The following is a 69,987-nucleotide window of genomic DNA, read 5'->3' on the forward strand; positions in this document are numbered from 1 at the left end:
TTCTCATGGGGTGTGAGGACGCTGACTGGTCATGGGAACCTCTCTACTGAAAAGGGACACCAGACCATCGCCAGCATCTTTCCAGAAGGGAGTACCCGCTCCCAGGAGTTTAACGTAAAATATAGAGGGACACCTAGATGCTGTGCTGGGGCAACACCTAGTGAAGCTGTCCGGCTCCTGCTGTGCCCTGTCACAGGGCCCTGGCCTGTATACTCTTTCTTTGTGTTCACAACACTTGCCTGCTCCAGAAACCAGGACCATGGCTCCATGGGCACAGCCCGCGAGGGTGAGGGCTGCCCTGGGCCAAGCTGCTCAAGTGAAAAGGGGTCCAGGCCAAGGAAGGCAGGTGCAAAGCCTGGGCCTCATGGAGCCAGCCTGGGGTGCAGCCAGCCCTGCTGCCTCTCCCTGGCTTCCGTCCCTCCATCAGGAAACTCCCAGGAAGTCCCTCACTGGCCTGGCCTGCTCTGAAACGTGGGCAGGGGAGTGAGGTCTGGATGGGCTGCCCTCACCAGAGCTCCTGGATTGGAACAAAGGGTCTCCCCCAAAGAAATGAGGCCCCCAAAGAGCCCAGCCCCCCAGACATCTGGGGACACGTGTTAAAGAGCAGGTGGCTGCTTCCATTAGGCAGGAGAGGAAACTGAGGCTCAAAGTTGGTCCACACGCCCCCACGCGCCACAGTGAGTGGGTGACACCCCAAATGGTCATCCCTCCTCTGCCACACCACGGGGTGGGAAGGCAGTGGCTGCAACCAGAAGATTCTGCTGTAGACTTTTTTAGTTGCATGAGTCTGAGATGATTAAAGGGTGGATTATGGGGAGATAAAAAGCGTGAGTAGTGCACAGGGCATAGAGAAAGCGCAAGAGCCTCAAAAACCCCGCGACACCCCCAGTGGGGTGACTCAGAGACAGACACCAGACGGCGGACGTGGAGACAAGGAGAGGATGGACTAGTACTGGATCAGGAGCCCCCTGCAGCACCCCCTGCCTGTCAGTCCCAGGGCCATCAGGTGCTGTGGGTATGGAGGGAGGGGCAGCATCTGCCTGGGCCTGGGTCCCAGAGGCTCAGACACCCTGTGGGCACTCAGGCTGAGAACAGCCCACTGCACAGATGGTGATTTTGGCCGGGGAGTGGAGAAGGCACATGCAGAGTCTTGTGGCTGCCGTGTAGTACGCTGCAGCCCTCATGTACCCGGCACCACACTGGGCTGCAGAGAGACCAAAGGAGCCAGGGGCCACCAGGCCTCAGTTTCCCTCATTATATACAACTTCAAATAAGATCCCAGTAAAAGTGCACCTGTCCCTGGGTGAGAGGGAGTGGGTGCCAGTCCTGGCTGAGCCTGGCGTTTAGTTGGACGGAGAGAGGAGGCAGCACCTGCCACCAACCGTCCCAGCTACCCCCGCCCAGCCCGCCAAGAGAGGAGGGAAGCCTTGAAGTGCCAGGCCTTTGAATCGCCGTCTCCATGGCAACGTGTGGGCACAAAGGGCCGGGCCTGAGCAGGCTGCAGGCGGCTGTGCAAGGCTGGGAGGAGGAAGGGAATCTTTTATTTGTGGGGACAGGGCGTCGGGGAGCTGGGCTACGCCCATGCCTGTGGCCAGACCGAGGTCTTGAGGCCTCTGCCCTCTGCCCCATAGCCAGGGCCCCTGAGCCAGCACCTGCCCGGCACCCCCGAGCAACGTGGTCAGTCTGGGAGGATGGAGCGTGGGCAAATCGAGGGCAAGGCTGGAGAGAGTCCAGCACACATCCAGCCTGAGAAGCAACCCCAGAGGCCCCCAGGGGTGAGGGAGCCTCCTCCTTCCCCTGCACCCTAGTCTGTATGGCACACTTGCTAGGACAGGTGCATGCCAGGTGCTAGGGCAGGTGCAGGCAGTGAGGAAATGTGGCCAAACTCAGGTGCTACCAAAGGTCCTCTCAGAAGAGGAGACCAGAAAGAGCCAGGCATGTGCAGAAAGAACCATCAGTGCGAAGGCCCTGAGGCAAGACAGACCTGCGGGAATCTAAGGGTAGGCAGGAAGCCAGGAGCCTGAGGGGGCAGACCGGCCCCCTGCAGCCTCTCCCCCCACCCACCTGGCCATGGGCGCCAGGCCTCTGATGCTGGCTGGGGCCGCCAGGCATACGTCCTGCCTGCTTCTGGTGCCGCCACCGTCCACTCTTGGCTTCCAGCCACCAGCCCGGTCTCTCCCGAGCTCCTCCCCTCAGTGCTGACACCCTGTTCCTTGAGCCCCCAAATGCAGGGAACTGCACCCAGGGTGCACAAGGGGGACTCTGACCCAGAGACCTGGAAGCAGTGCAGAAACCACCATCGTGAAGCAGAGATTTTATTTCCCTTTTTAAAATATCTGAGCCAGATTGAAGAGAGAGAGAGACGGGCGTGAGTGTCAGAGCCCTGCGGTTACTTCCCCCAGACCCATCCCACAACAGCCCGTCGCGCCTCCCAGCAGCATGCCCTTTCCTTGTAAATGTTGAGATTGGGTCAATATTTTATGAAACTGGGAGAACCGAACTGGAAATTCAAACCCAGCATGTTCAACGAGTCACCCGCATGTCCTCTGAGGCAAGGGAGGGATGCTGGAGTGCCCACGACCGCAGTCCTCAGATGTTAACGAGCAGCCAAACCGCGGGCTGAGGGGGCTTGTGGGAAATGCCGCATTCCCTCCACCTGAGATCTGGGCGGGCCTGCCTGGGAAGCTGCAAGCCCTCTGTCCCCAGGAGCCTGGGGCCCGTCCCGAGACCCACACTGTACGTCTGCGTTTTTGTCCCCTGCACGTTCCCACAGCTCCTGGCACCCCGTGCTCAAGCCTCAGGGCAATTTAGGGTAGTTGGTGCTGTTTCCTCCCATCGCATCTTAAAACAACACCCCGTCACAGCCACCTCTGCCCCGAGCCAGGCTGCCTCTCTCCTGGTGGGGTCTGGCTCAGTTTTGTCTCCCCCAAGTTCAACTTTGGGTTCTGAGCCCAGAGACAGGAGAGTGAGGGCTCCAGGGAACCAGGTAGGACTGAGGGTGAAGGGAGGGGACAAGGGCTGGACCAGCACAGAGCCACACACAGTGGGAGGAAGGGGGCCTGGGGAGAGCAGGTGGCCGGCTCAGAGCTCATTCTCCCCAGGGGAACCATGTCTGGAACAGCCCCGGACTCCCCATTCCAAAGATGACCCTCCAGCTCAGGGAGCCCGGATGAGCTTGTTCCTCAAACCACCACCCCCTCCAAGACCACGTTGTCAGGGGCAACAAATGGCATGTTCCGCTGCGGCCACTGCCCACCGCTGTGGGGCTCCAGCCCAGACAAGCCCCAGATCCTCCTGATGCTCAGAAAAAGGGCTGGGGGCTGCCACCTGCTCCCCCCATCCCCATCGACCCTCTCCGACCCCACTGGGGACGTCCTCTCCCCAGACGTGTCTCACGCTCCCATTTCATCCACATCACCTCCCCTGCAGAGATGAGGGGCAGCAAAGTGAAGTTTGGGCGGGGGGAGACGGAGCTCAGGCCAGGCCACCCAGGGCCTGCCACACCCCCGCCGACCTTTGTGTGGCCAGACTCTCCCCGGACACAGCCTCAGGCCCCCACATGCTTCTTTTCCTCCCTCAGAGGCTGGGAGTAGTGGCCCCTGTCCTACACCTTGATGAGAAAGGGCACAAGGCTGCTGGAGACCCCAGTGCCCCCTTGGCAGCCTGAATCAGTGGGTGCCATGGAGCAGGGCACAGCGGGAGCCACTCCCGGGGACACTGGAGGTGAAGACATCGAGGAAACCCAGTCACAGGATGGGAGATCCCAGGCTGGTACTGGTGGTATAGGGGGACACATAGCCAGATGGGGCAATGGCAGGGTTACCCCTGCCAGAGAGCTGGGCCAGGTAGGAGGCCTCTGTTCTGAATGGGAAGGAGCTAGGGGCTGTGGCCTGGGGAAGTGGCTCTATTCAACGTTTTTTAAAAATTTTTATTTATTTATTTTTGGCTACTTTGGGTCTTCATTGCTGCGCGTGGGTTTTTCTCTGGTTGCGTCGAGTGGGGGCTACTCTTCATTGCGGTGCATGGACTTCTCACTGCGGTGGCTTCTCTTGTTGTGGAGCATGGGCTCTAGGCACGCGGGCTTCAGTAGTTGCAGCACGTGGGCTCAGTAGTTGTGGCTTGCGGGCTCTAGAATGCAGGCTTAGTAGTTGTGGTGTGCAGGCTTAGTTGCTCCGTGGCATGTGAGGTCTTCGCGGACCAGGGCTTGAACCCGTGTCCCCTGCACTGGCAGGCAGATTCTTAACCACTGTGCCACCAGGGAAGTCCCTCAATTTTTTTTTTAACTTTTTATTTTATATTGGAGTATAGACAATTAACAACGCTGTGACAATCCATTCAATATTTTGTAAGGGGGAAGTTGCTCCCATTGATCATCAAACCCTTTCGTTACAAAATGCCCCATCCTCGAAGACAATGTGCTTCGGGAGAAGAAACGTGAGGCAGGTTCAAGTCTGTCCTTGGTGGAGTGGGCCTAAGACACCCACCCGGCCAGCCCTCAGCCCCTGGGGCTGCTCCTTGAAAACGGTGCCCAGAATTGGGCCGCCCCCTGGCTGACACGGGGCCTGCGGTCACCAGGCCCAGGGCTCCAGGCTGAGCCCCCACGAGGGGCAGCTCAAGGCTCATTCGCTGGTTCAGGCTGTCACTTACTCAGCACCCGAGCTGGTACCCTGGGCAGGTGTCTGTCCCGACACTCTGAAGAGGGAGACGAGCTTTGGAGTCTGGGCCCGTTCCCAGTGGGAGCTCGTAGGTCTCACCAGCTTCTTGCCCAGCCAAGGCCACGGCCGCACACCCAGCTCTTCACATAGGGCACGTCAGACCTAGCCCATCTTCCTGGTGCCTCTGTGTCAGGTAGGAGGCTGCGACTTTCAGTGTGGGCTTGGGAGGCTGGACAAAGGGCACCGTGGGGCTGCGGGCACTGGGGGACTGCAGGCCCCAGAGGGTGAGGGTGTGGAACCGTGTGGGGCAGTGGGCAGGGCTGGGGCAGGAGACCCTGTGTGTGGACATGGTGTGGGGTTTGGAGAGGCTGCAGGCCTAGGGGTGATGGGGTGGGTTGGGGGAGACAGCCCCCCAGAGTCCAGACCAGAGTGTCCTGGTTGGGGGCACTCTCCTCCTTGGCACAGTGACCTCCAGGGAGCATGCCCTCCACCTGTCTGCCCCTCCAGATGGGCATCCTGGTTGGCTGGCCCTTGGCCCTTGGGGGCCACCGGGTGTCTCTGTCTCTGGGGCTCACTGTGGGCCAGCGTGACTACTCTGCAGTAGGTGCCACCCAGCCTGCTCCTTGCCGGCTTCCTCTGGAGGCGGAGGGCCTGAAGAGGGGCTGCTGTGGGGACCCAATCATCCCCAGGCGAGCCGGCCACACATACCTGGAAGACTGTGGGGAGAAACTCTGGGCTGCAGTGGGGGCGAGGTGGGATAGACAGTGGTGATACACCCACAGTGAGCCTTTGGCTTCAAAGAACAGAAAACCCACTGCAAACTGGGCTGGATTGTGAAGGGAACTCATGGGCTTGTGTAACTGAGAAGATTTGCAGTGATGTAAGCTTCAGGTGCCGCTCTGCTCCTAGAGGTTCCCTCGGCCATGCTGCCCTGTGTGCCTGCTTACCTTCCTGGAAGCCCACAGTGCACTTCTCACCTCAGCTGTCCAGCAGCCACCCTCGGCTCCACCCTCATTGCCCCATTTCCATGCCCACGGCAGGCCACAGCCTGGTCCAGATCAGCCTCTGTGGCAGGTACAAGTCTGTGCTGACAACCTGAGCCAGCCAGGCCCCAGTCTTCACAGTGGGAATGGGCCAGGCCCAGCCAGGTCACAGCTGCCGGGGGTGGGGTGGGATTCTTGCCAGTGTGGCTGGGGAGGGGTGGGGGTGGAGGGTAGCCCGGCCTGGTTCTGAGTGCATGGAACAGCCGTGGGAGGTTTCTCAGGCATGGCTGGGGGCAGGAGGGCAGTTAGGAACTTCTGTCCAGGATGGGGCCAAGCAAGTGGGCTGGGGAAGGAGGGAGAGGGAGACAGAAGTTGGGGTGAGTGAAGAAGAATGGGGGGGTCGATGTCCTAGGGCCAGTGGTGCCATGTGGTGGCTGGGGGGATGGGGTCGGGGCTTGTTTGAGGAGGGTCAGTTGTGTGGCGCCTACAGTGGGAGCCTGGGCCCATGGGTGGGTCCTGGGAGTGGCTGGGCTGGTGGGAGGACCATTGTGGACTGTAGTTACAGCCAAGACACCAATGCATTCACCTGAGAAAGAAGGTGGACAGTGAAGGGAGGGTCCCAGGCCAGAGGCCGGATCTAGCAGCGGGAGGAGGAGGGCTTGATGGAAATTCAGAACATCACCCATGGGGCCGAGGGTGTTGATATCACCAAACCTGAGCTTATGGGAAGGAGCTGTGGAGGTTCTGGAACCAGCAGCCGCGAAGGGGTGAGCTCCCTGTCACTGGAGGACACAAAGAGACTGACCACCCACTGAGGCAACAAGGCTCTGCAGCCTTCAAGATGCTGGGTCCAGGGAGCCTCACATTGCTGCAGGGTACAGCCACCTCTGTCGGGACCCGCACTGGGAGAAGTTGGCCCCTGAGGATGCTTGGCCAGACCCTGGAGGCCCAGTCTCGCTCCCTGGAGGTGCTCCCTATCTGTGGCCTCAGCAGCTGGGTGCACGTGGGGTCTCTGAGCTGCTGGGAGGTGGGTTTTTCAGGATGCGTGGTGCAGAGGCAACACAAACGTGCTTTATGGCCCCTGGGCTGCCGCCTGGAATGTTCTGGAGCCTCACCCTATCCTTGGGGGCCCAGGGGTACAGGAGGCAAACCCTGTGCTGGGCTCTGGGATGGGCCAGGACAGTTTCTGGGGGTGACCCGTGCGTGGGGGCTGGTGAGAGCAGTGGGGGAGAGCTCTGTGCTGGGGGCAGGCAGTAGGATAGAGGCCTGAAGGAGAGGTGGCCTGGGGTGGGGGAGGGGTGAGGCCTGATCTCCTTCTGCAGATGAGGGTCAGGGTCTGGGTGTCCTAGAGGCGGGATAAGGCCCCTTGGGGGGGCGGCGTGCTCTATAGAGGGGGCTCCATGGCCCTCTGCTGCCCTCTGCTGGCCAGCTCTGTCACTGCGGGCCTAGCCCCTCAGCTCCCCAACACCCCCAAGGGCATGGACCCCAAGAGACCAGGCCAGGCGGTGCCAGGGGCAGGCATGGAGTTGACTTGCTGAGGTCTGAGGGGGCTGGGAGGCTGTGCCGACCCCTGTGCCCAGCGTCATCTGGGGCAGGAGGTCCTGGGGGACTCCATGGGACAGCCTGGGGTCCGCCACCACTGTCCCACAGTGGCTCGAGAGGAAAGGGCTCAGAAAGGCTGGGCTGCCACCCAAGGTCTCAGGACAGCAGGGGCCAGCTTGACAGGTGCCCTGCCACCAGGAGGAGGACCGGAAGCCCCACCCCAAGCACCTGGCACTGTGGCTCCCCATCTGGGCCCTTGGTGGGAGATCTAAGGAGAGGCTAAGGGCAGGGGATCCACCCCTTCTGCCCCCAACATCACCCTGAACGTGGCCTGACTCCCCCAGCCCCTCCCAGAGGGCGCTCACCACCCAGACGCTCTTCATGGCAGACCTTCCTCTGTGTGCCCCAGAGCTCTGTACACAGGTAATGAATTCCATCAATCCTAATGGAGTTTGATACGTGGTTAAAACAGGCCAGTGGACTGTTCTGGATGGACAGTGACTTTGGTGCTGACCCTGTGCCCAGCCCAGGGCTGAGCTGAGGCCAGGTCTTCACCTGTGATCACCGGGGGCTGTGAAGGGCTCAGGGCCGATTCCGTTTGCTAAGAGCCCTCAGTGCCCCGGGGCCTCCCCCTACACACCCCACTTCCTTCAGCGCCCCGAGGCTCCGCTCCCCCGGGGACATCACTCAGAACCTGCCCTGCTCTTCGGGGGGTGGGGGTGACAAGTCTCGTGCCCTCAGTGCTGCTGCTCCTGAGTCCACCCACCCTCGCAGGCTGCTGGGGGGACAGAGCTGAAGGCGTCTCTCGGCTTCTGTGGGGCCTCTACACCCACTGAGCTGCTGTGAGCTGGTGCAGGGCCGTTGGGCGCCTAGAGAACTCGTCCTGAGGCACCACGTGGCAGGTCCCTGTGTGGACACAGACACTCTGAGAGCACCGGGAGCACGGGAGCCCCGAGCCCTGCGGGACAGGAAGTTCCAGAAGGGAGGGTGGGTGTGCACACATGAACACATGCGTGGGGTGGGGCCAGTGTGCCTTGGGTACAGGTGCACGTGTGCACACGTGTCACACCTGCAAAGAAGAGATTGGAGAGAGACACGCCTGAATTTCAGCCCTAGCTTCCAGCCCTGGGTTTGGGGTCTCAGACAGTGCTGTTCTGTCTGTTGACCTTCCATATGTTTATCAAGATATCTACAGAAAGCACAGGCTAGCTCTATAATCAGAAAGGAAACCAGCTTTTTCAAAACATCAGGCAGTGTTCAAAGCACATGAAGTTCTCTGAGAGGCTAAGGGTAAGGTCAGGTGGTCCAGAGAGAGGCTCCAGGAACCTGGCAGGGCAGCTAAGGCAGAAGCGGGGCTGCACTGGGACTCGGCGGACCCACAGGGCTCTGTTTTAGTATCGTTTATGTGTGTGTGTTTGTGTGTGGGGGGGTTGCATTTCTTTCTATTTTTATTTATTTATTTATTTATGTATTCTTGGCTGCGTTGGGTCTTCATTGCTGCACGCAGGCTTTTCTCTGGTTGCGGCGAGCAGGGGCTACTTACTCTTTGTTGCAGTGCATGGGTTTCTCATTGCGGTGGCTTCTCTTGTTGTGGAGCACAGGCTCTAGGCTCGCAGGCTCTAGAGCACAGGCTCAGTAGCTGTGGCACATGGGCTTAGTTGCTCCGCGGCATGTGGGATCATCCCGGACTGGGGCTAGAACCCGTGTTCCCTGCATCGGCAGGCAGAGTTTTAACCACTGTGCCACCAGGGAAGCCCTGTGTGCTGCATTTCTCACCAGCCACCCTGCACCTCTGGGCCCTGTCCTCACCAGGCCCGCCTGGCTGATGTCCTTATGGCCTGGAGGTGGGGCCTTCCCACTGTGCCCCAGTCTGCTCTGCCCCAGGGCGCCCAACCTAGTCCTTCCAGACCCACCCCTGGCCCTCAGGGAACTTGCTGGGGCTCGCCTGGGGTGGGCACCCTCGTTCCCCAGGCTCAGACCCCAGAGAAGGCATGTAACCCCCAATGCCCACGGCCTCCTGCTTCCCCTTCAGCCTCAGCAGGCAGCAGCATCTGAGTGGACAGAGGACACAGCTCTTCTCCCCCTTGGCCCCCTGCCCCGCACCACATTCCCCCACACGTGTGTTTAAACATTAATCAGAGGAGGGGGAGGCCCATCTGCGCTGCTCTCTGCAATACGGGGTCCAACGTGGACTGCCAGGGGGCCGGGTCGTCCGTGCCTTGCCTCTCCAGGAGGACGGCAGGATGCACAAGGCAGCGTGCTCTGCTGAGGGGCAGGCCAAGGTCAGCATGCTCTGCTGAGGGGCAGGGAGGCCAAGGTCAGCATCGCTGAGCACCTGGACGTACAGCTCGTACCAACTTCAAAGTGTGGCTGGAGCAAGGAAGGAAAATCAATGTTGGGCTGAGGGACTATTCGCAGCTGCAGGGATGGGGGTGGGGGCGGAGTGGGGACAGGGTTGGGGGTAGGGCTGGGGGCGCCAGATCCACCCCGGCTCCACAGGCCCCTGTGCCTTTCCACTTCCCATGGGAACCTGGGGAAGGGGCGGCCAGGTGAACAGCACTCCGGGAGCCCGTCCACCTGGGCCCTGGATATCCCCTGGGGGTGGTCGGGCTCTTGGCCCAGCTGGAGCAGAACTGCTGACCACGCACTGGGGCGGATCTGGAGAGAAGCCGAGGGCCTTGAACAGCGATCCAGAGACGCCCTAGGCCAGCTCCAGCTACACCAGCTGAACCAATCTCCAAAAAGTCCCGGCAAGCCTGGACTGGGTGAAGGACATTGGTGAGGGGTCAGCCTGGGGGCCTCGTCTCCGTCTCTGACTGGCCCTGATTATTACACGTTACAAAGTAAACTGTAAGGTTATTTTATGATGTTATAACTTTTGAAAAAGAATGATGGCAACTCTTTATAAAAGAGCAGTTGATACAAAAACATTACTGTAAAACACAAGAGTCACTGAGTCTTGGCCTCCCTGACTCACCTGTTCTTGCCCCACTCCCACCCCCTTCTGCGGCCCTTGTGGGCACGCAATCTCACCTGTGCAGGCCTTCCTCACTCCCGTGTACTAGGGACATGTGTCACTGTGGCCAACACACAGAGGACACTCATTTATCATCATGTGGATGCCCCAAGGTGCTCCCAGCCCTTCAACCCCTGTGGTGACATTTAAGGATGTCCCAAACCTTCTTTATCAGGGGGCTCTGTGAGAAATCCCAGCCCAAAACCTCATCCAGGACCCAGTGTGCCAGGCCGGCCCTGCCCCTGCCGCCAAGCAACCCCCAGCAAGACCTTGGGCCGAAATGCCTCCATGCAGCCCAAGGAGATGGCTCTGCAGGAGGCCTGAAGTCCCCGAGAGGTGCTGGGGCAGCAGGAGGAACTGGGGCCCTCAGTCATGCTTTGTGAAGCCCCCATCTGTCCCCGACCCCTACCGAAGGGAACCCATCTTGGGGACCCCGGTGCAAGTTCTGATGTAGCTACTGTTGGGGGAGGGGCAGGGCAGGGAACCCCCGACCTCCCCCCATGCCGAGACCCCCAGGAGAGGCTGTGGTTTGGCACTAATTCGGGAGCTGGGACTGATGGGAGCTGGTGGCGGGGGCTCATCCCAGTACTGCTGAAGGCAGACAAAGGGGCGTGGGGGCACCCGTGGTGAAGGGTCAGAAGTCAGAAGCAAAGGCTACAAGCCGACCCCAGGAGCCCCGCAGGCTGGAGGATGCTCAGGGTGCATCCAGCTGGTAGAGGAGGACTGCAAGCCTCCGCATCTCGGGCCAAGTCTCACTGTGACCCCCTGAAGCCCCCAGCTCTCCCTTACCAGTCCAGGGTCCTCCTTGTTCCAACTCAGCTGTCACCTCCTCCAGGAAGCCAACCAGTCATTGCGTGGGTGCCCAGGAAGCATGACCAGCGCTGAGGCCGTTGCTGGTGGCCGGGTTGGCACACGTAGCCAGGCCAAGCCCTGGGGACTCTGGACAAGCTCATCCCTGCATACCAGGGCCTCCCACCTTGGGAGAGACACCGCCAGGGACAGGGAGCTGTGCAAGTCCCACGTGTGCGAGGCACCTGGCAGGGCCAGGGCCATTTCCACCTGTGTCCGAAGGCATGAAAGGCCGGTCGTGTAACCCTGCCTTGAGCCAGCTCCTCACGAACATCCAGGACTTCAGCCAGAGCCCCTGCTTTGCCTTTTCTTTCTATGGCTATTATTTACACACTTTAAAAATATTTTTTTTAATTACAGAAGTCACACCTGCTTGTCGGGATTAAAAAGCTCAAAGTAGACAGGTGTGTAAAGGAACGAGTGACTGTGTCTGTCCCACCACACTCTCCCGGGAGGCCCTGCTGGGCCCGTGGCACATGCAGAGACCACAGGCATCACCCTGCATCACGCCCCATGGCCTCAGGGAGAAGCCAGGTGGATGCCCCAAAGGAGCCACATGGGGCAGCTGGCTCCTGCTCCCCGGGGAGGTTTCCACCTGGGCTGGGGTGCCACCATCACCAGGCTGGAGCAGAGAGGGTATGGCTGGCCCAGTGTCACCAAGAGTCCTGGCTTCTAGCTGCCTGCAGAGGACCATGGGTGGCATGTCTCTCACATCCCACCCAGACTCACAGGGTGTGTGTGGGTCACCCAGGGAGGGCTGTGGGCAGGAGGACCAAAGTCACAGCTTCCCAGGATGGCCTTGCTTCTGAGACTTGGCCCAGGACCCGTTGGCCATCCTCAATGTCCAGGGCCCTGGTGACCTGCCGCCGCCCCCCGAGGGAACAACCATCATGCAGGAAGCGCTGTGTGAGGGGACTGCCATGTCTGTGTCCCCAGGACAGATGCCAGCAGGGTATCCGCTTCCACACGGGATCCTTGCCTGCAACCTGCTCATTGTCAAGTCCTGCGGTCCCCTGGGGCCCCCTTCCAGCCTGTGGGAGACCTGGTCTCCTGAGGCTTCCCCGCACCTCTCAGGTGCCCCACGCAGCTGGCGAGAGCAGAGCTCTGGTTTGTCAGGAGTTTGGTGGGTGCCAGGGCTCGTGCTAAACGCCTTCGGTGCCCATTGATTGTTGGCAGTTACCCCTGGGGGCGATTACTGTTGTTCTCATCTCCCCATGGAAGTGGTCCCAAACTCTCTCTGGCCCAGAGCCACAGTCCGCGGCCTCCCTCTGCAGTCCCTGCACTCCAGGTGTGGGTGTGCCCAGGACACAACCTGAACTGGGTTGCCGTGGGTTGCTGTTCCTGTTGTTGTGTCATTCTGGCCTTCACATGACATGTGCCTGCTCCGTCCCGTTAAAGGCGTCTGGAGCCCCCAGCCAACTGCCCTCTTCGTGGGCAGGATTCCACTCCACTAACCTCAGATGCACAGGCTTATTTAGCCTCGACTCTGCTGTCGTGCCCTCCCTTCTGTCACCAGGGGCTGCGGGTCCCTTGGGCTTGGCCCCTTTTCAAGGCCTGAGCCCAGGCCGGGGTCCCCACATTCCTGCCTCCTTGGCCTGCAGGTCCCCAGCCTGGTGCCGGCCACGTGCGTCACGGGGGTCGTGTGCTCCGCAGACCTAGTGCACGCCTGACAACCAGAAAAGGTGGAAGAAGGCTCTGGGGACAGTGACCCAGGCTTCCAATCCTGTAGTGGGCCCTGGGCAGGTTGTTCCTCCCCTCTGGGCCTCAGTTTCTCCTGCATAAACCGGGTCAGCAATCATAGCTCCCGAGGGGGAAGGTTGTGACAGCCACGCTTGTCAGCACACAGAGGACACTTTGATTTTACAGAGAAAGAATTGGGGGGGAAATCTGAATGCCTTTCCTCACATGTATTGAAAGTCACCAGACAAAGCGGCCTGTGTGGTGAAGAGTGATGGCATCCACGTAAACACGGCAGCGTGTTCTGCGATCGAGCAGACAACCTTAATGTCAGGGAATGCAATCATATTTTACTAGCTCTGAAAAACAATGACTAAGATCACAGAGTTAAACAGAGCTCGGGCAGAGTCTATGAACACTGGCAGGGAGTGGATAAGGGGATGATGTGCCCATGAGGGAATTTACGCTCCGGGGGGGCAAATACTGGCCTGTGTTTGGTGCAGGCTGATAACAGGAAGACAATCCCCAAATTAAACAAATGTGAATGAATTCCTCTGTGTGTAGACAGAGCAAATATATCAGTGAAAATGGGTATAGAGCAAGCAGCAAACTGTAATAAATTAGAATGTGTTCTGACAGGGAGCCACGATTCGGGCAGACAAATATTTCAGGAAATACGGCCCATGGCAAAATAATAACTTTGACAGAGTTCCAATGTCATGCTCACCAATGAGGTGAAAACAAACATTTTACCGGGTATCCGTAGGAGACGAGGCGCAGGGGGAACTCAGAGGGTGTGCTCTCTGGGAAGAACTGGGCCACACGACTGTGGCAAAAGTGGGTCAGTGACTGTTCTGAGATGGGTCAGTCCACTGAGTGGGACAGACCCGTCCACTAGGGTCTGCCGCTCAGCTGCTTCCTCCTCGGAGCCCTTGCTGACTCGCCGTCATCCAGGTGTGACCAGCAGGTGACTGCCACATGGCAAAGACCCCAGAGGTCTGGCCTTCTCAGATCTGTCTCAGTCTCCTGAGCTGGAGGACAGGAATCCAGCGCTGATGTGAGGCAAGGAACCCAGTGTGACCTCCCACACAGGAGGCAGGGCTGAACATGGCCCTGGGGACTGTCCCTGGCTGGAGTGCGGTATCAGGCTGGGCCCAGCACTGACCACGACTGTGCTGCTTGGTCTGTGAGATTTGCCTGGACCTTGCCTTGACCTTGTCAGCTGTGTTTTGGCTTAGACTCCACCCTCTATTCCCTGAGTCAGAGCAGGGCTGGAGATGTCGGAGGACAGGTGCGTGGGAAGGTCAGCCCACGAGCTGACCTGGCATTTCACATGCACAATCATTTTGCCAAAAGTGTGTGTGACGTGGATGATTACCAGCATTCTTCACTATCAGTGCAGTGAGCCGTGGCACAGCTGGGGCTGCTGTGGTACCCCCCACCCTGGCCCCTTATACGAGTGCATTAGAGGGAGATCACTGGCGGGGGCAGATGAGATCAACAAGATTATCCTGAAGATGGGCCAAGCGCAGTGCTGGCTGCTGGTGGGAAGGGTTGGGGTTAGGGTCAGCTCCAGCGCTGTGTGTCAGCTGGGACCAAGTACCAACACCGATTGGTGTGTGCGTCACCAGGCGCCCACAGAACTGCACTTTGTCCTGACACATGATGCTGAGGGCTGGGAACCTGGGTCCGATCCTGGTAACCAGGTGCAGACGCTCTTGGGGGAACGCAACCCAGGCCAGCTTTGTGTGCCCAGCAGAGGAGAGACATGGCACCAACGGGGTGTCTGCCTGTAAAGCAGGAGCCAGGGTGCTAGGCAAGGGCTGGGTGTGGTCCAGGGCGACTCAGGATTCAGGGCGGGGCCTGGAGGACATCTCCAACCCAGTCACCAGCCTAGAGCTTGGCATCAAACTTCCCACATCGAATGTGTTCCTTCCTTTCTTCATTCAATAAAGACACATCAAGAGGCAGTCGGGGAGGGACACAGCAGGTGGCTGGGAGTCAAGTGCAAGAAGAGGGAGCTGTGGTCAAGCTGATGCCCAGCTGGGAATGTGCCCACCAAGCCGACCCTGAGGAGGAGGAGGAGGGTGGGGGCTGGGGTGCAAGGGGAGGGACAGGTGCCCCAGAGCAGCGAGCAGTGTGCAAATGGCCTGGAGCTCAGAGGAGGGGCCAGCAGATTGACTAGCACGGTGAGAGGTAAGGTGGGTGTAGGCGGGGCCTGGCCACTGAGGGCCCAATGAGCCAGGCTGAACCAGCAGCCTTGTCCAGATGGCAGCGGGGAGTCCCTGAAGGGTTTTCAGGAGGAGGGAAGTTTATCCATGACAGGAAAATGGGAGAGTCTGGTGGCCATGGCCAGCTGTCAAGGCTGGCCTACTCTTGGGGAGCTAAGTTTCTGAGCTGCTGGAGGGACCCCCAAGTTCCTGTCCCTGGGCCTTGACTCACCTGCCCCCTGTGTCTCTCCCTTTTTCTCTTCAACTCCAATAGGGGGCAGGGGGGCAAGAGGCCCATGACAATGTCAAGAAGCCTCCCTCAATATAGGGCGTGGTGCTGGTATCCCCCAGGAGACATGAGCAAGGTCTGGGGGAGGGGTGCTACTGCCATCTGGCAGGTAGAAGCCTGGGATGCTGATAAACATCCTTCAACGCACAATTATTCAGTCCCAAGTGCCAAACAGGTCAGGGTGTCCAATGCACCAAGATGCGTGGAGCACCCAGAGAACCAGGTGAAACAGGTGGGCAAAGTATGGCGTGAGGCTGCCACACACAGTCAGACCCAGCACCCGTGGGTGTGCAGGAACATCCTGAGGAGATGCAGGTGTGGGGAGGGGGAGTGATGGGGAGGGTGGCCAAGACATGCTCCTCCCAGGAGATGAAATCTGGGGCTGGGACAGCAGGCCTAGCATGATGTTGGAAGGACGTGAATCCAAGGCAGAGGGACAGAGGGTGGGAAGGCCCTGAAGGTCCTTAGGAGTGAAGGGAGGCCGGTGGAAGGGGAGAGGACGGAGGGCTTCCCAAAGCCCCTTTACACGAGAGGAGCAGCATCGAGCTCGGCCTTCCCGGATTCTCCGCAGCCCCGGCCTCAGCTGTGACTTCCTGCAGCTCAACGCCCAGGGAGGCGCCCAGGTGTACAGGTGTGCGGGGGGCGGGGAGGGTGGGGCCACTAGCGGAGCAGGCGGAGCTAGGGTGGTCAGCCAAGTAGGCGGGGTCTCCTCGGGGGAGGGGGGGCGGCCACTAGCTGAGAAGGCGGGGTTCAGGCGCACGTGGCGCCGCTCGGTGGGCGGGGCCTGCCAGGGGACCCACACTTTTCAGGAACTCGCGGGGCGGAGCCTCCGGGGGAGAGGGCGAGGCTCGAGCTCGGGGTGTGGTGGGGCGCGACCGAGGGCGGGGCCAAGCGCGGGGCAGGGCCTCTCGCGAAAAGGCGGGGCCGAGCGCGGGGCGGGGCTGGCGGCGCGTACTTAATCAGCCCAGGGGCACGTGCACAACAGCCATGAGTCTTAGGCGAGCCTTGCCCGTGCTACGCTCCGCCCTCTCCCGCCGAGCCCCGCTGTCTACAGCGCCGGCGACCCGCGAGCAGCACGCCGCGGGCCTGGAAGCCGTGCGGGGGCGCGGGGCGGCCGAGGCCGCGCGGCCGCCAGTGCCCGCCGTGGACTTCGGCAACACGCAGGAGGCATACCGGAGCCGGCGCAGCTGGGAGCTGGCGCGCAGCCTTTTGGTGCTGCGCCTTTGCGCCTCGCCCGCGCTGCTGGCGCGCCACGAGCAGGTGTGCTGGGGCTCGGGGACGCTGGGGGTGGGGTGCGGCCAGGGCTCCGCGGGCCTTCGCCGGTCCTGGGAGCCGTTATGAAGTTTCAAAGTGGAAAGCGGGGCCTCTGGAGCATCGCCTGTGGCCGGGAAGTCAGGTGTATCCTGCACGCCCTTTCGGGCCCGTGAATTTTACTACGTGTCAGTTACTGGCAGCTAAAAACAAAGATTAGTTTAAATATTAAGCTGTATGCTGCTTGCAGTAATACACAGTGTTCACCCGAAATTTAAAATTGAGTGTCGTCTATGTTGCCCAAAGGGAAGCCTGGCCGTACTGAGCGGCTCATAGCCTGGGACCCCGGAGTTCTTGGACGCTGTGACCCAGGGGATCCCCAGACATGGTCACTCTGAACAGATAATGTTGAGGGAGAATGGACGCTTGCTGCTCAAATATCCGACTTTTGAAACTTTAACACAGTTACATTGAAAAGTGTGAGGGCTTTGGGGAAGTGAAAAGCAGAAGTGTCTTAGCCGCTCTTGGTCAAGGTGATCCTGGGAACAGTTTAAAAGCAAGGGTCCAGTTGGTGCTGAGGGTCCTGAAGGCGCTTCAAGCAGGTGGTGTGGACTTCTCAGTGAGGCTGTGCTGAGCGCACCTTAGCTCCGGGCAGAGGCTAGGGAGACTGGACCCAGGAGGAGCACCAAGCCACACCTTGGGCATACATGAAGGTGAGGACACCAAAGGTGGGTGGGTGATGAGGGCAGAGTTAGAGTTGGGTGGCTCTGAAGGGGCTAGGTTCAAAACCAGCAGAGAAGCCAGCAGAGCTGTGGGTCCTCGGGTACTATGGGTAGCAATGGGAGGGACATGTCAGCTCCACCGTCCCTTGGGTGCCTGCCTGGGGCAAGTGCCAGTGCACTGTGACTGTGCTGTGGGTGCCTGGAGGAGCAAGGAGACTTCTCCCACGCTCCCCTTTGTTCTACCTGTGCCCTGGGGACATCCTTAAGGAGCCTGGTAACTGTGTGGTGTGCTCTGCCTGCCTTCCGTGGGACCTGTTCCCCCTGTCATCATTGCTGGTGGTCCCACTGGTGACAGTGGCCTTGGTGCCAGGTGCTGGAGGAGACGGGGCAGTGGCCAGACTTCAGAGTAGTGGGCCGCTCACCAGAACCTGGTCCTTCTTGTGCTCTGGCCTGCAGCAAAAATTCCTCCTGCTGAGCCAGTGCAGGTCTGTGCAGCTCATGCCCCAGGGAGTGTCAGCCTGCAGGAGCCCAGTTTGAGCTGTGGCATTGGCTCAGGGCCCAGTGGGGGCCTGCACTTGCCCGAAGGCAGGCCTTTTTGAGAAGGGTTTAGAAAAGTAAGGTCTTCCATGATGAAAGCCTCTGTGCTTGGGTGTGAGCCAGTGCAGGAGAATGTGGGGGAAGGGGCAGTCAGGGAGGGGAGAGAACCGGCTTTACCCGTCCTCGCTCTGCAGACATGTCTTTGAGTCTTTTACGGTGTTTGTGTTACTGGTGCAAGTTTCTAAATCCACTAAGGATGTTCCTACCTGGGGAAGAGGTGGGGCTCTCAGGTAGTGCCACCCCAGGGCACGCCTGATGCCAGGATGGTTTTAAAGGGGCTGTTTTGCTCTGGAGTTGGCTTAAAACTGCCAGCCCTGCACCATGTGCTTCCATAGCCCTCTGTGACAGGCTGGCCTCCCCTTTGCCAGGGTGAGAGGGTCGGTGACCAGCTCAGGTTACCTGGGTGGCCTTCACTGTTGTTCCCTCTGACAATAGGGGAACAGGAGGGGAGCGGGAGGTCACCAGCCCATGACCCCTGGACCACATCTCAGCATCAGCCTTGCTCCTGCTCCTTCTATGAACATTGGCTGGAGCTGTTTTCATGCTAGTTGGGTAGTTATGACAGAGACTGGGTGGCCCGCACAGCCTAAATTATTTACCACGTGTTCCTGGGCGGGAAAGTTTTCCGGCCCTAGAGTAGACAGTTGGCCCACTTCCACACACACTGTGTTTCTGACAGTCCTCAGAATTGACGTGTATGATGTCCGGGTTTTTCCAGAGCTGAATGCTGGTTTTCAGGTCCCTGTTTCTGCCTCGCCTGCCTCTGGGGTGAACTTTGATATATCCAAGACCTGGCTTTTCCTCCTGCTAGGGTGCTCTGACCCACAGACTCGTGACTGCTGGCTAGGGCTCTTGTGAGGTGGAGGAGGCCTGCCCGTCTCCCGGGTTGGCACTTCCACTTTCCATTTCTCTTCTTCTTTATAAAAATGATGAGATGCAATAAAATCAGACACGGCACAGACAGGTGACGGCCTGGAAACCTTCACCCTCCCTCGTGTTGCCGCACGGCTCCTTAAGAATTTCCGTCTGGGTGCCAGCCACAGTTCAGGTGTGTCGGCCTTTGAGAGGCTTGGGCTGTTTGGGACTGGTTTGTGGATGAAGGTGTGTGACTGACTCATGCTTTTGCTTAGACTAGAGATTGCTCCCTGAGGCCCTGATCCCAAGAGATGTTCCTCACAAAAAAGTGGGGTTCTGTTATTCACTGGGTTTGAGAAACCTTAGACTGTTCCTGCCTTGGAGCTGGAGCCGCGGATAGTAGACACACAGGAATTCCCAGACAGATGGTGGGTGTGTCCTCCCAGTGGTCATCCCCCTGCCCCTCCTTGACCTTATTCCTTCCCACCACTGTCCCCAGTGCAGGAGCACCGCATCACCTCCTAGCCAGGCAAGCCCTGCACCCTGGATCTAAGTTAGCAAACACCTCCCGCCCTTGCCCTGGCCGGCACTCCCTCACCCCCATTCTGAATTCCATGGAGGTACCTTGCCCCTCCCTCCTTCTGGGTCTCCCTGCTACTAGGATGGGAGCCCTGTCATCTGTTTTGTTCACCCTAAAATTGTGTCGGGCAGGAGGCAGTTGCTTGGGACATTTGAATGATGATGGCAGAAATTTGGGGTGTGGCGAGATATGATTGGAGGAGAAAGCTGAGTCGTTTGGGAGGCTGTCTTCCCCTGGGGGACGTACTCTCGGCCTGCCGGCCTGCTGTGGCCTGGATGAGTGTGCTGAGTCCCTGCTGGTCCCGGGTGGTTGGTCATCTCCCAGACCTTTGTAGGTGGTTACCTGGCTCACTTTTAGCCTATGCTTTCTCCGGCAGAACTCATACTCACTCAGAGTTTTGTGTGTTCATCCGTTCAGCACCCACTGGAGGGCCGGCCCCTTGCCAGGCACTGTTTTAGGGACTTGGAATAAGCAGTGAACAAAACATTGAAAAATCTGGGTTCTCACCTTCTAGAAACTCACACCAAATCCCCCTCTTCCCCAGCATAACCTGCAGAGGTGTGGATACAGAGAATGTTATGAACACGCCCACTGCTGTTCCCAGAGAGAGCTGCCGTTCACTTCTTTATCCACCGAGCGGTAGTCAGGCGACTGCCATGTGCCACTGGGGTCACCCATGAGCGTGCAGGGCAGGGAGGCAAGAGCAGCGCCTAGGACCGGCCACCCTGCATGAGGAGTGGGGCATGGACAGTCACTGTGAGCAGAGAAGCAATCTGCTTCGGGTGGTGTCACCGTAAAACCAAGGCCATGAGCCGAGTTTGGCCCTGGGGAGAGCACGTCAAGGCTTTGTGACGGGCGGGCGGGGGAGCAGGAGTGTCCTGCTGGGGACATGGGAGGCCAGGTGGCCCAGGATAGCCGCTGCCCTTTACCTTTCAGTTGCTTCGTCTTGCCAGGAGACTTCTGGGGCAAAGGTTGTTCGACAGGCTGATGAAGATGACCTTCTACGGGCAGTTTGTGGCTGGTGAGGACCAGGAGTCCATCCGGCCCCTGATCCAGCACAACAGGGCCTTCGGCGTGGGCTCTATCCTGGACTATGGTGTGGAGGAGGACCTGACCCCCGAGGAGGCCGAACGCGAGGAGATGGAGTAAGGCCCACGTGGCACCTGCTGGCAGCCCCAGCACACCGGGGCTGGGCTGGGCCTGGCTGGGAGAGCTCTGTCCACCTGACTAACGGCAGCCCTCCTGGGTCTGCCTGGGGTTGTGTTCTTGCCCCGTGAGGATGACAGCTCTGGGCTTCCACCGAGGCCTTGTGTGCCGAAGCTGGAGGAGGGGCAAGGATGGGGTCAACAGACTCTGGTCCCCTGCCCGGTCAGCCTGGTTTTGTACAGTCTGCAAGCTAAGAATCATTGTTGTATTTTTAAATGGTTGAAACAAAGCAAGAGTAATGTTTTGTGACACGTGAAAATTATGTGAAATTCAAAGTGCTCTCACCCTACAGGGGCAGAATTGAGTGTCCGTGACTCAATGGTGGCCGCTGGGTGCTACCCAGCAGTTTACAAAATAGGATTGCTGACACTGGTGTTGGAGGTGCTCTGGCTTCCTGCTCTCCTGCAGCATCTCTTCTGGGGATTCTGACCTACTGGGCAGGTCCCACTGTCCCACCCTTGCCTGGCCCCTGAGATGATTTCCTGATTAGCAGGTGGGCCCCACCTGGTGGGTGTGGAGACTGCCTGGGGGTCGGAGGAAAAGGGAATGTGCTGCCAGGAGCACACGTGTGGCAGGCGAGCCCAGCGGCTCCTGCCGAGGTCACCAACTGGCTGCAGGGCCCGTTCTCTGGGCAGTGAGTATGGGGACAGATGGGCATCCCCCGACCCACCCTCCTGGGCCATAGGACAGAACTCGAGGACCATTTCACCCTCTGCTTCCTGAAGTAGGAGCCTCATGGGAGATCCAGGCAGAACCAGCCCTTTCTTTGCAAAACGCCCAGTTCCTGGGCTGGTGCCTGCACCCCTCCACCCTTCACTGGCATCTGGGCCTCTAAGTCCTGACAGCAGCCGCGCCTGACCGTGTGAGGCTTGGGAGGCTTGCTGAGTAACCTGCCCTGTCTCAAGCTCTGGTGTTTGCTCTGGCCTGGGGAGGGAAGGGGCGGGGAGGGGCACGGAGGGGAGGGGAAGGCGTCACATGAGGCTCCTGCCCTGGGAACGGAATGTCCGAATGTCCGAGCTGAGCTGCTGGTGGATTGGCCTGGGGAGCCAAGCCCCTGCCTTGTGATTTGCTGTCTTGAAGGCAGGGTTCTCCAGCTCAGCGCCCCGGTGTTCCTAGGGCGGCTGTGGGCTGGGGCTGCAGCCTGCACTGAGGCTGCCTGTTGAATAACTAATGGGCTGTATCCCCGCTGGGTCTGGGTGAGGGCTGGTGGTTTCACAGTGGGATTTTCTCTCTCTGGTATGAAAAGACTTCCTTCCCAGGGCGATCCGCCTGGCTTCCTCCCTGCCCTGCAGGGGAGCACTGGGAGGAGGGCCGGCTTCGCCCTACCATGGGCACTGGAACCTGTGACCCTGGGCCAATCTGCTGTTGGTGCCCCTTGTCTTGCAGGAGCCCTGCTTTGTGGGCTTTGGGACGTGAACGGCAGTCCCTTCCTGTCCAAATTTGGTGGCCGCCGTCCGATGCCAGTGGCAGGGCTGCTGCTAGGCAGCCCTGTGTGCTCCGTGGAGCCTGGCTGAGGGTGCAGAACCAGGCTCATAGGCACTGATCGAACATCCACGCCGTCGAGATGCCACACATTCTCCATCAGGAGCCCCTGTGTGGGGAGCGGAGCCCCTAGACCCTGCTCTGGGGAATGATGTAGAGGCCACTGCCCCAAGTTAAAGCCACAGGAGTGGAGTGGGGTGGGGCGGGGAGCGAGCACAGGCGGTGGGGCCCTGCCCCAGGCATAACCATAAGAGGCACAGAAAAGATGGGGGCGTCTGAACATGCAAGAGGCCCAGCAGGTGCCCTGAGGACGTGGCCCTGGGAGGAGGGGGTCCGTGGGGCTTCCCCAGGTTAGGAAGCTGGAGGTAGGAGGCCAGAGGCGCAGGAGGGAGAATAGCCATCCAGGGAGGGGGTGGGATGGTGTTTCCCAGAACACTTGTTAGAAGGCAGAGGCCAGGAACCTAACTCTAGGAGAGGAGCCTCGCAGGGTCCCCCCAGCAGGCTGAGGGCCGTGGGGAGAGGGCGCAGGGCTGGGTTCCTCTCAATGATTGGCTGTGATGAGGTTGTGATGAGGATGGCTGGGGACAGTGTGGCTAGCAGGTGTGTGTGTCCTGGCTGTGCAAACCCAGGGCTGGCTGGGGGCGAGGCCTGGGCCTTGGTCCCCAGGGTGGAGGCCGCTCCTTGGGACTGGTGTGCGCAGCGTCTTGGGTGCTGCCTGGAGCCAGGGCCTGGGGTACCACAGGCTTTTCTGTGTTCTTCTCTTGCCTCCTGCGTTTCACTAGGGGAGAGCTGGTGTGAGGGCGGCCGGCGTGGTCTCCCCTCACTTTTCACTTTTTTCTAAAAGGTGTCCAGCCAACAAATTACCTGATGCAGAGCTGAGCTTGGAGGTGGCTGAGGGGATGGTTGGGGTCTTCCTGCCACTCCCGCAAGCCCCTGGGTCGCTCCTGCGGTCCTCTCCTGCCCCCTGCCCCCGGGGGCACTCCATTCCCTCCTCCACATAGTGGCCCGTGCACTTACATGTGCACGCATGTGTCTGCACGTGTGTGCACATGTGTCTGCACGTGTGTGTGTGTACAGAGCATGCTCTGCTCTTCGTGGTGACACGACACTCCCCTTCCCCCCAGCCTGGTAACTGCCATCTTTGTCTCCTGGTGATCCACTCACCGGGCCTGGTCAAGAGTGCAGCCCCGCCCATGCTAAGTACTGTCTGCTCTGGGATAGGCCACTGCCCCTGATCACGTGGCTGTGTGGCCGGCTGGCTCCCCTGTGCCTTTGGAGCTGGGCTGGGGCTTGGAGGGTAGAAGGCCAGCTGTGGAAATGCTAATTGGGACCGTCACACGGCCCCGGGCCCCTGGGGGCCTCTGGGTAGTGGTGTCCCCTCAGTGGAGGGCAGTCTGCCTAGAAGGTGGATACCTGCAGGTTATGGGCTGTGTGGTGACAGAGCAGGCCCGAGCCTTCCTCAGCTGCCAACCTCGGGATGAGGCCCCTGCCTTGGTGCAGATGGTGGGTGCCATGTCATGCCTCCACCTCAGTGGGCCACAGCTGCGGGGCAGCCTGCGTCGGGCCTTACAGGTGCCCTCTCTGTCCTGTCCTCATGAGGACTGGGTATATTCAGGTATGATGGCCAGGGGAGGCCAGGGGAGGGTTTGCATTAAAAAAATAAATTGTGGTTGCTGGTTTGAAAATAATCCTGAGGAGCGCGGGTGGAGGTGGGGCCGGCTGTGGGCAGAGGGCAGAGCAAGGGGCCCCGCTCTTTAGCTCTGGGGATAAGGAAGTTGGTGGTTTCCCTCTCTCCGCCATCCTCAGCCCTGACTGGCCCGCGCCCCGCCTTTTCTTCACAGGAAGGAATACCCCATGGCTAGCCGGCCTCAAGGACCTACCCACGCCCTGGGCTGTGTATTGCTTTATTTCCTCCTCACCCAGTGTAGGGAGGGGGCCTCACCCAGGGGGAGACCCAGGTTCCTCCGGAGCAGGGCTTGTAGGCTGCCAGGCTCAGAGAAGGTGACCCCGGAGGCTGGGGGCGGGTGGGGTGGCGTGAGTCACTCTTACCTGGCCAGGTGACCCTGCCTTCCTCTTCAGCCCTCCTGGGTCAGGGTCAGGGCTCAGCCTCTACTTCCTCCCACCTGTGCCTCCTCAATGGTACGCGTTTGTCACTTGTACCTGAGGTGGCATGACCGCGACCCTCTCCCTCTTCTTCCCTCCTGCAGGTCCTGTACCTCAGCATCGGAGAGGGACGGCCATGGTGAGTGGGAGGCAGCCATTCAGGAACGAGCCCGCTCCCCACCCGCACACACCCCCGGCTCCTCCCCGTGTCCCTGGGCACCCAGGCCGTCATTATGAGTGGCTGACACATCCTTACGGCCCACCTGGGGGGCCGGTGTACTCGGCCCTCGGTGGGTCTGGGCTTTGCCTTCCTGCCCTGGGTTTGCCACATGACTAGGGTGACCCAAGGAGAAGGAAGAGTGGGCGCCAGGATGGGCGGGTTTGGGGAGCAGCACAGGCAGGGGGCCGTGGGCTCGGGGTGGGATGGGGCTGGAGCTGGAGTGCGGCGCTGGTGGCGGGATGCGGGCTTGGGGGTGTGGGGAGGTGGCTCAGGCCGGATGCCCACCTCTCCAGGCACCAGTAAGAGGGAGAAGCAGTTCCAGGCCCACCGGGCATTCGGAGACCGCAGGGATGGCGTTGTCAGCACCCGCACCTACTTCTACGCCAGCGAGGCCAAGTGTGACAGCCATATGGAGACGTTCCTGCACTGCATCGAGGCTTCAGGTGGGGTCCTGCTTGTCGCTGGCCTGCCACCCGCCAGGCCCAGCCTGGGCTGACCTCCACTCGAGGAGATGCTGGTGTGGGAACACAAGGCCGGGCCTGGAGTGTTTGCTCAGGGCTCCGTTCCCATCTCTGTGGCCTTGGTCCTGAGGATGACCTGGGCTCACACCTGAGTCCAGCTCCTTCCTGAGGAGCCTGGCTGCCCACAGGAGGGCGCCTCCCCTCTCCTGGGTACCAGGTGTCCAGATGTGGGCCTGTCAGTGGGCCAAGTGGCCCCCAGTCCCAGGCAGGGGCTTGACTCTTGTTACATGACCCCTGGCTCTGCCGAGGGCCACACAATTCCGGGAGCTGGTGCCACGTCCTCTTTAACAGAGAATTCTTCCCCGCGTGGCCTCTGGGTGGGAACACCTGCTAGGGAGGTGAGTTAAGCCACGAGGGCACAGAGGCCTCAGCGTCCATCAGGTCCCCAGCAGCCCTCCTGTTAGTGGGTCCCACACCTTCTGAACACTTTAAGGAGTGGGAGTGAGCAACGCCCGGAGGCAGCCTCCTAGGAGCAGCGCTGGGCACCCCGGGCGGTCAGGCAGACACCCGGCTGCCCAGTGTCCAGTGCCAGGGGCGTCTTCTCGGTTCCCTGCCCACTCTGCCTGGGGGCAGACAGACGGGGAGGGCCCCACAGAAGCAAAGATATGTGTCGTGGGCTTCCGGAAGCCAGAGGAGAGAATGGCGGCGGTGGTTGAGTGCCTTCTGCCTCCAGCTTGTGCTCTGCTGGGCGTGTCTGTGTTTGGTGAACCCCTAGGGGCAGCCCCGGGTGCCGAGGGCATTGGAGAGGAAACAGGCAGGGATTGAGTGGGCAGGCATCACCAGCTCCTTTGCCCACTGCATTCCTGGACCCACGTGGCAAACTCAAACCCTGCTGAGTCACCAGTTCCCACCTGCAGGGTGGGGCATCTGGAGCAGCCGAGTGCAGGGTGTTTGCGGGCGGCGTAGGGTCGTTGTCCTTCTGCCATGGGTGGTCAGCCAGCCCAGGCGTCTGGGTCCTCGGTGGGCTCTCCCCTCCTGTTGCCACACCCCTCGGCCTGAGATTGCCAGGCAGCCACCAGAGCTGCTTCTGAGGGCCAGGCAGCCTGCCCGGGAGGCATGGCCACTGTGGGCCTGCTCGGCCCTGGTGGGCAAGGGAGCAAAGATGCGCTGGTGCCACTGCACCGTCTCATCGGGTGGCTGGATTGTTCGTGCTCTGGGGGTCTCAGGGCCCAGGTGCAAGGTAGACCCAGTACCATGTGTTGTAGGTAACTAATAGGAAGAACGGCCACCGCCTGCCTCCTGAAGTCTGTCGTATGTGGATGAGAAGTGTCCTAACTCTTTTTTTTTTTTTTTCTTTTTCTCTTTTTGGCTCCGTTGGGTCTTCGTTGCTGCATGCGGGCTTTCTCTAGTTGCAGCGAGCAGGGGCTGCTCGTCGTTGCGGTGCGCAGGCTTCTCATTGCAGTGGCTTCTATTGTTGCGGAGCACGGGCTCTAGGCACGTGGGCTTCAGTAGTTGTGGTACACGGGCTCAGTAGTTGTGGCTCGCGGGCTCTAGAGCGCAGGCTCAGTAGTTTTGGCGCACGGGCCTAATTACTCCGCGGCATGTGGGATCTTCCCGGACCAGGGCTTGAACCTGCATCCCTTGCACTGGCAGGTGGATTCTTAACCACTGTGCCACCAGGACGTCCCAAGAAGTGTCCTCACTCTTGAGTGGCACAGATTCCGGGTGCAGGCTCAGGGTCCCCCACACACACCCCCCAGCACTGACGGCTCTTCCTGCGGCTTCTCATAGGTGGTGCCAGCAAGGATGGCTTCTCAGCCATTAAGCTCACTGCACTGGGGAGACCCCAGTTTCTGGTAAGTGTCAAAACCTTCCACCCACAGGGAGTTTGTAAGAACTTGGGGCTGCCGTGAGCGTTAAGTGAAAGCTCGTGTGCTGGTGCCTTGGCCCTGGGAGCCAGGCACACGGGTGGCATGGGGTGGCTCGGGCTACGTGGGGGTCCTGGGAGGGGGCTGGATGTGCGCCTGGGATGGCAGCTCAGGCCCGCATCCGCAGCTGCGGTTCTCAGATGTGCTGACCAAGTGGAGACGGTTCTTCCACCAAATGGCCGCAGAGCAGGGCAAGGCCGGGCTGGCTGCCATGGACACGAAGCTGGAGGTGGCTGCACTGCAGGTGAGTCCGCCGCTCCGTGGTGGGTGTGAGAAGGTGGGCCAGGGAGGAGCCCTGCCCAGAAGGAATTGGCCAGGCAGTGTCCGAGGTGGGTTCCCAGGGCCTGCTGCCCAGCCCCCAGCTGCTGGGTGGGTGGGGAGGGAGTCTGAGCAGAGATGGAGGATGTGCTGGGTGGGAGGCTTGGAGCGGGGCTGGCCCTGCCAGTAGCCGAGCTCTGTGGACCCGCAGGGATGGGCAGGTGTGGGGGGGTGGGCAGCGGGGAGAGACTATCTCTGGAGCAGAAACCCAAGGCAGAAGTGTAGCCAGTCTCAGTACTGGCATAATAAAGTCAGCCTAGCATCACAGGCCAGCAGGCAGGGGCAGGAGATGTTTGTGAGCAGGGCTGGGAGATGGCAGTGGGACCAACACCCTCTTGCTTCTGAAGGAAAGCATGGTGAAGATGGGCATCACGTCCCGGATGGAGATTGAGAACTGGTTCACTGTGGAGACCCTTGGCGTGTCCGGGTAAGAGTAGCCCCCAGGCTGAGATTTCGGGAGCAGCCGCCCTGGTTCAGCCAAGGTTCTGGCTTAGCCCCAACGCCTTCCTCCAATCCTGGTCGCCCTCTTCCAGGGCATGGGCCCCCTTGAACCCTAGGGCTTCTTACAGAATTATTTGGGCTGTGGAGTGAGGGTGCCACACCTAGCCGTCCCAGGACCCATCTGGCAGGCGGGTGCAGGGTGAGGGCAGCTGAGATCCCGGAGGGTCCCAAGCCTCATTGTGAGGAGCTGGGGGCTGGCGGCAGTGTGCCGTCCCCTCCTGCCTGGTCTCCCGTGTCCAGCTCTTCCCCGAGCCTGATGTGGCCTGGGTGGTCTCGGCCCTCATGTAAGAATATTCATGTTTTGGTTTCTGTTTTTTAAGCAGAGGACCATGTTTACATTTTACCAGTCTTTCAAAACTGAGCACTGAGGCAGGTTCTGTGGGGTTGGGTCTGGGGGTGCTCCTGCAGGGAGGGGGCTGGTTTGGGGCCGTGGTGAGGCCGTGTGTCCACATGCTGACGCACCTTCTCCCACAGCACCCTGGACCTGCTGGACTGGGGCAGCCTCATTGACAGCAGGACCGAGCTCTCCAGGCACCTGATGGTCCCCAACATGCAGGTGACGCTGTGCACGTCTGTGCCCCCCACCTCACCGTTCTCGCAGGGTCGTCACGGAGGGTCCCCGCTCACACCGCCAGGGCTTCCTCAGAGTGGCGCTGGGTCCCCAGGATGAGTGTCCCCACAAGCCAGGCGGAAGCTGTTACCTATTCTAGTCGAGCCTCAGGAGACCCACGCCGTCCCTTCTGCCCAGTGTTGTTTGTTAAAAGGGAGTCGCTGTTGTTTGTTAAAAGGGACTGGCCTGTGTTCGGGGGAGAAAAATGAGACTCCACCTGCCCCTGGGAGGGTGATCGGGCATTTGTGGCCGTGCTTGAACGCACCACTGAGCTGGGATGGGAGGAAGCAGTAGAGGTGCCTTGGGAAACACCCCACAGACGCTGCCTTTCACAAGCTCCAGCCTGGCGATGGAGGGCCCAGGGGGGGTGTGCTTGAGGCCTCGCCGGGAGTGCCCTGGGCAGTGTTAGTGGGCAAGCGGGGCGAGCAGAGGGCCCCCTGTGCTTCACGGACCTGCAGGGTGGGTGCCTACTGCTGACCTGCCCAGCGCCCTGAGTGCCACCATCTGGGGCCGATGCCTCCGTCCCCCTGTTGCATGTCAGTCTGTGATGTGTGGCCAGCCAAGTCTGCCTGTAGGCACAGTTCTTCTTCCATGTCCTCTGCCTGCTAGGGGCTGAGTCTTTCCAGGTGATTGGGTGGGTCAAGGGTCACTTCCTGAACTTTGCACAGGAACAGAAGGGGGACCCATCGTGAGGATCCTGTGCAGGCCGTGGGAGCCGACTCCTTGGGTGCAGGCTTGACCTGGGGCAGCCAGCCCCATGAGGAAGGGTGTGCTGGTGGGCAGCACGGTTATGGGACGCTGTGTGGCCAGCAGGACCCTGGACAGGACACTGACCTTAATGCACAAACAGGGTGGCAGATGGAGAAGGAGGCGCGGGGATGAGGCCCACTGGTCCCGGGTACCAGGCACTGGGTATCGGTAGGCCCTGCACCAGGGGCGAGAGGCTGCCCACGGGAAGAGGGGGAGCGCTGGCCTCGAGAGCCCAGGTCTGGAGCTGTGCCGTGGCCTGACTGCGCTGCCCCCTCAGACAGGACAGCTGGAGCCTCTGCTGTCGCGGTTCACTGAGGAGGAGGAACGGCAGATGACGAGGATGCTGCAGAGGATGGACGTCCTGGCCAAGGTCGAGGACCCTGGGATGTGCTGGGGTGGGGGGGCACCCGTGTCACCCGGGACCCAGACAGACCCTCTCTCCCCGCCGTGCCCCTCAGAAAGCCAGCGAGGTGGGCGTGCGGCTGATGGTGGATGCCGAGCAGACCTACTTCCAGCCGGCCATCAGCCGCCTGACACTGGAGATGCAGCGCAGGTTCAATGTGGAGAGGCCACTCATCTTCAACACGTACCAGTGCTACCTCAAGGTGCGCCCAGCGTCTGCTGCAGGGAGACAGGCCCCCAGGACCAGCTGCCAGCGGACCCGTCCCCTGGGCCTCAGACCCCAGACAGGGTGCTGAAGGGGCAGGAGGACGATGAAGGAGCTTTTGGAGTCCATGTAACGTGCCTTAATCGCCAGATTTCGAGTGACCGTTTACTCCCGCCCTTTTTAGCTTGGTTCTGTCTAAGGGTCTGATGAAGGCTCTGGGCCCCTCCCCAGCCTCGTGCGTGTGCCTCAGGGACCCTTGAGCACAAACTCTGGCGGCCGCTCAGGGACCAGCCAGGTGTTTGGAGGACTCAGGGTGGGGTGGGTGTAGGGGCTGCGAGGACAAGGGGAAGTGGGTGCGTGGGGTCCAGGCAGGTGCTGACAGCCCCCAAGTCACCACAGCTGCTGGCCCCAGTGCCCCTGCTGACTACACACTGGGGGGCACCCGGGCCCCAGGGAGGCCCTATGGGACGCAGGCTGGAGGGGGGCCCATCCTGGTCGTCATCAACTTTCGGCTCTGGCCCACAGGACACCTACGACAATGTCACCCTGGATGTGGAGCTGGCTCGCCGAGAGGGCTGGTGTTTCGGGGCCAAGCTGGTGCGTGGTGCATACATGGCCCAGGAACGTGCCCGCGCCCTGGAGATTGGGTATGAGGACCCTATCAACCCCACCTATGAGGCCACCAACGCCATGTACCACAGGTGCGCTGCCCTCTTTGGCTCCTGGAGCCTCAGAGCTTCCCGGGGGGGTGGGAGGAGAAACCGGGAAGGGGCTGGAGCTGACCCGACGTGACCCTGTCCAACGTGGGAGCAACCCGGGGGTCAGAACCAATACCTCCTCTGCCTTTGTTTTACTTTTTCCAAAACCATTAAGGTTTTCTTTTTTTTAATATAAAAGTCTACTTACTGAACTGCCTGGGTTGATAAAGATGAAAGCTGTATCCCGGCAGCCCTCCCCAAATGGCACGAGGCCTGTTTGCTTTTTTTTTTTTTGATGGTACGTGGGCCTCTCACTGTTGTGGCCTCTCCTGTTGTGGAGCACAGGCTCCGGACGCGCGGGCTCAGCGGCCGTGGCTCACGGGCCTAGCTGCTCTGCAGCATGTAGGATCCTCCCGGACCAGGGCACGAACCCGCGTCCCCTGCATCGGCAGGCGGACTCCCAACCACTGTGCCACCAGGGAAGCCCCTGTTTGCTTTTTAATTCCACGCCAGGATCGTCTACTGTTTTGCACCTGCTTCTGCCTCTGCCCCTGCAGGGGCTGTGCAGGCCTGACTCACGCGTCACCCTCCCCAGGTGCCTCAACTACGTCCTGGAGGAGCTGAAGCACAACGCCAGGGCTGCAGTGATGGTGGCCTCGCACAATGAGGACACCGTGCGCTTCACGCTGTGCAGGTTGGCCCCGCCCCCTTCCCGCTGGGTGCTCCTGGTGGGCAGGAAGCGTGGGCAGGCAGTGGGTTTTGGGGGGACATCTGTGGAACGAGCTGAAGTGGCGGCTTTAGGGCCCCCAGACCCCCTGAGGCTGGCTGGGCGTTGTGCTGCAGTAGCCAAAAGGCTGTTTGCAGTTACTTGGGTTTTTAACATTAATACCAGACTTACTAAAGTTTTAAATTAAAAAATAAATTTCATTAGGTGAAATTTAAATGTGAAATGTTGGAGCCCTCACATGTGTCGCCTCATTTATAGACAATTTCTCAACACTTTAAACTGTGTTTAGAATTTAAGATAGTCTGTTTTCTCTTCAAATGCCTGTCCCATGGAGCATCCTTATAAGTCAGTTATAGGAATGAGGTGAAATAAATATACATTTTTTTCTTTTGGCCGTGTTCTGGGAGTTCCCCGACCAGGGATCAAACCCAGGCCCCAGGCAGTGAAAGCGCCTAGTCCTAATCACTGGACTGCCAGGGAATTTCCAATCACCACGTTCTTTTATCTCATATCTTAACCCAAACTGGACCACAGCAGGGGTCCTAGCTCCCCCACCCCCACCCCCCCGCCACAGGAAGCTGGGTGGGCAGTGGCCTTGCTGGCCCTTGCCTTCCCCAGGAGCAAGGCTGGCCCTTGCCTTCCCCAGGAGCAAGGCCCCCCTCCTACAGTGGGCACCCCAAGCCCAAGGCTTGGGCCGAGTAGTGAAGGTGCAGGGCGTGCACCCAGAGGCACTTGCAGGCTCTGCCTGGAGGGTGACTCTGGTCGTCTTAAACCATTCATTAATGTCGTGCTTGTCCTTCTCATGCTGGGGCTGCTTTTTCATGGTGTGAAACTGCAACTAAAGGCCACGATTTCTAATGCTCTGCATTTGCAGCTGCTTGGTTGTGAACAGGAGCGCTGAGGCCAGCAGGGCTGCCAGGTGGAGGTCAGACTGTGTCCAGGCTCCCTCTGGAGTCCTGCTGGGCTGGGGTCAGGCTGTTTCCTTGCTGGTGGTTGGCTCTGACTGGCGTCCTAGCCGGGTGGACTGTTTCGCTTTCTTCCCTCCATCCCTGGGGCCTCCTTGGACGCCCCATCCTACCCCTGGACGTGGGATGGCCAGGGACACCTTTTGTGCTCAGGGAAGATTAGTTTTGGTTTCTTTTTTTTTTTAATTTATATTTAAAATTTTTGGCTGTGTGCGTTGGGTCTTCGGTGCTGCGTGCGGGCTTTCTCTAGTTGCAGCGAGTGGGAGCTATTCTTCGTTGCAGTGCACGGGCTTCTCACTGCAGTGGCTTCTCTTGTTGTGGAGCACAGGCTCTAGGCGTGCGGGCTCAGTAGTTGTGGCTCACGGGCTCTAGAGCGCAGGCTCAGTAGTTATGGTGCACGGGCTTAGTTGCTCAGCGGCACGTGGGGTCTTCCTGGACCAGGGCTCGAACCTGTGTCCCCTGCATTGGCAGGCAGATTCTTAACCATTGCATCACCAGGGAAACCCCAGTTCTGGCTTCTTTGACTTTTGAAGGAACACAGGGCTGAGTTGAAAATTTTAAAAGCTGGCTCTCACTTAGGCTTAAAAGTACAATTCTGTGATGGAACCGTGATCAGAAGTGGTCCGTGCGGCACCAGGGTGCACCCCAAGACGATGTGCACAGAGAGGCCCTGGCTCCTGCCTGGCAGTGCCGACCTCCTGAGGTTTCCATCACCATCTCAGCAGCCTGTGGTTGCCCCGTTATAGGTTTTTGTCACAGGCTAGTCCACTCAGACTGACTAGGCGAGGACAGTGAAACGTCTAAAGGTATAACCTGCCCTCAGAAGGGCTTCCTTTCACCTGATTTCTGGATCTTGCCACTGGGAGCACGTGTGGCCTCCCCATCTTGGCCGCGGTGGCCTCCTGCCCTAGACACGGCTCCCCCCATGCTGAGTGCCAGCTGAGCGCTTGCCCGTCTCACAGGCTCCGCGGCCCATGCCAGGCCAAGGTCCTGTGCACCTGCTTCAGGGGCCACAGAGCCTTGAACACCTTGGGCTGGTCTTCCCAGGGGCAGCAGTGTGGGCCTCTGATGCCACACATTAGAGACCTCAGTCAGATTAGCTTTGGCTGAGTTAACAAACCAACCCAAAATTCAGACGTCTGAACACAGTATGTTCTGTGAGCCAGCAGTGTGGGCTGGGCTCTGCTTCGGGCTGCTTCTGCTGGCCTTGCCTGGGGCCTATCCTGCATCCGTGGTCACATGGTGTCTGGTTGGCCCTAAATGGCCTCATTTGTGGCTGGGACAGCAAAGCGCACTGCATCACATGTTGGGTGTCCTACAGGCCAGCTTAGGCTTCTCCACAGGTGGTCTCAGACTACCAGAAGCCCTGGAGGGGGCAAGCCTCTGCCCATGTCACATTTGCTATCGTTCTGTTGGCTAAAGGAAGTCATGCTCAGCCCAGATATTGCCGTCCAGATGGAGAGAACCTCTTTCTGTGCTGGGCAAAGCTACAGTCACATGGCAGCAGGCATGGACACTGGCAGGGAAGGGGCAGCAGCAGGGGAAGAGTCAGTTTTTGCAGGACGCCACATGAGTGTTCCCACTACCATCAGGCAGCAACACAGTGGCAGCCCTGCTCTCACGGGGGACAGAGACATGTAAGCTGGGCAACACTGGGCAACACTGTGCAGACTGGGGCCCCGACCTTGGAGCCTAGCCCTGGGGGAAGGAGAGAAACGGTCTGGGATGCCCCTCACGTGGAGGCCCAGGGTAAGAGGCGCTAAGTGCTCTGGAAGCCTGGGGTGGGGTCCTGAGACAGTGAGAAGGGAGGGGGGCTCCAAGGGCAGGGATGGGGACCAGCAGGCCCAGCCTGTAGCCTGGGTGGGTGTGAGGACCCAGGTGGAACACGCCCCTGTGGGGTGGAAGGATGGGGGCGGGCTATAGACTGCTGGTGCTGATAGGCTGAGTCTGTATCTGCACGCGCAGGAAGCCAGAGGTGAAAACGTGGGAATCATCAATGCACAGATATTTCAAACCCTGGGAATTTTTTAAAGATCCTACGAGGGGAGGTGTGAGGATAGGAGAGGGTGTGGACAGATTTGGGGGCCCCCACCTCAACGTCTGAGTAGCACTAATAGAAATTCGAGCCACATTTTTAACCCCAAATATTTCATAGCCACGTTAAAAAAAATGAAGTTAATTTTGATACACATTTTAATTAACCCCACATATCCAAAATAGTACCATTTAAACATGTTTTCAGAAAAACAGTGAGATATTTTACATTCAGTTTTCACACTGTCTTCAAAAGCCCATGTGTTTGACACTTGCAGTGCACCTCAATTCAGACCACCCGCCTTCCAAAGGCTCAGTTGCCACCAGTACCTGGTGACTGCCTTACGGACAGGACAGGCAGCAAGGGGAGGATGAGAAGCTGGAGGTGGGGTCGCAGGGCTGGAAACACAGAGGCAACGTAACTCTGAGGGGTTTGAGAAGGGGATGGTGGGAGGGCTGAGAGCTTCCCAGGCCACACCAAGGGCTGGCCACTGGGTGAATCTGCCTTGCTGGGTCATAGTGGGTAGCAGGGAAGGGGCCATCGGGGAGCAAGCACAGCAAGAGGGAGGCTGGCTGCGGAAGAGCGGCACTTGGTGGCCTTGGGTTGAGGCGGCGGCAGCAGCAGCGGGGAAGAGGCCTGGTCTATGCAGGAGAGAGCCTATGCCCACGCCCTACCCTGTGGGTGGGGATCTGGGGGTGGAGGGAGGGTCTTACCCACCACCCTGCCTGTTCACAGGATGGAGGAACTGGGCCTGCACCCCGCCGATTGCCAGGTGTACTTTGGACAGCTTCTGGGTATGTGCGACCAGATAAGCTTCCCGCTAGGTGAGCTGGGCTTCCGGTGGGGGGGCGGGGGGCAGGGGCGGAGGTGCTGGGACTGACCGCCTCCACCCCTATGTGCAGGACAGGCAGGCTACCCCGTGTACAAGTACGTGCCTTATGGCCCTGTGATGGAGGTGCTGCCCTACCTGTCCCGCCGAGCCCTAGAGAACAGCGGAGTCATGAAGGGCGCCCAGAGGGAGTGGCAGCTGCTTTGGCAGGAGCTCAAGCGGAGGCTCCGCACGGGCAGCCTCTTCCACCGCCCGGCCTAGTGCTGTGGCCACGTCCCAACGCATCCTCACCTGGGCTGCGACCACCCAGGGCTACAGCCCGACCCCAACCTCACACACAACACTTTTTACACCCCAGACTGTGAGACCCCGCTGGCCCCTGCCCGTGGGCACCCAGGTGCGGGCTATTTCCGTTACCTGCCAGAGCTGCTGGGAACTGTCAGAAACCGCCCTCCAGTGAGCAAGCATGGCTGCATCTCTGCCCACCCCCACGACCTTGGGCCTGAAGAACCACCTACTGCAGGGTTCAACCCATGGGCCCTGAGCCCCACAGGTGGGCAGTGGCTGGCTGGGAAAGGTGGCCTGTCAATAAACCACTGTTTCTGCAGCTAAGAGCCCTTGACTCCAGGCCCACGATGTTCTTCCCTGCAGAGCCCTCACGTGCAGTCAGTGGCAGAGGGAGTGGCTCCGATGGCCCGAGAAGCCTCATGCTCGGCCTCTCCTGTGTCACGCGCCCCTGGCACACCTTGGGCAGGGTGGACCCACCAACACCTGCCTTCAAGCCGTATTGCAGACCCAGCCACGCAGGGCACTGGATACCCTCACCTCCAACCCCACAGCTGGGGCTCAGACCAATGCAGACAGCACACTCCCCAGAGTGGGCTTGGTGCTTCCCCATCCTCAGTCTCTTCCTCCCTCAGACCCTTCCTGCTGCTCTGTGCCCTTCACCCCAGCGGCCCCAGTGACCCACACCAGGCTCTGGCTGCTCTGACCGCCCCACAGAGCAGACTGGATGTGGCCCTAGTGCCCTCGGACTTGCCCCAGGGAGGGGCCTCTGTGACATGGGGGTGGGGCCATCTTCTGCTGATTCCTCTGTAGGCCACGGAGCCCACAGGCAAGGGCCCTAGCTAGGCCCTGGTCACGACAGGCACCACAGAGCTGTCATGCAAGCCACGTGCAGGCCATGCTGAGGTGTCTTTATTTCTCGGGGTCACATGCAGCTCATGAGCCTTTCCTACTCGGGGGCTGCACCTGCCAAGGGAGGGGCCGAAAGCAGAACACATCGGAAGCCTGGGGCAGACAGCCGGAAGGCTGGGCCCACTCTTCCCTTTACCTTCCCACCCTAGCTTTGGACAAAAAAGCCCAGGTGAAGGTGGGTGGCAGACGCAGCCCAGGTCCACCTAGCTTCTCCTCACGGGGTGCCCCTCCTGCAAGCAGCTGGGAGGGTGGTGGCCAGACTTCAGGAAGATGAGCGCCACTCAGCTTTCTGCTGCCTTTGGTGACTGTGGAACAGGGTTGTCTTCCCAGCCAAGATGGGCAGCGGGTCACTGGCAGGAACCCTGCCTGGTCATAGTGCCGCCTTCCCCACCTGGCAGCCCCTCTGCTGCAGCTTCCGGATGAGTTCCAATAGGTTCATCTGTAGCGTCAGCTCCTGGGATGCAGAGGAGCCACTGTGAGGTCCCCTTTAGCCCTGGCAAAGGCCCCAGGAAGCAGCCTCCTTTACCCAAGGACCCAGGGCAGATACCAGGACCTAGAGAGCACCAGGCTTGAGCCCATGGGGCTGACTTCCAGTGAAGCCTGGCTACCACCTGCCAGAAAGGGGCAGGTGCTGGGACTCCACCTGTGGCAGGGCCTGCAGTTGCCCTGGCTTGGCATAAGTGGAGGTGTGTGCAGGGATGTAGGGGAACTGCACACGAGGCCCTGTAGGGCATAGCGAACCCGGGGAAGGTGGGCAATGCCCTGTAGTCACATGGCTTACCCTCCTGTGGCGGAGGCAGTGTGACCGGCTAAAACCCCATATGGAATCTAGCCTTGGGGACCAACATCCCCTGGGCTGTGCCGGGGCAGGCCTGTGCCACTGACCTGCGGGTTGGTGGTCACATAGAAGCCGGCGACCCCTGCCTTCTCCAGTGTGCTCTGCTGGTCCGCCACCTTCCGGTCCAGCTCCAGGACAATCTTCTGGTCCATCGCCCGCTGCTCCTCACGGATCCGGTGCTCCACCGCCTGCCACGGTGAAGGCAGCTCAGGGGCTCAGCCTCCTGCCCATCAGTGCCTCACACACACATTCCTGGCCTGTCACCTCCTCTGGCCCCTCCCCACCTCCCAGTGGATCCAGCTCCCAGACTATGGATGGATCCCGTACTGCACCCAGGTCCGTCCCTCCTTAGCCACACAGAACCCTGCAGAGGGGCTCAGATGACCTGCCCCAAATGCCCTTCCTCCAGCACCTCCTGTCAGGTGTCCTCCCTTTGCTGTGCCAGGCCTCGCCCAGCCCTGACAGCTCAGGACCACCATGAGCTGGCCAGATGCTGGCTCCACCTCTGCTGACTGTCAAGCTGGTCACCATCTCTGGGCCTTTGCGTGTTTCCTCCCCACTGGAGCTGCGGCCAAGCCCAGCTCAGCACCTCCTCCCTGCATGCCCTGGCTTGGGGCTGCCTTGGGACCCTGCACACGCCTCCACATGCAGCCCACCACTGGTGGCTTCTTGGTTATGGGTGGGCCTCTGCGTTGTTCCCAGGCAACGTGGGAGCAGGACTTGCTGGCTCCATCATCCCACCACTGCCCTCATCCCCAAGGCCATGGGGCACAATGGCCCCCACTCACACCTGCCCTGTACAGGCCCAGCCCATTAGGAGCTGCTGTCTCGAGGAGCAGGAGGAGGGGAGTGGGGGGATCACACACTCTCCATCCACTCCAAGCACACCCCAACCCCCGACAGTGAAGAGCCACATGTGGGCACATGGAGCCTTCGCGGCCCACCCCAGGCTGAGGCCCAGGCTGGCCAGTGGCTCCCAAGCCACCTGAAGCCCCTCCTCTACGGCCCTCTCAGCAGAGCTCAGGTGGTGCCCACCCTGCCCACACCCCTACCTCTAGCTCGCGCTGCTGGGCCGCCTGGAGCACAGGCAGGTTGTGGGGCCGGCAGGCCTGCTGGGCTTCCTGGTGTTTCTGCCGCAGCGCCTGCCTGAGCACTGGAAGGGGACAAGACCAGAGGGGTTATCAGCAGGTGGCAGAGGGGTAAGGAGGGGGCCTGCTCCAGCTGTCCCACCACCACAGAGAAGCAGGGCAGAGGCGTGGACGTGAGGGAGGCCTGCACTGGGAGCCGGGTGGAGCTCTGGACACCCAGCCCCCAGCCCACTCAGGCGGGCCCTCACCCAGGGTACGGCCCTTCTCCAGCAGCAGGGCTCCAGGGCACTAGAGAAGGGTGAGGCCAAGTGTATGGTTATGGGGGCGGAGCCAGGGCTGCAGCCTGAGCTCAGAGAATTGTGGATAGGGAGGGAGGAGATTGCGGTCTAGAGGTTTCTAGGCTCAGATGCTGGCTACAGGCCAGGAGTCCAGCGTGACCTGCCATCATCCAAGGGACATCCACTGAGACATCCAAAAGACCACCCAGGCAAAGGCCTGGGAAAGGAGGACGAGGAGAGTGGCCTCTGCCCTGGGGTGTGGCAGTCACTCCCCCTCAGTGCTGCCCTTGGTGGTGGTGAGGGGTGCAGAGCCACCCTGTACCCTATCCACAGCTCCTAGAGGGAGTAGGGTGGGCACAGACCCTGAGGGGCCCAAGGATGTGATGAAATAAAATTCATATTTTAAGTTAAGACAAGCAACATTTAAATAAAATTTTTTCTCTGCTCATTTGAGCCTCCTCCCTTCCCTCCACTGAACATTGTGCATCTGCATTAAGCATGAACCAGAATCCCCAATGGCAGAAATACCTGCTCAACCACAAAGATCAATTTTTCTCCTTCTGGTGCCAGCCATGTAACTCCTTAGGAGGTAACATTCCTTTCTCAGTCCTGTAAGGGGTCATGATGACCCACCACTGGCCTTGTACATGCAGATGTCTTTGGTGGACTTTATGGACAAGGCCACAATATCATTTCCCTTAAAGACAGCGATTGGTGCAGAACAGACTGGTCAGACGACCTGGGGAGACACTGGGCTGGAGTTCTCAGCTTAAATACTTACTGATGACCTTATTAATGTCACTAGCTATTATTTCTGCCTATTTTACAAGATTATTGTTTCTTTAATGACCAAATGTGTGGCTAAGCCTCCAATAAAGATAATGATGACTATAAGACCTGAAACAACTGACCAAATATATAGTTCTGTAAGATCAGGGATTGTAATAGTGTAGCTCTAGATGTGGGAAGAAGCAACAACAGGGCAATAACAGACTAGTAGGACAGGCATCCCGGAGGCCTTGGGCTACTGTTGGTTAACAGGGTCTAGTCTGGTAACAGCACATTGAGTGGCCTATCAAGGAAATCCTCGCCTGACCTGGGAATGAGCATTCCTAACACCGTGGGACAAATTGGTCATGAAATGCCTCCCAAACCTTGGTCGAAATTAAGACTGAAAGAGGGGCTTCCCTGGTGGCGCAGTAGTTGAGAATCTGCCTGCCAATGCAGGGGACACGGGTTCAAGCCCTGGTCTGGGAAGATCCCACATGCCACGGAGCAACTAGGCCCGTGTGCCACAACTACTGAGCCTGCGTGTCTGGAGCTTGTGCTCCGCAACAAGAGAGGCCACGACAGTGAGAGGCCCGCGCACCGCGATGAAGAGCGGCCCCCGCTCGCCGCAACTAGAGAAAGCCCTCGCACAGAAACGAAGACCCAACAGAGCCAAAAATAAATTAATTGTAAAAAAAGAATAAAGTAACACTGATTAAAAAAAAAAAAAAAGACTGAAAGAGAAGGGACTGTAACAGAGAGAATGTTGCCCACCACCCAGTTCTACAAGAATCAAGTCATTAACCACTGCAGTCGCTGACCTACCTGAAAGGAATTCAGGGTGAAGATCGGGATGAGGCACTTTGTGCTCTGGGAAAACTGGCAGAACTGGCCCTCAGACACTTGGATATTTTCAGGAGAAAATTTTATGAATACAGTTTGTTGCATCTTCCCATACTTAGAAATGCACTAAAACCATTAACTAAGCTATCTGTTCCTCGTGAATAGCAGTAACCTTCTACCAAGCTGCATGCTTGGTTACATGTACCCCTTCACCAAAATCACATATATACTGGCCTCCCTCCTCACCTCTTTGGGACAGTCCTCAGAGCTTTCGGAAAGACTGTCTCCAGGTTAGAATCCTCAGGTTGGATCGACTAAAATTTTCCATTTCTTTCTTAGACTGACTATTGATTAATTTTTCAATAGATGGCATGAGCCGGCAGAGGCCATGTGCCAGAGAGTCTGTGTTGCTCCAAGAGGGGCCACCACGACCACCAAGGAAAGCTTCCACAGTCCCCACTAATTGTACAGGACTGGACAGAAGAGAAAGGTAGCATGGGATAGAAAGAAACCAATCACAAAACAGAACACTCAACACTATGCAGCCAAAATCCTAGACTAGTAAGTGTCAAGTGGCCAGATCTCCCCTGTGAGGAGGGGTCCCGGCTATAAGACACAAGGCCACCACTCGGTCCTCGGCAGAGACCTCACGTTACAGCCCTTCTCTGGAGGACCCCTGAGGTTCCCCAATCTCCTGTTTCTTCGCACTGCGTGCACATCTCGACTATGGCATTTATCACACTAAGTGAGTCTGAAGCTGAGGGCCACCCTGAAGACATTTCCATAAACAAAGAGATGAGAAAGACACTCCCCAGTTAACATTTACAACGTGTGGAGGCAGGATGCAAGGAAACAGATAAATGCAGGGAAATGTCATCTTCACCCCATTTATCAACTTCGCTACAAATCTCAGGTCAACTTCCAGATTCCACAGGGTGAGCAACCAGAGGCAAAAAGAGAGCTGCACCCACTGCCCGGGCGGGGGCCTGGCCTTTGCAATGACCAAGGAAAGCAATGGCAGCCAACCACCACCTGCTAAGTCAGAGGAAGGAAAAGCAGAAAGTCACAGGCACTTTCCCGCTGCTGACAGCACAAAACCTTCCAAAGGACAAGAAGCGAAGTGTCTGAAGAGTTATCAAAACTCCCCACTAAAAGGAACCAGGGCTCCATGGAGACATGGCTTTTTCCTTTGCTGCCCCCCTCCCTTTAAAAAAATTATTCTGAGCGCCTGATTTGCTCCCTGAGCTACTAAGCTCTGGAGATAAACAAAAATCACCAAAACGAGAGCAAATACTACTTACTGACAGCCTGCATTTGGCACAGACCCAGTCAAAGGCAGGAGGAGTGGGAAAGTTTTACGGTGGCAAAGGGGAAAGGTCCATCCTGATGGAAGGTTGTTGGTGTGGGGAAGCTGGAAGCAGGCTGTCAGAAGAGGGGCTGAGGCTGGGAAAGAACAAGAAAAGATGAGCCTGAACACCTTCCTGTACCAGAAAGCAAGAAGTGCTCCAAAAATGATGGGGACACATCAAAAGGACACAGGAGCCAGCCCACTGTTCTTCCACTGGCCAAATGTGGCATGATTTGAGCGTTAAGGTATCAGCTATGTACTTTGGATTTGTGAGTATGCATCTCATTCCTCAATAACAATGTGTACAGGGACTTCCCTGGTGGCGCAGTGGTTAAGAATCTGCCTGCCAATGCAGGGGATACAGGTTTGATCCCTGGTCTGGGAAGATCCCACATGCCGCGGAGCAATGAAGCTCGTGCGCTACAACTACTGAGCCTGTGCTCTAGAGCCCATGAACCACAACTACTAAGCCCTCGTGCCACAACTACTGAAGCTCGTGCACCTAGAGCCCGTGCTCTACAACGAGAAGCCACCACAATGAGAAGCACAGGCACCACAACGAAGAGCAGCCCCAGCTCACTGCAGCTAGAGAAAGCCCGTGCCCAGCAACGAAGACCCAACGCAGCCAAAAATAAATAAATAAAATATAATTATATTAAAAAAACATGTACAAAGACAACCATCCAAACATTTAGGGAAGAAGTAGTACCAATTATACACAAATTCTTCTGGAAAACCAAAGAGAACACTTCCCAGCTCATCCTGTGAAGCGAGTATCACCCTGATACTCAAACCAGACAAAAATGTTACAAGAGAACTACAGGCCAATGTCCATCACTAGCATAGAAGTAAAAATTCTTAAGATTTTAGCAAATCAAACCAACATAGACAAAAAGAATACTTCATCATGACTGAGTAAGGTTTATCCCAGGAATGCGGTTTATCCCAGGAATTTTAAAAATCAATGTAATTCACCGTCGTAACCAAAAAGCCACTTGATCATCTCAATAGATGCAGAAAAAAGATTTGACAAATCCCAACATCCATTCCTGATAGAAACACACTAATCCTGGGGCAGATGTCTATCATCTGCCCCCACAGGAAAGGGACCTCACATCACTAGGAGAAATTTTTGCCACAAACGCTTAACGTGTGTATCGTCATGTTGTCCAGTTTACAGGAAACACAGAAAATGGAGGAAGAGGTAAAATGTCAACACGAGGAGGCAATCCAACAGATCCACAGTGGGGACGTTCTAAGGCAGAATACCCTGGACTCTTCAAAAAGTGAGTGCCACAATAAATGTTGGGAACTGTTTCAGAAGCAGAGACCAAAGTAACCAATGGCAATACATGACCACACACTGGATCCTTATAAAGGGACTGACAATTTGAGACAAGTTTCGGTATGTGACCGTGGACTCAATGTCAGAACACACCCTGGAATGATTCATTTCTATCCATTGTGGTTACAGAGGAGAGCGTTCTTGTTCTAGATCGCTGGTTCTCAGTACTGGACCAAGGCTGACCCCCAAGGATGTCTGGAGACATTTCTGGCTGTCATTATTGGGGGAAGGTGCCACTATAATCTAGTAGTTAGAAGCCAAGGATGCTTTTAAACATTCAGCAAAGAACCATTAAGACTTGTCCAAGGACTGGCGCAGTGGTTAAGAATCCACCTGCCAAAGCAGGGGACATGGGTTCAAGCCCTGGTCCGGGAAGATCCCGCATGCCGCGGCGCCCGTGCACCACAACTACTGAGCCTGTGCTCTAGAGCCTGTGAGCCACAAGTACTGAGCCCGCGTGCCACAACTACTGAAGCCCGTGCGCCTAGAGCCCACGCTCCACAAGAGAAGCCACCGCAATGAGAAGCCCGCGCACTGCAACGAAGACCCAATGCAGCCAAAAATAAATAAATAAAGAAAAAGGAAAAAAAAAACCTGTCCAGCCACAAATGCTAACAGCGCTGCTGTTGAAAACCCTGCTCTAGAGGAATGCTGAGGACCCCTGGTGAAGCCCTGTGGTGTTGCACACACTTACGGACACAAAGAACTTTGTCAAAACTTCAGTTACTGAGTGTAGCTGGAGAACGTATAAGTATTCATTATATTATACTTCCAACTTTTCTAAATACTTAACCTTTTTCAAATAAATAAAAAGTTGGGGAAAAATAAAATAAGAAAGGTGGGAAATCTGAGGGGGCGGGAAGAGCTGACCAGCATACCTCGCAGGAAGGGGCTCCGGAGGCCCCTCCCATTCCCAGTAGGGATGCCTGGGAGGGGCCAAGGCTCCGAAGGCTTTGGCCAAACGCGTGGCTCAAGTGGAAAAGTTTTCGGATTCTGGAGGGTGCCTCAGGGATCAGTGCAAGGGAACTTGATGCGCTGCGGAGAGGAAACTGACACTAAAGGGCGCTGCAGAGCTGTCAACACTGCGGGGCATCACTGCGGGCGGCCAACCGCCAACACCAGACCTGCCAGTGGGCTGACCAAGCACAGAGGCCTCGGGCCATCCTGCCTGGAAGGGGAGTGAGGGCACGCGGGAGCGCGAGCAGGGAGTTTCTGGATGTCCTGCGAAAATATGACTTTGCAACTGACAAAGTAAAACCGACTTGACCCATTTGTCATCAGTGGCCCCGCGTCCTCGATCCGGTCAATTTCAAGGGCTTCTTTCGAACGGTATCCGCCGAAGGCCTCCGCCCGCAGAGACCGGAACTGCCCGGGCAGGCCGAGCTCCCGCGCGGGGAGCTGGGCCGTCCCGTCGCCCCCGCGCACCTCGGTGCTCGTTCTGCAGCCGCAGGCGCTGGTTGTACAGGCTCTTCTCGGTGAGGTGCTGGATGTCCAGCAGCCCCTGCACGATCTCGAAGACGGTGCCGTCGAGGAGCGCCAGGGCCAGGTCACTGAGCGTGGTGTAGGACAGGCGCTGCTGGAAGGAGCTGCGGGAGGAGGGCGCGGTGAGCGGGGCGGGGCCGAGCCGCCTGCCCGCGGCCCCGCCCACCCAGCGCGCCCCGAGGCCGCGCACCTGGGCAGCTCCTTGACCAGGCCCTGCAGTGCGGACAGCAACTGGTAGTGCCGCTCCTGCTGCCGGGCTCCGTCCACAGCCTCCTCCAAGGCGCCGGAGTACCGCTCCATGGCGCCCGCACCCCGCCAGCCGCCGCCGAAGCGACGCGTGCTTCTACGTCAGTCCCCAGCGCGGCGCGCCCCGCCCCCTTTCACGACAGTTCTGAGCACAGCGCGGCCCGCCTTTGCGTCACCCAGAAGGAGGCTGTCTCTGCCCCACCGGGGAGCGTCCCGCATTGTCCCCGCCCCTTACCCTGCCTCCCCGCCCACGCGACCTCGGAGGCGTTACTCCACAGCCTCAAAATCGCGAGATTTCTGAGAATTCTCCCCCGCCCGCGCGGTGGGCGTGGACCTAGGCCCCGCCCCCACCCCCGCCCTACATTGTGGACTGTGCTATGGGCAGCCTGTGCTTTTTTTTGCTTCAGTTGGCTATTTTTCTGGAATCAAATTACAGTAGTGATTAATAGATTTTATTTTTTATATCTGGAGTAAAGGATTTGTTAGTTTTATAATTTTTCTTAAGAACAAGCATATGTATTTAGTAGTTCCATTGCATTAGAACAGTTTTAATTCACAGTGACTTGTGAAATCCACCTTCTTCAGGCCTGTGTTGAGAGCTTCCTGTTTTATCAAGTCATGGGTGGAGAAGAAGAGGCTGTCCTGTTAGGTGGCAGGATGTTTACAAGTGACACTGCTTCTTCTAAAACATTGGTTCTTTTCAGACTTTTCAATTTTACACAAAGGCTAGAGTAAAATGGTAACAGTAAACCCGCCAACTAAAAATTGGCACTTGCCATCTACCTCTACAAGGATTAAATCCCAAGCCTGTTGCAAAAATCTTGGCTCCCTGTGCACCGATGCCAAATAAAAATATGGAGACAGAGGTTTGGAAGATAGGAAGTAGCGAGGCTTAATTTTCTTTGCCAGGCAAAGGGAAGACAGTAGGCTAGTGCCTCAAGAACTGTGCCCCATCCCACCAACCTTCCTGGGGAATTACAGGGATTCTTATAGGGGAGTTCGCAATCCGAAGTAAGTGACAAGGATCAAAATGGTGAAGGTCATGCATTCTTCTTGCATTATTTCAAAACAGTCACCGCTGGAGTCAAGCAACCCGGTAACTGCATCCCCCAGCCCGGGTTATCGGTCTGCGACCTCCTTTCTGAAATGCAAACAACTACAAGGGGCGATTTGCTACAAGAGGTTACAGGGGGAGCAAATACCAGGTGCAGAATGTAAATTACAAAGGATTGGGGTGACAGGTTAGCTTTGTGAAGGACAATTCTAACTACAGACACTACAGATTAGTAACAGTTAAAATAAAACTAGGATTAACTCTTTCAGGCCAGGTTATGTTTCTTCTCTAGCCTGTTCACTGTTCCCTTTATTTTCCTTGTTTTTAGGAGAGGGAAAACTTCATTTTTAGCTTTGCTGCAACAATCCTTACCCTAAAAAAAACCTCATGATTTCTTTTTTCTTAAATTTATTTATTTATTTTTAATTATTTTTTATTTTTGGCTGTGTTGGGTCTTCGTTGCTGCGTGCAGGCTTTCTCTAGTTGCGGCGAGCAGGGGCTACTCTTGGTCGCAGTGCGCGGGCTTCTCATTGTGGTGGCTTCTCTTGTTGCGGAGCACAGGCTCTAGGCGCGCAGGCTTCAGTAGTTGTGGCGCATGGGCTTCGTTGCTCCGCAGCATGTGGGATTTTCCCGGACCAGGGCTCGAACCCTTGTCCCCTGCATTGGCAGGCGGGGGAAGTCCCCAAGACTCGTGATTTCTTAAGGACAAATATTTTCTGACTCCCGCCAGAGTCAATAACAATTATTGCCAGGCAACTTTTAACAACCTTGTGTCTTTTTGTCTTTATAAGCCCCTGACCCTTTCTCTTCCCTAGAACACTCTTTAAGGGTTACCTGAATCTGTGTCTCCTGCCAACTAAAAATTGTCACTCGCCATCTGGCTCTGCAAGGATGAGGTCACCAGCCACTGCAGTCTCAAAACACACCCTGAAAGGAGTTCAGGGTAGAGATCAGGAATGAGGCACTCTGCTCTGGGAAAACTGGCAGAACAGGTCTTCAGACAGGAGATTTTATGAGCCCAATTTCTTGCATTTTCTCATATCGAGAGAAGCATCGGGACTTCCCTGGTGGTCCAGTGGTTAATAATCCGCCTTCCAATGCAAGGGACATGGGTTCAATTCCCTGGTCGGGGAACTAAGACCCCACACGCTACGGGGCAACTAAGCCCACGCGCCGCAATTACTGAGCCCCCACTCTGCAACTAGAGAAGCCCGTGTGCTGCAACGAAGAGCCCACACACTGTAAATGAAAGATCCCACGTGCTGCAACTAAGACCCCACGCAGCCTAATTAATTAATTAAAAAAAAAGAAAAGCACTAAAATCATTAACTGAGACATCCACTCCTTGTAACTAGCAGCAACCGCCTCATGACCAGCTGCAATCTTCTGCCAACATGTGTGCTTGATTGCACGTATCTCCCTTCACCAAAATCACATATATACTGACCCCATCCCCACCCCAACCTCTTCAGAGCAGTTCCTCAGGGCTATCTCAGAGGCTGTCTCCCAGGCTATAGTCCTCATTTTGCCCCCAAATAAAACATAACTCACAACTCTCACGTTGTGCTTTTTTTTTTCCCAGTGGACACTCCCAAACACAATTCTTAAGATCCCAAATAAACCCTTTTCTTGTTTGCAGTCTCCTGCAATTTTTTTTTTTTTTGGTTGTCACACTTAGCATTATACATGTAAGATTCATCCATGTCTTTGCATAGGTTGATGGTTCATTTCTTTCCATTGCTAAATAGTATTTAATTGCATGTGTATGGGAGGAAAAATAATTTTACTTCTATACTTCTGTGTTCTTAGTTGAGATCACTCCTATAAGATACATTAACAAAAGAAAAACAATCAGAAGCTTAATAACGTACATACATCCTGTGAATTTGGGAGATACCCAGGAAAACTGAGTAAGTCCCTGAAATGGCCCAAGCCAGCTCCTCAAATGCCATCCTCCGCTAAAAGCAAAAGAAAGGTGTTAGGCGAGGGGGGAACCCGGTTAAAGGAGGTTATCAGGCAAAGCACAGTAAAAAAAGAGTATGGTTGTTATGCAGATTTAAGTCCGGGCCTTCTCCACTGATAAGAGTTTCTTGAGATAGTCACCCTTCTATTCCTGGTACTGAGAGGGAGACACCTTCATAAATGTAGATTTCCATTATAAATGTAAATTTCCCTCCCCAAAAGGGTAACTTCTACTCGAATTTCAGAGATTCTCCTGTCTGTTTTTCTAAATTAATTGGTTCAAAATAATCCTTATGCCAAAGAGGCATATATAGGGTGTCATATTCCACTCCCCTTAACATGAATGTGCAAGTTTTTGTTTGAACCCCTGTTTTCAATACCTTGGTGTCTATAACTAGGAGTTACACTGTTGCACCATATCGTACTGTACATTTACCTTTTTGAGGAAATATCAAAATATTATACATATAGCCTGCACCATTTTACATTTCCACAAGCAATGGTTAAAACTTCCATTTGCAAAAAAAAAAATGGGCTTCCCTGGTGGTGCAGTGGTTGAGAGTCCTCCTGCCGATGCAGGGGACACGGGTTTGTGCCCCGTTCCGGGAAGATCCCACATGCCGTGGAGCGGCTAGGCCCGTGAGCCATGGCCACTGAGCCTACGCGTCCGGAGCCTGCACGTCTGCAGCCTGTGCTCCGCAACGGGAGAGGCCACAACAGTGAGAGGCCTGCGTACCGCAAAAAAAAAAAAAAAAAAAAAAATTCCATTTGCTCTACCTTGTTGCCAATATTCATTATTTTTTATTTTTCTTGACAATAACAACTCTAGTGTGTTTGAAGGGGTATTGCATCATGGTACTCATTTGCATTTCCATCATGACTACTGATGTTTGACATCTTTTCATGTCCTTGCTGACCATTTGTATATCTTGTCTGGAGAAGACTCAGGTCAAGTCCTTTGTGCGTTGTAAAAATTGAGTTCTTTGTGTTTTTGTTGTTAAGTTTCTTTTTAAAAAGTTAATTAATTAATTAATTAGGTTCTTTTGGCTTGTGTCGGGTCTTTGTTGCTGCACGCAAGCTCTCTCTAGTTGCCGTGAGCGGGGGCTACTCTTCGTTGCAGTGTGCGGGCTTCTCATTGTGGTGGCTTCTGTTACTGCGGAACCCAGGCTCTAGGCGCGAGGGCTTCAGTAGTTGTGGCACGCGGGCTTAGTTGCTCTGCAGCATGCGGGATCTTCCCGGACCAGGGTTCGAACCTGTGTCCGCTGCATTGGCAGGCAGATTCTTAACAACTGTGCCAGGAGGGAAGTCCCTGGTAAGTTTCTTGATACATTCTAAAAATAGACTTTTATTAGATATAAAATGTGCAAACATTTCCTTCCATTCTGTGGGCTGTCTTTTCACTTTCTGGATAGCATTTTTGATATGATAAAGTTTTTAACTTTGAGGAAATCCTATGTATCTTTTTTTTTCTTTCATTGCTTGTACTTTCGCGTCAGATCTAAGAAACTATTACTAAATGTAAGATGATAAAGATTTATTCCCTTGGTTTATTTGAGAGATTATAGAGACATCCCTCGGTATCCACTTTGCTAGGGTTTAGGTCTGTGGTCAGAGTCAGTGTCAGGGCTTAGGGGTCAGGGTTAGGGTTAGGATTATGGTCAGAGTTGGAGAATCAGGATAGAGGGTGATGGTTAAAGGGTCAGGGTCAGAGATTAGAGTTTAGGTGTCAGGATCGAGGGTCTAGAGTCCAAGGTTAGGGTTGTTAGGTTTAGGGTTATAGGTTAGGGGTTAGGGTTATAGGCTGTGGTGTTAGGGTTAGATTTAGGTTTAAGCATAACCCACCCTCGTCCCCCTTCTCCTTCTCTGAGGCTTCCAGGATGGACATTATTCTCCCAAGGTCACACATTAGTCAGGTAGGTGAGCTGTATCATTGTGTTTGGGCTCTGAGAGAAGAATGAATGTCTGTACTTGTCTCTGTTTCGAATCCAACTCAACCTCAGTCAAGCGTTGTGGAGGGCATCAGAAATCAAGCAGTTTCTGTCAGCCTTCCCTCCTGCCTGGAAAGGATGGTGCTGGCCCCACTCTGCCTGGGCAGACCTAGGTTCCAGCACAGCTCTGACGTGAGGGCACTCAGAAGACATGTGTGGATTTATTCAGGACTGGGTGCAGTGACTGGCTGGCCCTCAGGTGCTGCCTTTTTGAGGGCTACTGAGGCCCTCCTGGGACTTGATGAATCTTTTGTCCCATCTGAGTGGGCATCAGTAGAAAATCAAGTCTCAGACAGGATAGCCCCTTGACCTCTGAGCATCCAGGCAGGCATCTGTGGTTCTCCAGCTCAGGCCAGCCTGGGCCCTGTCAAGCTCTTGTTGCCAATTACTGAGCTGACCATGCAGCTGTGCAATTGAACAGCTACCTGGGCAGCGTAGACATCCCCCTGGATGTTTCCGTTCCCTACATCCATGTGATTGAGAGAAGTGTCTCTTCCCTCACAGCCTCGTAGCCGGCCAAGAGAGGTAATAACCCTCCGAACATGGAGTGTGGCCCTGCTCACAACATCCAAACAGCAGACTATTACCCTAAAATTATTTGGCTTTCCAGTTGTAATAAACTTTGACACTCATACTCATTAAGACTCAAAGATATGAGGGTCACTGGGCCTCCCAATGGGCAGTTTCTCACTGAGGCCACATGGTCTCAGTGAGCCATGTGAGTTTAGGGCTCAGCCCCTGTGTCCTCCAGAAAGCTTGCCAACTGTGGATTGTGTGGCATGGAATAACCCTTGAAGCTCCCACTGCTTCACTGAGCAAGAGTTTACTTACCACCCAGCATTTGGTCTCAGCTCTTTGTAAAGGAGAGAGAAGAGACTGGAACATTAGCAATTTTGTTCTTCAGGAATGGGTGACTAATGTGGCCAGGGGGCAGGTGTGACTCCTGGGCTCCCCCCACCAGGGACGTGAATGAAGTCTGTGTGCCTTTTGAGGCACATGGGCAATCAGGGCCAGTCTCTGATGTGAGGACCCGATGCCCAAAGCAAGAGCCTGGAGTTTACCACCAATAGAAAAGTTGCTATTTTAGCAAGTAGAAGAGCTTCTTGCCATCAAGGGAGGACAGCAAGAGCCGTTGATGGGTGGCTGCAGCCCCTGACCCTAACTGAACCCCTTCCTTCTTTGGGCTTCAGATTCCACAGCTGTGCAGTGATCTGTCAGTGATACAGAAGCAGCTGCTTTCCCCGACTGGGTATCTGTTCTCATGGCCAAGTCCAGCAGCTCAGCTTTCCTTGGGGGAACTGCTTGTTACCCGCTTTCAATCCAAACATTTCCAGAGGGCAGACCCCACATTCCATCCACATTGAAGATGCGCTTCTGATCCACATCTAGCCAATCCTATGTTCTATCCTCTTGGTGCTCTGATGGGTTCAAGAATGAGAATGTGACCCAAGCCAAAGGCATTTTAGACCATGGCTTTTCATGGGAAGGAGAGACCCTTTCTGGTAAAATGGACATTGAGTGGTATCAGCCTGGAGTTGCTCCAGGAGGCCCTGGATGCAGTGAGAGAGACTGTTCCTGTGAATGGGGCCACCCCAAAGCAGGACAAAGGATTGGCGAGAGACCAGATCACACTGCAAGAGAATGTTTTCTATAGAATTGCCACAATTAATGAACAAATATCGATACCTTATTATTAACTGAAGTCCATATTTCATTTAGGTTTCCTTCATTCTAACTTTTTGTCTTCCAGGATGCCATCCAGGGTATCACGTGACATTTACTCATCATGTCTGTTTAGGCCCTTCTGGGCTTTCACAGCTTCTCAGACTCTCCTTGTTTCTATGACACTGACATTGGTGAGGAGGTCTGGTCAGGTATTTTGTAGACTGTCCTGCGTTGGGATTTACTTGGTGTTTTTCTCATGATTAGGCTTGAGTTATGGGTTTTGAGTAAGCAGATCACAGAGGTAAAGTGATTTCTCATCACTTTATATCAAGGGAACAGGCTCTCAAGGCAACTTATCACTGTTAATATTAACTTTGGTTACCTGCCTGAGGTAGTGCTTGTCAGATTTCCCCACAATGAAGTTAATTTTTTTCCCATTTCCATACTGTGTGTCTTCCTTAGGAGGAAGTCACACTGAGAACCAGCACCTATGGAGGCAGGAGTTAGCTCCACCTCCACACTCCGTGGATGGCTGAGTGTCTACATCAATTATTTGGAATTCTTCTACATAGGAGATTTCTATTCAACCCCATTCATAAAAAACCCTATGCAGTTACTTATTTTTACCAACATGGACACCTATGGATAGATTTTTTATTTTTATTTTTTAAATTTTGTGTTATTATTCCAGCAATCCAGATTTGGTTGCTAAGTTCATTCCCACTTTGGCTATTGAGAGCTCTTTCCATTGTTTTCCTTTGACATCATTTCATCCTGTGGATTTGTTTTCTTGGTAATTCCTTTCTGATACAAGATTCAAGATTGGCCTGGCTCATATATTTACTGTCTCAGTCCTAGTGTCAGCCATTTCTTCGAAGAGCTCTGGTTCCTTTTACCAGAAAATGGTATTAAAAAGTTACATATAGCTTCCCGGGCGGCGGGGACGGAGGTGGGCTTGGCGGGTCCGCAAAGCCTTGGGGCCGGCCCCAGCGCCCGCCCCAGCGCCCGCCGCCGGCCGAGCCCTGCGCCCGCGTCTCCGTCCAGGGTCGCGGTGGCCGGAGGTGCGCCCAGGTCCCCGGGACAGGTGGGCGCTGATGTCGCTTGTGTTGGGGCGGGGAGTGCGGTGCGACGAGGTTCCGGCGCCTCCGCGGTGCATCGCAGGTCCGGGGATGGGGGCGCCGCGGCTTGCTACGCTCTCCGCACTTTCCCGGCTCTGAAGCCTCGAGAACACGGCTAGGCAGCAGTAGTTTAGTGGGGAATTTGCCTGCTGGGAACTAGGGGCCTGCTGGGGTCTCAGTTCTTGGCTGGCCCCGGAACACGAGGTTGCCAGGCGTGTGACGGCAGCAGGTAGGAGTGAGCCGCTGGTGCAGTGATGAGCAGGAAAGGAAGAACACTGGCTGTTGGTCTGTGAACCTAGGCAAGAATGACCAGCCAACACAATCCAGACCAAGGTCCGTGGGCCCAGCTCGGTCCTGTGCGGCTGGTCAGTGGAACAGACCTGCAGGTGTGGCTCTTGTCACTCTCGGACTGGCTTCAGGACAGATCCTGCTGATGAGCCCAGGGCACTGCCCTCAGTTCTCCAGGAGAGTGCGCCTGAGTGGAGCCGGGGCGTGTGCCCGACTCAGCACCGTGACCAAGCATGCCCAGTCTGCCGGCAAGGGCAGTAGGGAGCTGGGGGAAGTCATGGCCTTGGGAATGTCCTCTGATGAAAAAGAACCTGCAGGCTTATAAAATAACTTTTATGTGGAATGTTGGTGTGTTGAAAAGCAGTTCTGTGTGCTTTTCCCCCTTGGTGTGGATCAGCAGTGCTGAGGCAGCAGGTGTGATGCAGAAGTGTGAGCAGAGACCGTCTGGAATCCCCAAGCTCCAGGGAAACTAGAGATGACAGCAAGCCAGTGAAGAGGACAGGAGTTAGGGGGCTGGTGGCAGTGGCGGCAGCCCAGCAGGTGCTCCTCGTCTCAAGGCCCTAATCCTGGCTCCAGCCGGGTGGTCAGGGGAGCTGCAAAGTCTTCTGGGCGAGCAGAGCTCACAGTTCTGAGCTGTTCTTCGCTGTGTTTGGGTCATCTCCCCCCATCCAAGGGGAGAAATCTAGATGAGGTTTAAGAATTAGTGCTTTAAGAATGTGGATCTCATAGCTGAAAACTTGGAACACGTGTTTTCAGCACAAGGTGTTAAAGTGAACGGAAGGGTTTAACGCCTTTTCAAGGAGGGTGTCTCCCTGTGGCAGAACTAGAGAATAAATGGGTCTTGAATAAAAAAAAAAAAACCAAACATATGGTTACCAAAGGGCACACAATGATTCTCTAACATAGTATCCTAAGTGAAAGAAGCCAGGCTCAAAAGGATGCATACTGTATGACTCCATTTATATAATATTCTTGTAAAGATAAGACTATAGGGACAGAAAATAGATCAGTGGCTAAGAAGTGGGGGAGGGACTGACTACAAGTGAGTATGGGAGAATTTCCTAGCATAATGCAATTGTTCTATATCTTGATTGTGGTGGTTTTTACATAACTATATACATTTGTCAAAATAGGTAGAACCATGTAATAGAATAGGTGAAATTTATAATTATATAATTTAGAGTTATACATACCTTAAATAAAAATACAGTAAAAAACCTTTCCAAGAAAACCGTAAAAAAAAAAAAAGAAGCCAAGGGATAAATTAGGATGATGGGATTAACAAATACAAACTATTTCATATAAAACAGATATTCAACAAGTATCTATGTACACAAAGGAAGGGCTATCAATGCTCTCTAATAACCTACATGGGAAAAGCAGCAAAAGATGCATAGATATATGTACATGCATAACGGAGAAGATTCTCTTTCCTACAAAATACACAACATTGTATATCAATGTTACTCCAAATAAAATAAAAATTAATCTAATTTAAAAATGATAATGAGAGACGATTTGGGTGTATGTTCTGGTACATTCCACTCTAACTTACAAGGCCCAAAGAGGATTTTTCCTAAGGCTCTGGTTGCCGGGATAAACACAGTTGGGCCTGAGGAAATCCTGCTATTTGTGGCCGTTTCCCACAAAAGCAACCTCAAAAAGATTGTTTATGGGTAATGATATTCACAAGGACTGCTGGGCTCTAAATGATACCTTCCCTAAGAAATGTCCAGGGGTAAGTGTTCAAAATGATTGAAAACAGGGCAGACTATCAAAAAGGCAATTTCAAAAGGTAAATTCTACTCACACTGTTTTTTTCTTTTGCGGTACGCGGGCCTCTCACTGTTGTGGCCTCTCCCATTGCGGAGCACAGGCTCCGGACGCGCAGGCTCAGTGGCCATGGCTTACGGGCCCAGCCGCTCCACGGCATGTGGGATCTTCCCGGACGGGGGCACGAACCCGTGTCCCCTGCATCGGCAGGCGGACTCTCAACCACTGCACCAGCAGGGAAGCCCTTGCACTGTTTTTGAAGAAAAAAAGCCCATGAAAATATGCTCAACATAGCAGTTAGCAGACACATGCAAATCAAAACTACAACGAGGGCTCTGCTTCCACTGGTCTAAAACACCATCACCAAACTTTCCAATGAATAAATGGTGGAGAGGTCATGGAGAATAGGAAATCATTTTATGGTGCTGGTGGGATGTAAACGGTAACAGCCACTGTAGAGAACATTATGGAAGTGCCTTTAAAATGTAAAAAAAAAAAATCTACCATATGATCCAGTATTGCTACCCCTAAGAATATACACAGAAAGAAACGGAATTCCAAAAGACACGTGCACGCAAGCGTGCACTGCAGCACCATTTACAATACCCAAGATGTGGAGACATACAAAATGTCCATGGACAGATGCACAGATAAAAAAGACGTGATACATGTACACAATGGTATATGACTCTGCCATGTAAAAGAGTGAAATAATACCTTTTGCAGGAACATAGAGAAAACTAGAGATAATCATACTAAGTGAAGTCAGTCAGAATCAGAAAGACATATTACATGATATCACTTATAGTTGGAATCTAAAAATACATATCACTGAAATAATTTAGAAAACATAAACAGACTCAGGGACTTAAAAGCAAACATATGGTTACCAAAGGGGACAGAAGGGGACAAGGGATAAATTAGGAGGACGGGATTAACAAATACAAACTATTACATATAAAACAGATATTCTACAAGGATCTATGTATACCAAGTAAGGGTTATCAACATTCTCTAATAACCTATATGGGAAAAGAAGCCGAACATACATTGATATACGTGTATGTATAAATGAAAATGATTCTGTCAACCTGCAACGTACACAACAGTGTATATCATTGTTACTCCAATAAAAAGTAAAGATTAATCAAATTAAAGAATTGGTAATGAGACACAAGATTTGGGTGTTTGTTCTGGCACATTCCTCTCCAATTTACAAGCCACAAACAGGGTTTCCGCTAAGGCTCTGGTTGCCGGGGCAACCAGAGTTGGGCCCCAGAAATTCTGCCGCCTTGTGGCCGTTTCCCTCAAAAGCAACCTCAAAATGACTGCTTATGGGCACTTAATATTCACAGCGACTGCTGGGCTCTAAATGATACTTGCCCTCATAAAAGATCCAGGCCTAAAAGTTCGAAAATAATTGAAGACATGGCACTCTTTCCAGAAGGCAATTTCCACAGGTAAATTCTACTCAACACTGATTATGAATAAAAACAGCCCATCAGAACATGCTCTACATAGCAATTAGCAGAGACATGCAAATCAAAACTACACCAAGGGATCACTGGCACCGGTGTAAATAACCATTATCAAAACCTGACAATGAATCAATGGTGTAGAGGGTATGGAGAAAAGGAAAGCCTTTTATGGTGATGGTGGGATGTAAATGGTAACAGCCACTACAGAGAACATTATGGAACTGCGTTTAAAAAGTAAAAATAGTGCTACCATATGATCTGGCAGTGCTACCTCTAAGACTATATGCAGAGAATACTGGAAATCAAAAAGACACATGCACCCAAGCATGCACTGCAGTACCATTTACAATACCGAACATGTGGAGACATACAAAATGTCCATGGACAGATGAACAGATAAAAAAGATGTGATACATGTACACAATGGTATCGTTCCGCCATGTAAAAGAATGAGATAATGCCATTTGCTGGAACATAGATAAACCTAGAGGTAATCATATTATATAAAGTAAGTCAGAATCAGAAAGATAAATATCATGATATCACTTATAAATGGAATCTAAAAATAAACACCATTGAAATAACTGAGAAAATATAAACACACTCAGGGATTTAAAAAGAAAATATATGGTTACCAAAGTGGACAGAAGGGGTCAGGGATTAATTAGGAGGATGGGATTAATAAATTCAAATTATTTCATATAAAAAAGATATGGGGCTTCCCCGGTGGTGCAGCAGCTGAGAGTCCGCCTGCCGATGCAGGGGACACGGGTTCATGCCCTGGTCCAGGGAAGATCCCACATGCCGCGGAGCGGCTAGGCCCATGAGTCATGGCCGCTGAGCCTGCGCGCCCGGAGCCTGTGCTCCGCAATGGGAGAGGCCACAACAGTGAGAGGCCCGCGTACCGAAAAAAAAAAAAAAGATATGGAGGGCTTCCCTGGTGGCACAGTGGTTAAGAATCCAACACAGGGGACACGGGTTCAAGCCCTGGTCTGGGAAGATCCCACATGCTGCAGAGCAACTAAGCCTGTGCGCCACAACTACTGAGCCTGCACTCTAAAGCCTGTGAGCCACAACTACTGAGCCCACACACCACCACTACTGAAGCCCACACACCTAGAGCCCATGCTCCGCAACAAGAGAAGCCATAGCAATGAGAAGCCCGCACCCTGCAACGAAGAGTACCCCCATTCGCCGCAACTAGAGAAAGCCTGAGCACAGCAACAAAGACCCAATGCAGCCAAAAATAAATAAATAAAATAAATAAATTTAAAAAAAAAGATATGGAGCAAGGTCTTATGTATACCAAGGAAGAGCTATCAACTCTAATAACCTATATGGGAAAAGAAGCCGAACAGGCATAGATATATGTAAATGTTTAAAGGAAAAAGATTCTCTATACCCACAAACAACACAACATTGTATATCTGTGTTACTCCAATAAAAAATAAAAATTAATGTAATTTATTATTTTTTTAAATAAATTTATTTTATTTCTGGCTGAGTTGGGTCTTCGTTGCAGTGTGCGGGCTTCCCATTGCGAGGGCTTCTCTTATTGCAGAGCATGGGCTCTAGGTGCACAGGCTTCAGTAGCTGTGGCTCACCGGCTCTAGAGCACAGGCTTAGTAGTTGTGGATCATGGGCTTAGTTGCTTCGCAGCATGTGGGATCTTCCCAGACCAGGGCTCGAACCCATGTTCCCTGCATTGGCAGGCAATTCTTAACCACTGCGCCACCAGGGAAGCCCAATTAATGTAATTTAAAAAGTGGTAATGAAATATCACAAAGACAAACAAACCAATCCAAAAATGGGCAGAAGACCTAAATAGACATTTCTCCAAAGAAGATAAACAGATAGCCAGCAAACACATGAAAGAATGCTCAACATCATTAATCATTAGAGAAATACAAATCAAAACTACAATGAGATATCATCTCACACCAGTCAGAATGGCCATCATCAAAAAATCTACAAACAATAAATGCTGGAGAGGGTGTGGAGAAAAGGAAACCCCCTTGCACTGTTGGTGGGAATGTAAATTGATACAGCCACTATGGAGAACAGTATGAAGGTTACTTAAAATACTAAAAATAGAACTACCATACGACCCAGCAATCCTACTACTGGGCATATACCCTGAGAAAACCATAATTCAAAAAGAGTCATGTACCACAATGTTCACTGCAGCTCTATTTACAATAGCAAGGACATGGAAGCAACCTAAGTGTCCATCGACAGATGAATGGATAAAGAAGATGTGGCACATATATACAATGGAATATTATTCAGCCATAAAAAGAAACGAAACTGAGTTATTTGTAGTGAGGTGGATGGACCTAGAGTCCGTCATACAGAGTGAAGTAAATCAGAAAGAGAAAAACAAATACTGTATACTAACACATATATATGGAATCTAAAAAAAAAAAAAAGGTCATGAAGAACCTAGGGGCAGGATGGGAAAAAAGACACAGACCTGCTAGAGAGTGGACTTGAGGACATGGGGAGGGGGAAGGGTAAGCTGGGACGAAGTGAGAGAGTGGCATGGACTTATATACACTACCAAATGTAAAACAGATGGCTAGTGGGAATAGCATAGTGCATAGCACAGGGAGATCAGCTTGGTGCTTTGTGACCACCTAGAGGGGTGGGATAGGGAGGGTTGGAGGGAGGGAGACATAAGAGGGAAGAGATATGGGGATAAATGAATATGTATAGCTGATTCACTTTGTTATAAAGCAGAAACTAACACACCATTGTAAAGCAATTATACTCCAATAAAGATGTTAAAAAAAAAAAGACAGAAAGATAATTTTTGTAAAGAAAACAACTCTTTGTAACATGAATAAAAGCCAATCAATTCTATGCAACCAAAAAAAAAAAAGTGGTAATGAGACAAAATTTGGGTGTTTGTTCTGGCACATTCCACTCCAATTTAGAAGCCCCAAACAGGATTTCCACGAAGGCTCTGGTTGCCGGGGCAACCAGAGTTGGGCCCGAGGAGATTCTGTCGCCTTGTGGCTGTTTCCCGCAAAAGCAACCTCAAAACGATTAATTATGGGCATTTAATATTCACAAGGACTTTTGGGCTCTAAATGACACTTGTCCTCAAAATATGTACAGGCCTAAATGCTTGAAAATAATTGAAAACACGGCACACTTCCCAGAAGGCAATTTCAACAGGTAAATTCTACTCACACTGTTTATGAAGAATAACAGCACAAGAAACATGCTCAACATAGCAGTTAGCAGACACATGCAAATCAAAACTACAATGAGGGATCAGCTTGCACTGGTCTAAAACACCATTACCCAAATTTACAATGAATAAATGGTGGAGAGAGCGTGGAGAAAGGACATGGTTTTATGTTGCTTGAGGATGTAAATGGTAAGAGCCACTATAGAGAACATTACGGAAGTGCCTTTAAAAGGTAAAAAGGGATCTACCATATGATCCGGCAGTGCTACCCCTAAGAGAGTATGCGGAGAAAACCAGAATTCGAAAAGACACATGCACCCAAGCGTGCACTGCAGCACCATTTACAATATCCAAGATGTGGCGACATACAAAATGTCCATGGACAGATGAACAGATAAAAAAGATGTGATACATGTACACAATGGTATCTGACTCCGCTATGTAAAAGAATGAATTAATGCCATTTGCAGGAACATAGAGAAAACTAGAGATAATCATACTAAGTGAAGTAAGTCAGAATCAGAAAGACAAATATTATATGATATCACTTATAGTTGGAATCTAAAAATATGTACCACTGAAATAATTTAGAAAATATAAATAGACTCAGGGACTTAAGAAGCAAACATGGGGCTTCCCTGGTGGCGCAGTGGTTGAGAGTCCGCCTGCTGATGCAGGGGATACGGGTTCGTGCCCCAGTGCGGGAAGATCCCACATGCCGCAGAGCGGCTGGGCCCATGAGCCATGGCCTCTAAGCCTGCGCGTCCAGAGCCTGTGCTCCTCAACGGGAGAGGCCACAACAGTGAGAGGCCCGCATACCGCAAAAAAAAAAAAAAAAAAAAAAAAAAAAAAAAAAAAAAAGCAAACATGGTTACCAAAGGGGACCGAAGGGGACAAGGGATAAATTAGGAGAAAGGGATTAACAAATACAACCTATTTCATATAAAACAGATATTCAACAAGGATCTATGTATACCAAGGAAGGGCTAACAACACTCTCATAACCATTATGGGAAAAGAAGCTGAACATGCACAGACATACGTATATGTATAAATGAAAATGATTCTGTATACCTGCAACATACACAACAGTCTATATAAATGTCACTCCAATAAAAAAAGTTAATCGAATTTAAAAATTGGTAATGAGACACAAGATTTGGGTGTTTGCTCTGGCACATTGCTCTCCAATTTACAAGCCACAAACAGGGTTTCCCCTCAGGCTCTGGTTGCCGGGGCAGAGTTGGGTCCGACGTAATACTGCCGCCTGGTAGCCCTTTCCCAAAAAACAACCTGAAAGCGATTGCTTATGGGCACTTAATATTCACAAGGACTGCTGGGCTCTAAATATTATTTGCCCTCAAATAATGTCCAGGCCAAAGTGTTCAAAAATAACTGAAAACACAGCACACTTTCAAGAAGGTAATTTCAACAGGTAAATTCTACTCACACTGATTATGAATAAAAACAGCCCATAAGAACATGCTCAATATAGCAATAAGCAGAGACATGCAAATCAAAGCTACAACAAGGGACCACATGGCACCGGTGTGAATAAACATCATCAAAAATCGACAATGATAAATGGTGGAGAGAGCATTCAGAAAAGGAAATGTTTTTATGTTGCTTGTGGGATGTAAATGGTAAGAGACACTATAGGGAACATTATGGAAGTGCCTTGAAAATGTAAAAAAGTATCTACCATATGATCTGCAGTGCTACCCCTAAGACTATATGCGGAGAATACCAGAATTCAAAAAGATACATGCACCCAAGCGTGCACTGCAGCACCATTTACAATACCCAAGATGTGGAGACATACAAAATGTCCATGGACAGATGAACAGATAAAAAAGGTGTGATACATGTATACAATGGTATATGACTCCGCCATGTAAAAGAATGAAATAATGCCATTTGCAGGAACGTAGAGAAAACTAGAGATAATCATACTAAGTAAGTGAGAATCAGAAAGACAAATATTATATGACATCACTTATAGTTGGAATCTAAAAAGACACACCATTGAAATAATTTAGAAAAGATAAACAGACTCGGGGACTTAAAAAGCGAACATATGGTTACAAAAGGGGACAGAAAGGGGCAAGGGATAAATTAGGAGGATGGGATTAACAAATACAAACTATTACATATAAAACAGATCTTCAACAAGGATCTGTGTATACCAAAGAAAGTCTATCAACACTCTCTAATAACCATTATGGGAAAAGAAGCCGAACATGCATAGATATATGTATGTTTAACAGAAAAATATTCTCTAGCCCTACAACAAACACAACCTTGTATATCGATGTTACTGCCATAAAAAATAAAAATTAATCTAATTTAAAAAGTGTTAATGAGACACAAGATTTGGGTGTTTGTTCTGGCACATTCCACTCTAATTTACAACCCCCAACAGGATTTCCCCTAAGGCTCTGGTTGCCGGGGCAACCAGAGTTGGGCCCAAGGAAATTCTGCCACCTTGTGGCCGTTTCTCACAAAAGCAACCTGTAAGCGATTGGTTGGGGGCACTTAATTTTCACAAGGCCTGCTGTGCTCTAAATGATACTTGCCCTCAAACAATGTCCAGGCCTAAGTGTTCGAAAATAACTGAAAACAGGGCACACTTTCAAGAAGGCAATTTCAACAGGTAAATTCTACTCACCTGATTATGAATAGACACCCCATAAGAACATTCTCAACATAGCGGTTAGCAGAGACATGCAAATCACAACTAAAATGAGGGATCACCTGGCTCCCGTCTGAGAGGGCATCATCAAAAATCGACAATGAATAAACGGTGGAGAAAGCATGGAGAAAAGGAAATACTTTTATGGTCCTAGGGAGATGTAAATGGTTACAACCACTACAGAGAACATTATGGAAGTGCCTATAAAAGATGAAAAAGGATCTACCGTATGATCCGGCAGTGCTACCCCTAAAGAGTATCAGGCAGGAGATAGATGGGCTCCAGGCTAGACATTTACAACTGGCCTCCTGTTCACACTTGTTGGGGTGAGAAGAAGATGGGCTCCAGGCCAGACATTCATTACCAGCCCCCTGTTTACATTTCCTGAAGCAAGAGACAAACGGGCTCCAGGACTACAGATTTATGACTGGACTCCTGTCTATATTTCGAGATCTGCACCTCGAAAAAACCAGCAACAGAAATAGGGTAAATAACTGGACATTGGACATTTTTATGGCAGGGACAGAGTGGGACTAAACCCTGTTAAAATATCAAGAAGGGCTTCCCTGGTGGCGCAGCGGTTAAGAATCTGCCTGCCAATGCAGGGGACACGGGTTCAAGCCCTGGTCCGGGAAGATCCCACATGCCGCAGAGCAACTAAGCCCGTGCGCCACAACTACTGAGCCTGCGCTCTAGAGCCTGTGAGCCACAACTACTGAGCCCGTGTGCCACAACTACTGAAGCCTGTGCACCAAAACGAAGAGTAACCCCCGCTCACCACAACTGGAGAAAGCCTGCACGTGGCAACAAAGACCAACGCAGCCAAAAATAAATAAAATTAAAAAAACAAAACTATGCAATGTATTGAACAACTGTAAAGGTGTGAAGTAAAAACACATGATCATATCAATTATTGCAGAAGAAGCTATAATCAAAATCCAGTGCTATTTCATGACACAAACAATCAAGAAAGTAGGAATAAAAGGAAATTTGTTCAATATGAAAAAGAGTAGTATACAAAGCCACAGCAAACATCACGCTCAATGCTAAAAACTAAAAGATTTACTCCTGAAATCAAGAACAAGCCCAGTAAGCTGGCTTTCACCACTGTTAATAACGTACTGGAAGTTCTACCCAGAGTTTTGAGGAAAGAAAGAAAAGGCATCCATGTGTGAATGGAAAAATTAAAACTGTCTATTCACAGAACACAGATCACACCATCTTATATATAAAACTTCCTATAACAACAAAAAATTATCTGACTAGTCAATAATTCAGCAAAGTTATAGGAAAAAAATGTCAATTCACAAAAATCGTATCTTATACGTATATACTAGCAATAAATAATCTGAAAAGAACTTATGAAAACAATTCCATTTAAAATAGTGTCAACAGTAATATTTAGGAATATATTTAATCAAGATACAAGACTTGCTTTTATGTATCTAAAGTTGTCTGTATGTTTGAAATTATTGGAAAGTAAATTACTTTTCAAAACACTATGTCAAAACCATGCCAGAAAAGCAGAGAAAACATCAAACTTCCATATAGAGGCCAAGCCTTACTCAGATCCAGTTCACCCAAAGTCCACATGTAATTTAGAAACTATATTAGGACTTCCCAATATAAAGGACTTCCCTTTCTTCCCTGTTGTGGATGACCTGGATGTGGTAGAAACAGTGGGATTTTGGAATTCCAATTTTCCACATCATTCCACCAAAAAACTATTAGAAATAATAAATGTAAAGATGCAAAATCAACACACAAAAATCAATTGCGTTTCTAAACACTAATAATGAACCATCAGAAAGAGAGAAAAAAACCCTATTTACAATTGCATCAGAAAGAACAAAATACCAAGGAATAAATTTAACCAAGGATGTGAAAGACCTGTACACTGAAAACTTAGAGACATTGATGAAGAAATTGAAGAAGACACAAATTAATGGAAAGAAACCCCGTGGTCATGGAATGCAAGAATTACTGTTGTTAAAATGCCCATTCTACCCAAAGCAATGTACACAGTAAATGCAAGCCCTCCTGAAATTCCAATGCTATTTTCCACAGACATAGAGCAAATCCTCCTAATATTTGTGTGGAACCACAAAGGATCCCGAATAGCCAAAGCGACCCTGAGAAAGGAGAACAGGCTGAAGGCATCTCCCTCCCTAACTTCACAGTCTATTGAGAAGCTACAGTCACCAAAACAGTGCAGAATTGGCACAAAAACAGGCACAGGGACCAGAGGAACAGGACAGAAAGCCCAGAATTAAACCCATACGGGTGGGGTTCATTAATTTATGACAAAGGGCCAAGGACACACCAAGGGGAAGGACAGCCCCCACAATAAACAGTGCTGGGAAAACTGGACACCCCATAACTCATACCGGCTACACTGCACACCAAACCGGCTACACTGCACACTGCATACCGGCTACACTGCACACCAGCTTTCCACATCAAGCCCCTCTGGGTCGTCTGTAAACAGACCCCCGCCCCTCAGCAGTCAGCCACCCACAGGAAGCTTCTCCTCACTTCTCAATTTTTCTCACCTTTTCCTCCCAGCATCGTCTGGGTCGTCAGGAAACCCAGCTCCCGTCAGCGTGGACGCAGCTCCACTTTGTCCTGAAGCCGAAACCCCAGCAAGTCCTAAGGAGACTGAGCTCTTATCAGCAGAGAAGCTGACCCCGTCGCCCCAGCCAAAGCTCCCGTGGTGCCTGCGGAGACACAGCTCCTCTCCGCTACGCTCAGAGCCGAGCCGGCAGAGAGCGCGCATGCGCTGTGGGTCAGCGATGCGAGCTCAGCGCCACCCTGTGGTCAGTGGGGGAAGTGCAGGCCGTGCCTCCCTCCCAGGTCACTGGCAGAACTGCCACCCCCTGCTGGCAGAACGGCTGAATCCATTACACTGTGGAAATTCAAACTGAAATGGAGACAATATCCCATAACTTTTCTAAAAATAGTTAAAGAACAATGAATTGGAAACCATATGGAATGAAATAAATGTAGACGCAAACTTTACAACTTATACCAAATTCACTCAAAATTATTCATGGAAAAATTTTAAATGCAAAACTATTCAAAATTATAGAAGAAAGCATAAAAGAAAATTGACATGAGCTTGGGTTTGATCATATAGTTCACAAGCTTTGTGGTTTTAACACACAACACAAACAAGCAACCCAGAAAGAAAAACAAGGGATTCTGTGGATTGCATAAAATTAAAGATTTCTACTGGGTGGAAAACCTCATTCAGAAAATTAGAAGAGGGACTTCCCTGGTGGCGCAGTGGCTAAGAATCCGTCTGCCAATGCAGGGGACACAGGTTGGAGCCCTGGTCGGGGAAGATCCCACATGCTGTGGAGCAACTAAGCCTTTGCACCACAACTACTGAGCCTGTGCTCAAGAGCCCATGTTCCGCAACAAGAGAAGCCACTGCAACGTGCAGCAACAAAGACCCAACACAGCCAAAAATAAATAAATAAATAAATAAAATTTATATTAAAAAAACCTCAAAACTCAAATTACCAGTGTCAGGAAGGTAGAAGGTCATCACTACAGTCCTCTCAGACATTAAAAGGATTATAAAGGAATATATACTTATAAGTTGAAAAACTTACATGATGTGGACCAATTCTTTGAAAGATACAAATAAAAACTTAAAGGAAAATAGATAAACTGAATAGTCCTATATCTATTAAAGAATTTAAATTCACAGTTGAGAACCTACAAATAACAACAACAAAAAAAACGCCAACTGTGAATTCTGCCAAGCATTTAAAATAGAAATAGTATTAATTCTACAAATCTTTTCCAGAACATAAAAGAGGAAGAAACACTTCCTATCTCATTCTCTGATACCAGCATGACTTTAACACCAAAACCAGAGAGCAATATTATAAAAAAAAAAAATCAATATCCCTCATAAACACAGACACAAAAATCCTCAACAAAGTATTAGCAAATTGAATTCAACAATGTATATAAAGGATAACACATCATGACCAACTCAGGTTTATCCCAGGAAGGCAAGGCTGCGTCAACATTTGAAAATCAATCAATGCAATTCACCATATTAATAGACTAAAAAAGAAAAACCATATGATCATCTCAACTGACACAAAAAAGCATGTGACAAAATTTAACATCCATTCCTGGGCAAACTAGGAATAAAAGGGATGGCATCACAGGAAAGGAAAAGAAAAAAGAAAAACAAAACCCAAAACATGGCGCCTGCCAGCTCCCATTCCTGGAGAGAATCCCACCAGGCCTCTGCCCCTCAGACCAATGCTTTTAACTAGGGAATGAGTCTCCTTCACACCCAAGTCTGGGCACTGTTCAAAGGGCTGCCTCTGCGCTGGGCCCTGGGGTGCGGGAGTCTGCACGCGGGCCTGTAAGAGCCGTTCCTCAGCTGGCTGGGCCCAGCCGGTCTTCAAAACCAGATGCTGGGGGCTTTTCTCTCAGGAGCCCATCTTAACAGTTGGGCTGCCGATGTCGGGTAGAACTCTCAGCTCCCCAGGGAGAAGCACCAGGTTTTGAGTTCCCTCCCGGTTGTGGGTTGCTGGGCCACAGGTGGAGTTAATGGAGAGATCGTGTCTCTGCATTTCCTACCCCCTTCAGTGTGCCTTCCCTCTCATTTGCCCGATGGGAAAGGGTCGATCTGCCAGTTTTTAGGCTTTTTTCAGAAAAAACTTCTCCATGTACAGCTGTAGAGTCGGTGTGTCTGCAGGAGGAGGTGGGTTTAGGATTTCCTACACTGGCATCTTGAATCAGATCCTAGATAATTCATGTTTCTTATCATTTTTGAGCCACAGACAGATCCCCAGATAATCTGATGAAAGCTCTGGGCCCTCTCACAGGAAAATACATACACACACATATGGAGGGTAGTTCACAAACAATCTCTGGAGGTTATGAAACTCTCGAAGGCCTTCCAGGGCCTTCCAGGAACCACAGGGCCCAGCATGAAGCCCCATCCCAGGGACTTGGCGCTGCATTCCCCTCATGCCTTTCCACAGAACTACAACGCTCTAGGGCCTCCTTTCCACCCTTTAAAGCCCATGCCTCTTCCCACCTTCCCTAAACCTTCTAACAACCCCACTCTGAGCTGATCTGCCCCTCTGCAGAATCCTTCATCTACACAAGCCATGTGGTTCTAGGATTATCGTAGACCCCCTGCTTTTCTTGTCCAGGACTTAATGTTGTCTCTAGAGGATAAACTTTGCACACAATAGGTTCTCAGTTTTGTAATCTGTCAATATTGTTTGGCTTAACACCCCAGGTATACCTCACAGAGGCTAGTCTTTGAATATCCCTTAAATGGCATTTCTCATGCACCATAGAACATGGTCCTGAGCTTTGATTACTCTGGGAAAATGATATTGGGGCTCGGCACAAAAATAGCCTTTGGGAGGAAAGTTAAAACAACTGGGTAGGGAATCACATCTTCTTTAACATATCAGAGGTAAGCATTGCCTTTAACCAAAACACAGACTATTTTTCTTGTATTTTTCCTTTCTTCTCACTGATACACAAACTGAGGCACATAGATATTTGCTCCTAGTCCCATAACATATCTCTGAAGCCCAAACTGGATTGAAAGTGGACAGCAGTGGCCCTTTCAGTTTCTAAAATGCTACTAAGTAAAACAATACAAAATGTCAAACACCAAGAAGCACATCACAGCGTCTAGGTAAACCCTTCCTCGATGTGTAAACGGAATTAAAGCTGAGGGGTCATATCTGACTAAAGAGAAAGTACTCACCTGGGGCACATGGAGCCAGCAGGAAGGAAGGTTTACTAGCTCCGGGATGCAAAGCAGGAGGGAGTCAGGAGCGTTCCCCTGACAACGAAGAAAGAACTTTGGAGAAGCGTGGGATCACTCTGCTTCACTCGGTTTGGGGACAAGAGCCCCAATCTCCTAAGTGCCTGAGGCTAGGGTAAACTCAAGGTGAAAATAAGAGCTGCTGCCCCCCCAGGAACCTGACCGAGCTTTAGCATGAGGCTGAGCTGTCTGCCAGGGTCCCATGAAGGCACAGATTGAGATTAGGGCTTCTAGGATGAGGCAGGTCTAGATTTGAGTCTCATTTCTACAACTTCTAACTTCTGACCCTAACCCTAACCACCCTGAATCCTCCCCCTTGCGATGTCAGAGTCGACGGGTTCTGTGACTGTGGGAAGAGGAGCGCTGGGAGAGGCCATCATGCAGGAGGCACTGAGGATGCTCCCAGCCATGAACGGAGAAGACCCCTTCCTGCCACATTTGCCTCCAAGACAACCAGCTCTGTCACCATGTTCCTTCCTCTCCTCACTGCTAACCTGCCAACCACAGCCTGTCCTTCCTGCCTTCTGAGGTCTGAAACATACCCTCTGGAGGACTGGAGCTGTGACACCTGCAGGCCCCGGAGTGAGGGACGGGGACGGGGCAGGAGGGGTGGGAAGACAGCACCGATGCCCATGACCAGGGTGCTTGGCTTCCACCATCCTGCAGGGAAGGCCAACCAGAGCTGTCCCCATGGGAGGACCAGCCTGACATGGAGAAGACGGCCTGGTGTGTGAGCTGCCAAAACGTCCCTGGATTCCTGGCCCCATGAGGCCAAGGAGGACTGACTCGCACAGATTTGCCCCCCAGGAAGGTGTTCAGGTGCAGCAAATGAAACACCCTGTTGGCTGCGAGATTCCATGGACCATCGAGGCACATTGCAAGTTGGTCTCAGACCCTGCTTTGCCCTTTCCAGACCCTGACTTCTGTTCATCAACCCAGACTCAGTTCACCTTGCCTGCAGCCCTGCAGGTGGCTATGGCAACCATTACTGCTCCACCAGCTACCTGGAAACTGGCCCAAGCTCACCCTTATCAGCAGCCCCCTTTCTTCCGATCAGGACTCATGTGAGCCCTACTGAAGGTGGGGGAGCCCTCCCTGGCCCCAGCTCAGCGCGGTAAGCCATGTCTTCCACCCCGGTTGACACTGGCTCACCTGCATTGTCTCCAACGCTCAGGCACAAGATGCTGAAACCCTAAAGCTCTTACATTTCCAGGTAAGAGAGAAGCATGCCGCCACATGCTGTGGTTGGTTTTAAAGGCTATTGCTGCCAATAGAGCTTGTCAGAGGAGGCCCTGAACCTTGGGATCTGGTCCTGAAGAAGACCAGTGAGGCTGTAGCTGTCCTGCTGTCTGGTCACTCGCCAAGAGAGCCACCCCATCCTGCTCAGACCGAGAGCAGCTACAAGTGCAAGTCCCAATTTTCATCACATGGTTCTTCCAGAGGAAGACACAAGGAAGAAGTAGAAAATTAGGTCAGGCGGGGAGACAGGCAAGATATTCCAGCTAAGAACATCCAAGGTGCCACGAAGAGAACACAGGAAATAGCACAGAGGGAGAAACCTGTGAAAACCAAAAGAGCAGACCCGGAAGCCTGTTAGATGCTGGACAGAGACCTCAGCAGCTACCCCTCTGGGAGGGACAGCCCTTGGAAGGGGAAAACTGCCTTCCCTTCCATATCAGTATACAAGATTTACTCATTTTTCATTCAAAAAAAAATTTTTTTTTTTGCGGTACGCAGGCCTCTCACTGTTGCGGCCTCTCCCGTTGCGGAGCACAGGCTTCAGACGCGCAGGCTCGGGGGCCATGGCTCATGGGCCCAGCCACTCTGCGGCATGTGGGATCTTCCCGGACTGGGGCATGAACCTGTGTCCCCTGCATCGGCAGGCAGACTCTCAACCACTGTGCCACCAGGGAAGACCTCAACAAATGTTTTGAGTAGATACTGTGTGTAGTACATGGAGTTTAGGCACTGTTATTAAATATATGTGTGTTACATGTAAGAGTAAATATACATATATGTACTGTTAAATATGTACATTGGTCATTTGTCATTATCAAACGCATTTACACATTTTTGTGAGTTATTCTGTGAAATAAAATTCTTCATTAACTAACCCACATGCTTACAACACAGGAAAAACAATGCTCGTAACAATGATATTAAGGCACAATAAGATGTAAATATTAATGGTACCTAAAGACTATCAAAGGAAGATATAACACCTTATATTTTAATGCATTATATGCATTACATATTAGTCTGCTCAGGCCACTATAACAAAATATCACAGACTGGCTCAAACAACAAATTTATTTTCTCTCAGTTCCAGAGGCTGGAAGTTCAAGATCAAGGTGCCTTTAGGGTGGGTTTCTGGTGAGACCTCCTTTCCAGGCTTGTAGATGGCTGCCTTCTTGCTGTGTCCTGACGTGGCCTGCCCTCTGTGTGGATGGGGAGAAAGACCTTTGGTGTCTCTTCCACTTATAAGAACATGAGTCCTATTGGAGTAAGGTCCTGCTCTTATGGCCTTATTAACCTTAATTATCTCCCTAAAGACCCTATCTCCAAATACAGTGACACTGGGGATTAGCACTTCAACATATGAATTTGGGAGGACATGATTCAGTCCATAACACATAATACAAGGAAAGTCATAATCTATTCTATACAAAGCATACATGGGAAGGAAATTCGTATCTATGATGTGCCATTTATAAGACAGGTTTAGTTATGGCCAACTTATCCAAGGTGATAAAATTAGTAAAGCAGAGAATAAGTGATCAAATATTGATCTGATTCCAAAATCTATGTTGTCTTCATTATACAAACTAGGATAGATTTATTGTAAAAACAGTG

At 53.4% G+C, this 69,987-nt stretch overlaps 2 protein-coding genes across 4 annotated transcripts; one reads left to right on the plus strand and one right to left on the minus strand.

The window, feature by feature from the left end:
* The first annotated feature begins 16,190 nt into the window (after positions 1 to 16,190).
* PRODH (proline dehydrogenase 1) lies at positions 16,191 to 34,927 on the plus strand. Of its 3 annotated transcripts, none has more exons than XM_060028589.1 (14): positions 16,191 to 16,481; positions 20,163 to 20,371; positions 24,122 to 24,156; positions 24,531 to 24,680; positions 26,490 to 26,554; positions 26,754 to 26,870; positions 27,292 to 27,371; positions 27,920 to 28,001; positions 29,083 to 29,175; positions 29,264 to 29,410; positions 29,938 to 30,113; positions 30,706 to 30,804; positions 34,573 to 34,661; positions 34,740 to 34,927. In XM_060028589.1, exons 1-14 carry the CDS (start codon positions 16,209 to 16,211, stop codon positions 34,925 to 34,927), a joined length of 1,803 nt encoding a protein of 600 aa, XP_059884572.1. In that variant the 5' UTR covers positions 16,191 to 16,208. The 3 variants fall into 3 exon arrangements, with proteins under 3 accessions (XP_059884572.1, XP_059884573.1, XP_059884574.1); XM_060028590.1 differs by having other exon boundaries at positions 34,573 to 34,631; XM_060028591.1 differs by having other exon boundaries at positions 16,219 to 16,481; positions 20,180 to 20,371.
* Positions 34,928 to 35,239: 312 nt separating this feature from the next.
* Positions 35,240 to 44,202, minus strand: DGCR6L (DiGeorge syndrome critical region gene 6 like). Its single transcript, XM_060028593.1, has 5 exons — positions 44,044 to 44,202; positions 43,797 to 43,957; positions 37,754 to 37,854; positions 36,749 to 36,889; positions 35,240 to 36,317 (listed from the first exon to the last, which is right to left on the minus strand). The coding sequence occupies exons 1-5, from the start codon at positions 44,151 to 44,153 to the stop codon at positions 36,234 to 36,236; spliced, it is 597 nt and encodes a 198-aa protein (XP_059884576.1). The 5' UTR covers positions 44,154 to 44,202; the 3' UTR covers positions 35,240 to 36,233.
* Positions 44,203 to 69,987: the final 25,785 nt, after the last annotated feature.

This window comes from Delphinus delphis, chromosome 13 (genome assembly GCF_949987515.2).
Source record: "Delphinus delphis chromosome 13, mDelDel1.2, whole genome shotgun sequence".
NCBI classification, from domain to species: domain Eukaryota; kingdom Metazoa; phylum Chordata; class Mammalia; order Artiodactyla; family Delphinidae; genus Delphinus; species Delphinus delphis.

Bases quoted from the DNA above. Each gene is read 5' to 3' on its own strand.
- PRODH (XM_060028589.1), top strand. From the start codon at position 16,209: ATGAGTCTTAGGCGAGCCTTGCCCGTGCTACGCTCCGCCCTCTCCCGC. The intron at 29,176-29,263 runs GTCGAGGACCCT...CGTGCCCCTCAG, and splicing joins GGATGGACGTCCTGGCCAAG to AAAGCCAGCGAGGTGGGCGT. The intron at 30,114-30,705 runs GTGCGCTGCCCT...CACCCTCCCCAG, and splicing joins ACCAACGCCATGTACCACAG to GTGCCTCAACTACGTCCTGG.
- DGCR6L (XM_060028593.1), bottom strand. From the start codon at position 44,153: ATGGAGCGGTACTCCGGCGCCTTGGAGGAGGCTGTGGACGGAGCCCGG. The intron at 43,958-44,043 runs GTGCGCGGCCTC...CTCCTCCCGCAG, and splicing joins CTGGTCAAGGAGCTGCCCAG to CTCCTTCCAGCAGCGCCTGT. The intron at 36,890-37,753 runs GTAGGGGTGTGG...TCACCGTGGCAG, and splicing joins CCCAGCAGCGCGAGCTAGAG to GCGGTGGAGCACCGGATCCG.